This window comes from Leopardus geoffroyi, chromosome E1, assembly GCF_018350155.1.
Source record: "Leopardus geoffroyi isolate Oge1 chromosome E1, O.geoffroyi_Oge1_pat1.0, whole genome shotgun sequence".
Lineage (NCBI taxonomy): Eukaryota > Metazoa > Chordata > Mammalia > Carnivora > Felidae > Leopardus > Leopardus geoffroyi.
The window spans coordinates 43,043,315-43,111,055 of record NC_059330.1 but is presented as its reverse complement, the minus strand read 5'-3'; the positions used below and the strand labels follow the sequence as shown (position 1 = coordinate 43,111,055).

The window sequence follows — 67,741 nt, the reverse complement described above, 5'->3', positions numbered from 1 at the left end:
AGGACCTTGGCCACATGCAGGCCTCTCCCTCCTGAGGTGGGTGGGATGGTGGATGGGACCGTTGGTGTGAAATTGGTCGGGAGCTGTGAGGGGGTTGCTGAGGGTGGTCAGGTGGCAGAGGGGGACTTCTGCCTTTCTTCCTGCTCCCACCCGTGTCTCATTCCCAGCTCAGGTGGGCTCACTGGGGTTGGGGGGAGTCAGAGACCTGTGGAGCCTGACCTGGGCTTGGCCAGGCACTGAGACTGGCTGTGACCCTTCATCCTGCAGCCCACTCAGGGGGCCGAGGGAGGGGACGGGGAGGGGGGGAGGGGGTGGGAGGCTTGACTCACACTTAGCCCACAGCCTTGGCGAGACAGCAAGGAATATTTTTAGGAGCTCATTAAACAGGGAAGAAAGAAAGGGAAGGGAAGGAAGGAAGACGAGGATTATGCATTATTTTTCATCCAAGTGACAGCTCTGAGCATCTCCACTGGAACTGTCATGCAAAAGAAATGGCATGTCTAATATTATTAGGGAACGGGTGTGCATGCGCGTGTGTATGCGCGTGAGCGCGCGTGCCACTGGTATGCAACTCTGTGAGGTGGGGTGCCCACAGGTGACACCGGGCAAGAGTGCTTGTGCGTGCGAAGAGTGGCGGGGCGGCTGTGCGAGTGTGAAGGCGGTGTGTGCACTGCGTGAGGGGACGGGAGCCTTGTGACTGTCACTGTAGGAGAAACTCTGTGGAACTGTGTGTAATGGAGCGTGCAGACTGTGTACAACTCTGTGTAATTGGGTGTGTATAACGCTGGGTGCGTGAGGCAGCGCTGCGAAGCTTGTACCCCCGGAGCTGTGTGGGGTGGCATGGGGGTGAGGGAGGGCACATCACCCCAGGTGAGGGGGCAACGGGGACCTGTGGCAGGGTGGGGGTGCGCAAGCAGGAGGGGACAAATGGGTGATGGCGCAGAGGTGATTCAGAGTCATGCCCCCAGAAGGTGATGGGGAAACAGGAGAAAATGAGGGGGACACTGGGCCCACCTGCCCTGTCCTGCAGGGCTCACACCCCCTGTCCTCTGTTAACCTGGCTGACTATGCGGCCAGAAGGACACTGGCCCCACGGGTGTGAGCCTCGCCCTTTGGTAGGCACTTCAGGAAGTCTTGGGTTTCCACCGCCCTCTGGTGAGGCAGGGACTGTCATTCTTCCTGTTTCATGAGTAAAGTGCTCATAAGGTAGCTGAGGCTCAGAGGGGTTCAAAAGCGTCCCTGACCTCCCAGAAGCCGGCAGGAAGCGAGCTGGGATTTGAACCGGCCTCTGCTGAGTTTCCGTGGCTTGTAGCCTCCAGGGTGGCAGGGCAGAGCCCATGGTGGTCGTAAGTGGGGGGTCAGCCAGGGAAGCTATGACTGTGAGCTGGGAGTTTAGAGAGCCTTACAAGGCTTCTTTGGGGGCTCTCAGCGGTGCACATGGATGACAGGTGCCCAGCGTGGGGAGGGGACCCCCGAGAGCTGGTGGGATGCACAGGGCGGCCAGCCTGGTGGGGTGTGAGAGATTCGCTGCTGTCAGCGGCTGAGCTGTGGCGCGGGCCCTGCCTACTCGGTAACTAAAGCCAACCTCGTAAGTGGCTAATTGATTTCTGTTCCCTGATTAAATGTGCGGCACTTTACATGGCAGCAGAAGGAGGTCAGCGCTCCCCCCACTTCTCCAGCGCCGCGTGCGGAGAGACAAAGAAATTGATTTTCCAATCGATGCTCTGAGCAATGATTAAATGTTCTCTGCACAGCGGGCCTAATGAGTCCCCGAGGGGCGTGCCGGTCCTTTAATTAGAGACTCCCATGGGGGCCTGGGGTAGGGGCTACCCTAGAGTGAGGGGGTCCAGCCAGGGAGCAGACCTCACCCCCAGGGACTAGTGGGCAGAGCCCCTGGGGGGAGCACCCTGGCCTAAGAGATGCTGTCTAGGGGCCCTTGGGCATAGAGACCCTGTGGAGGGGTCCCTGGGGGCCCAGGCCCATGCCAGTGCGTCTCTTCCCCCTACCCCCCAGCATCCAGGTAGCCAGCGGTTCTCCTATGGGTGGGTCACTCCAGCTCCTCCATGGCGGTGGCAGCGGCGGTGGCAGTGGCGGTGGTGGTGGCAGCGGCGGCGATCAGACCGGACAGGAAATGAATCCCCTGTAAGCGGCTGCGTTTTCATTACCCGGCTGCCCCATTGGAGGACTAAAGACTTTAGAAATTCAAATGAGGCTCTCGGGGGAGAGCGGGGGCTTAAACATTCCCCAGCGCAGGCGGCTTTATTGAAGGAATAAACTATATTTGCAAAGTAAGATATTGAGGCTGTCAGTTTCTCTTAGGGATATAATGAGATCCTGGGAGGGAGGGAGGCAAGCAGGATGGAGCTCCCCACGGCGGCGGGAGCCCTAGGCAGGAGCTGGGGTAGCTGCCAGCCGTGGGCCAGGCAAAGTGCCCCCTCACCCCATTCTGTGACCACCAACTGGTGGAACCTAGATTTCTTGCACATATCCCTGATCCCCACCTCCCTTGTGAGAGCTTCCAAGGAAGGGGGAGGAAAGAAGATAGTCAGATGGTACTGCTTGGCCATAGAAACCTCAGGATCGTGGGAGCCCCTTAAAGTCCCATCTGCACACACACACCAGCTCTCCTGCGTGTGTAGAGTTCTGCCTCTGGAGTCAAGACTCTGGTGTGGGGCTGTGGAGGAGGGGAGGTTCTGTATGACCTTAGGCAAGTTACTTAGCCTCTCTGTGCCTCAGCTATCTTGTCTCTAAAATAGTAGAGCATGCCCTATAGGGCTGTTGGGAAGATTAAATGAATTATTACATACAATGTACTGAGCAAGCACTTGTCTTATGGGTGACACACAATAGACAGTAGCTGTTATTAAAGACCTGGGGAAAAGAGGTAGAGGAAGGTAGTGATCGGCCAACCTTCCCCTCACCTTCCTCCAGGAGGCCATACCTCATTCTAGTCATCGAAGAGCTCCTATCACCACCCCTACCATCACCACCACCTCCACTACCCTGCAATCACCACCTCCACCCCCACCTCCATCATCATCATCGCCTCCAACATCATCATCACCATGACTCAAGACTTAGAGTCAGATACATAGTTTTGAGATTGAAGGAATGGTCAAAGGGGTCAGGGGGAGTAAAACTGTGTGGGATGAATCCCAGAAGTCTCCCTGGGGGAGGGAATCTGGGCATACTATGCAGCCTAGGCACAATTCTTTCTCTCTTCTTCCTTTTTTCACTAATTCCTGCTGGGTCAAGGGGAACCTACCCATTGATTTCTTTTTAAGCAGGAGCCTAAGGTCCAGAACCAGCAAAGAATGAAGAGAGCAGCAAGACAACTGGACCCCTATGCTCACCACCTCAGAGTTCAGACAGGGATGAAGGTAGAGAGTGCCAACACTTGTCCCTCTTCTTCAATGCCAGTCATGGCTGCTACAGTCTGGTGCCCCAGCCAAAGGAGGCTCACAGTCAGATCTGGAGGAGGGGGTGTCAAGTATAATGGGTCAGGCAGCAGCTGGGTATCTGTCACTCTCACTCTGAGGCTGGAGATGACACTGGAGTTGACAGTGTACAGGGTCAAGAGGACAGCAGATATAGAGCCTGCCCCAGAGACCTGAGGAGGTCTGGACTCTGGGCCCCTGTCAGGGCTGTGGCGGGTAGTGTGCTGGTGGTTCCTCTGTCCTCCTCAATGAGACCCCAGCCCCTGGTGAAAAGAAGGATGCCAAGACCTAGAAGTGAAGAGGAAATGGCCAGGCTCTGCTTCTAACTGCTGCATGAACTTGGGCAAGTCAGTTGGCCTCCCCGGGTCTCCATTTCCCTTGCTATGAAATATAGGTTGCTTCATGATGGTCTAGAGAAGGAATATGGGGCTAGGAGTCAAAGGACCCAGGGTTTAAATTACCTCTCCTGTCTTACTAGCTGGAGGCGGGAGCCAGGTCACTTGTTATCTCTGGTCTCCATGTCCTTATCTGCGAAAGGAGACAGTAATCTCTGTGCATTGTTATGAAAATGAAGCAAGCACCACAGGATCTGGCCAGAGAAGGCCCTCCCTAGATCAGCTGGAACTAAGTAAACTCTCTTCTAGCTCTCAAAATCTCGGCATAAGATTCTGAAAAGAGCTCCAACACCCCCATCACAAATACCATCATCACATTCAACACCACCTAAGCTGTCATCATCGCCACCTCCATCACCATCATCGCCACCTCCACCATCACCATCACCTCCATCATTACCACCTTCACCACCACCAATACCATTACCATCTCTACGCCACTTTCACCATCATCACCACCTCCATCACCATCATCACCACTTGCCATCAATACCTTCACCACCACCAATACCATCATCACCTCCACCATCACCAATAACATCGGTACCTCCACTGTGACCTCCATCACCAGCACCTTCACCACCACCATGACCATCATAACCACCTTCCCCATTACCACCTCCACGGCCATCACCAATGCCACCGTCACCTCTACCACCACCATCTCACAACCACCATTCCCACACAATAATGCTTTTTTTCACCTGAGAGCCAGAGAGAGGGGAGACAGGATGAAGAAAGGGGCTATTTCTCTGGAATGTTCAGATAGTGCAGGAGGCAAAGCCAGACCTCTCCACCCTCTTCCCCTCAAATAAGAGGCTCCCCTCAGAGGAGGCTGGACTTCCTGGGAGGATGGCATGAAGCATAGATTCATAGTGCATGGATCTCTGGGTTCTGCGGCACCCCGGCCCAAGCTTCTTCCTCCTGCCAGTGAGGAGAGATGCAGTATAACACTGGAAAAGGGGCAGAGCGAGGGGCTAGCATAAGTTGAGGTCCTACTGTGTTCTGGGCACCATCTTTGGTGCTTTATATACTCAATCTTATTTGATGCTGATGGTACCACTGTGATGGGTACTAGTTACTGCCTTTTAACAGAAAAGGAAACTGGCTGAGAGAGATGAATGGTTTGCCTGAGGTCACCCGCCTGGCCAATGAGTGTCCAAACTGAGATTCTGCCTCACATTCACACTCTGTCCACCATCCTTAGATGGTCTGGCTGCCCAGGAGGGCAGACCTGCAGACACAGGAGAGGGGCAAGAAGGGAATGTTGAACCTGGGATGAGAGAAGGATTCCATGTCACTTTCAAGCATTCCGCCGGAAGAGCAGGACATCTGGGTCCCCAGGCTGGGTGCCTAGACACTGATCCCTGGCCTCGTGGGGACATCACGCTTTGTTGTGCATTTGTTTGTCTTCTTCGATCAACCCTAAATACCGCACAGGCAAAAGCCTTGTCTGGCTTTTGCACTGGCTCCCAGGATGCAGCACAGAGCCTGGCGCCTGGATGAATCATGGCTGTTGAGGAAATACATGAATGGGCCTGAGAAAGCATGAATCAATCAGGGCGTCGAAACTTGGGTGGAACGCAGCACTGATGATTGAAAAACAGGAAAACGGCAGTCAACACGACATTCCCTGCTCTTTTATTATTATTATTATTATTTGCTTGCCTGTCTGACTTTATAGAAATGGTCGTTCCCAGATTTCAGAGTACAAACGGACTGATTGATGCCCCAGAACTAATACCCTGAGACAGACCCGAGGCAAGAGGGATGATTATTTAACACAGCATCCAGGGGCACAGGGTGTGAAGACGTCATTCTTGTGCATGGTAAAGAAGATGAAGTAAAAAGCTTATGGCAAAAACATGTTTGGTCCCTCATAGTGGCTTTCTTCTTAAGCTCCTGCCTCATGCACTGGTTCCTGTCCATGTCTGCTAGGTCCTGGGTGTCTGGGAGCAGAGGGCCCATAGTTCCCAAGCTCAGATTCAGTGGCCGGGGGCCTGGGCAAAGTCTGCCCACCTTTAGGAGAGCAGGGTCTAGTTGTTCTCTCCCCCTGCTGTGGCCCTCCCTGTGAGGGAAGGGCAGCTGGGCTGGTCACTGGTCTCATCTGGACCCCTGTGGGTGATGAGATGGGCACTGATGGGTGAGCTGGCAACTGGGCCAGAGTGGCACCGTCAGCTGCCCTGGGCACTGTCTTCTCTCCTTGTCACCACTCCCGGCTGCCCAAGCAGCAAAGCAAAGCCACAGTGACAAGATCCAGAGGGGAGAGGCCCCAGCTGGGGGGTAGTGCTGGTCTCACAGGCCACTGGAGCAAGAATGTGACAGCTTCTCATCCAGGGGGGCCCTCTGTCCCCAGTTCCTGCCCCATCTGCCCTAACCATGCTCAGTCTCCATTTCCTTGACTTGCCTTTGTCTCGTCTTGCTTCTGTTCCAGGCTGATACTGGCTCTGAATGGCTCTTGGCCCACACCTCTATCCACTCGTCCTCCCTCTTCCTCACCCCCTGAGACCAGAGCCGATTGCCACCCCCCCCCCCACCACACACACACACATACACAGCCCACCTCAGTCAGGGAACAGGAGGTTCCCTCCCAGCACCTGTGATTAAAACTGGTGGGGAGTGGCTGGGACCTGGAAATCCAATGGGATTGTGAGTGTGAGTTGGCACATATGCAAAGGTGTGAGCGTGGGTTTGTGAGAAGGAGATGAGCGTTGATGTGGGAGTTAGAAAGTGTGTGTGCACACACATGAGCACGACGGTGAAGGTATATGAGTGTTGAAAGAGTGTGTGTGAGGGCGGGTCAGTGGGGCAATGGGTATGTGAGCACGCGGGAGCTGGGCCAGGGCTGGAAGGATGAGAGGGACTCTGAGTGTAGAAGCAGAGCCCAACGGCACATAGACAAGGGCATCCTTTGAGCTTGCGTCTCTGAAAGAGGACGCTGCCGGCCCCGTGCCCTGCTTGGTCACCCCCATCTCTGTCATCCCGGGCTCCCTCAATTAGGTCAGGCTGTGGGGAAGGGGGAATAAAGCTACTGAGCTCCAGGCAGGGCCCCTGCCGCTCCTTGGGCCTGTCAGCCACTGATCTGTTCCATGTTCCTATAAATATTTACAAATCCCAGCTGCTGAGGAGCAAGACATCCTCCACCAGCTGGGGCTCCCAGCCTGGAAGCTGAAAAGGAGGGAATGCGGGGGACGGAAAGACGGGGCTTACACTGGAGAAGCAGGCGGCTAGGACTCCTGGGTTTAGCTCCTAGTTTTGCCAGAGGTTAGCCTGCGTGCCCCTTCGGGAACTGTGGAGCCAGAAATTTCCTCCTCAGCGCCTCTGCTCCAGGAAGCCTGCACCAATCCTACCTGACAGACAGGGATGGGGGTAGGGGTGGGGCTCCTTTACAGTCAAGTTCCTGCCTCCTATTAATGTCTCTCAATTAGGGGTAAAGGGAGGGGGGGGTCTTACTTGTTAAAAGATACAGAATTCTCCCTGAGTCCCTAGAGGGTATTGTCTCTCTGAACTCAAAGTCTTCCTCAGGACACCTTGATAAATCCATCTGGATCTTTCTAAACTGGAGGCTGAGGACTTGCGGTTCTTGCCCCAGCCAGCCCTGTCGCTTCCGGAGCTGGGCTCTTGCAGAACCCGGAGAAGGTTGTGTTAGGTGAGACCCGTGGAGAGGGCTCACCTGCTCCAGTCTGTCAACACCATGGCCCAGGCTCGTGTTCAGATGCCCTGGGGAACCAGCCCAAGAGAGTATCCCTTCTCAGGCAGAAATTGATTATCAATTATAGGCCCTTGAGCATTTGTGTGGAATCACCAGCCATCTGCCAGGATCTCCAAGTCAAGCTTTCCCAGAGGCACGTGGTGGTGACTTCCAACTCCTAGACCCAGGAGGCACTGTGCCTGGGGGATGGCACCAAAGTCCAAGGTGTCCCAGGCCTCCTAGCTCAGGCAGGCCCGGCCTAGACGTGGGAACCCCAGACCAAGTGAGAGGAGACCTCTTCCCCTATCTTAACTAGAATTTCAGGTTTATTAATGATGGACCCTCTTGGGCCCCAGTGGGACTCCCCTTGGCCTTGCCCAAGTAATCCCTGTATCCTGGCCTAGATTTGTCCAAGAAGCCAGGCGCTGGAGTGGGAGAAAAAAATAGGGAGAGGGAACCCCACAATGTTGTGAGGTTCTGGCTGCTTGTGTGGGATACCCAAATGGAAACTTGGCCCTAATGGGGCATTAAAGTCATGCAGGCAGGAGGCCTGGACTGTGGTTTCCTGGCTTTTCCCAGGGGCCCAGGCCAGCTGTTTTCACTATGGTCGGGGAGCCTAACCATCCCAATTTCACAAGGTGAGAAGAAGGGGCTAGGGAAATGCTGAAATCTGCCAATCTCCTTAGGCCAGAGCTGTGATGAAGGGGAGAGGGAGAAGACACAGGGCGGGACAAGGGGAGCTGGGGGAGGGGGAAGAGATGGAAACTTCTCTTGGCGAAAGGCAGCTGGCCTCACCCAGGAGGAAACTGTGACCTTCTCAGCTGCCAGAGAGCAAAAGCAAGGACCTGGGAGGAGGGATGGGGAGGAGGACAGTCTGGAGCTGGCAGAGAGGTCCAGTAATGGCGGTGGCACAGGAAGAGTTAAGAATATTCCTAAAATAGCCCAGCCAGAGCCTAAGCCAGCCGGCTAGTGCCTCTCCTGGAGAGCAGATCTATAGCGGGAAAAGTCAGCCTGCTCTGCGCCCACCGCCTGCTGCCTGGTTTGGGCTGCTAATTAAGCCTCCCACCCCACCCCTAGCCAGCCCCTCCTGCCCTAGTGGGGGCCGGGTGCAAATAAGCAGAGAGCCCAAATCTCCCCAAGGGACAGAGAACTCCAGCTGGGACCAGGAGGTCTGTGTGTTGGCACCCACCTCCATACACCCCATGCCCTGCCCTCTGCCTGAGTCAGTGATGGGCACACAGGCCCGTGGATGAGATGGACGCTGACAGGTCAGAGCAGCCAGGTTCTCCCAACCGCACACATGCACAGTCAGCCCTTGTGGGGTGGAGACCCTCAAACGTCAGCTTCTCCTAGCTCTGTGCTCCCCTCCGCTTGGGGGATCCTGGGGTGAGCTTGGGGCAGGGAAAAGCCAGGAGAGCCCCTCCAAGGACAAACCACATCTGCGTTTCAGGAGCAGGACCAGCTGTGTAATTGACAGGACCCAGGATGAGATGAAAACGTGGAGCCAACTTCAAGACAGTGATAGCAAAGCAGAAAACCAAGTGCAGGTCCCTTCTGGGGGCAAGGCCTTTGTCAGCGCACAGGCGGCACGTCCTTGAAGCTGGCCCCATTCAAGGGTTCAGTTTAGTGAACATTTACTAAGCACCCGCCGCTCTGGTCCATTGCTCTACTGGCCCTGCCACCTCGGAGATCCTGTCTCAGTTACTTCCATTCTCAAATATATGGCTGTGAGGTGCTCCGATATGAGCACCTAAATACGGAAGTGGGGCTGGGACCCCCCAACCCTGGTTGATTCAGGCTCTCCAAGGACACTGCTGCAGACAGAGTTCCAACCCCCACAACCAGCTGTCAGACCTCTCCAAGCCACACCTTCCACTACTACCCTCAGAGAGCCTGTGGGGACCACCTGGTACTGGGGGGATCAATCAGTGCCTCCTCCCCTTGCCTCCTGACCCCCACCAGTAGGGTCCCGAAAAGGGCTCAAGGAGCTCCCATCTGGCTCTGCCTCTGATAGGTTTATGACCTCGGGCAAGCTAGTTCTCCTCTCTGGGCCTCAGTTTCCCTGTGTGTCAAGGGAGAGGTCTCTAAAACCTTTCCAGACCCTAAGTTCTAGGTCTCCTGGGATAAGAATGCAGGGGTAGGCTTTTTCCTACGAGAGACAGGGCTTCCAAAGAAAAAGCCTTCCCCAGTCATCCTGGGGAGGAGGAGGCTTTCTCCCCAGAACCCAGGAAAACCAGCTACTCCCCACCAGCCCAGTTGCTCCTCCATTGCCCTCTCCCCGACCCTTCTCCTCCTCTCTGCCTTCCACCACCTTGCCTGAAGCTGGGGGAGCAGGGAGTAGAGGGGAGAGGGGGTTCTGGAATAGTCAATGCCTGCGGGAGGGGGTGAGAAGCATGCAGACCCTGCTGGCCAGACAGGGGCCTTCTCTCTGCTGCCTTTGCAGGAGGCTCAGCATAATTGCACTGCCTGTCACTCCCGCGTCCTGCTATCTGTCTCTCAGGCTGACCCTGCGCACCCGCCATTATATTGGTTCCTGTTGGGGCTGCAGAGCCTCATTACTTATACATGCAGCTGGGAGACGCAGCTCTTATTAGGTCTCTCGTCCCAGTCCCACAGCCAGGGCCTGTTCGGAGCCGCCTCCCTCGTGCTGGGTTAGGAGGGGCAGCAGGTGGTTGCTGGGCTGAGGTGGGGGAAGGAGGTCCAGGGAACCCCCAGGCACAAATGGAACCCCCAGGCGCAAAGCCCAGAGCTCTCTGGCGAGGGAATATGAAAACCTGCCTATGATGTGGGTTCTTGGGTTCTGCCCCCTTAATGCCACCCACTCCTCCTCCGGATATGGGGGCTGGGGAAGGGGCTTCTGAAGAAGGTTCCTCACCAACCTGGGAAACCCAGTCAGACTGAGGAATTCTGAGTCCCAGCCCCGGGGCCAACCCGCTTCGGGGTGTCCTGGCCCTTCACCCCCAGATCACAACACAACTTCCATTCTCTCACCCTTGTTGACCAAACGTTCCCTCTCCAAAGGGGGCTGAAATTACGGAGGCCTTTCCCGTGGTGGATCTGGAAGTATCTGAGTTAAAATGTCATACAGGGATTTTAAATGTTTTAATGGATGACAATGGGGAGTTTTCTTTTTTTTTTTTTTTTTTTTTTCAACGTTTATTTAGTTTTGGGACAGAGAGAGACAGAGCATGAACGGGGGAGGGGCAGAGAGAGAGGGAGACACAGAATCGGAAACAGGCTCCAGGCTCTGAGCCATCAGCCCAGAGCCTGACGCGGGGCTCGAACTCACGGACCGCGAGATCGTGACCTGGCTGAAGTCGGACACTTAACCGACTGCGCCACCCAGGCGCCCCTGGGGAGTTTTCTTTAATAGGAGAATCACAACCTCTCAGAGCTGCCCTGGACAATTCTCCAGCCCGGAGAAAGAAATGAAAGCCCTAAAGTGTGATGAGACTTCCCCAAACACACACGGCAAGTTCACGGCCTAACAGCCTTGAGATCCGGCCTCTGTCTCTTGCTGCCCAGCCCTCCATCCTGCCCGAGCCAGGACTGTAGACCAGTGGCTTCAACTCCAAACCAAAAATATGCCTTTCACACAACTGGCTGATTCAAGCTGTTCTTTCTCACTCAAGTGCCTTTCCTTGCTTTTCCTACCAGGTACGTACCTGTTGGGCCAAGTGGTAAAGAGCCCCTACTTGGGGTCAAACAGGCCTGAGTTGTAATCCTGACTCTCTCCCTCTCTCTCTTACCAGCTGTGTGATCCCAGGCAAGTTACTTAACTTCTCTGAGCCTCAGCATCCTCATCTCCAACATGAAGACTCCGACGTGCTTACTCCTTACACTTCTAGTGAGGATTAAACGAAGTAGCGTATGTAAAGTGACTGGCACACATTGGTACCCAGGTAACCGCAAAAACATTCATCCATCTTCATTCATTTCATAAACATTTCAAGATCCTTCTACAAACCTGGAAATATGCTCCCCACCCCACTCCCATCCCATCCACATCAGGCCACGATCAGCTCTCACCTGGACCACTGCAACTTCCTCCTACCTAATCTGCCTAGGATACTCTCACTATGTTTTAACCCCTCCACTCCACACAAACCAGAGAGATCCTTCTAGTCCGATTATATCACTCATTCAACACCTTTCAGTAGTTTCTACCTGCCCTTAGGATGAATTATACACTCCTTGTCACAGCCCACAATGTCCTGCAAGCTTGGCCTAAGCACAGGCTGTTGTTCCCTGTGCCTGGAATAATCTTCCCTCCCTCCCTTTTACCTCCACCTCTGGTGGCCTTCCTCTTCACCTTGCCATCCTTTTTCATCAGGGCTTAAACTTAAATATCACTTCCTCCAGGGAGCTCCCCATGATTCCCTCCCTCAGATTAATGTAGTCAACACTGTTGTGTACTCCTACAGCACCCCACATATTCCCAGGTAGTTTGTCAAGCTAGATAGCAGGTGGTTGTTTAACCATCCAGGTACCTTCCAGACACTGTAAACTACATAAGGTCAGAAGCCTTTTCATGCCATCACTGTGTCCTGTGATAACAAGAGATGCGGTGGACAGTCAGTTAATATGAGCTTATAGAATGGACGGAGGATTGATGCATGAGACAGATGGAAAAAGTGACACTGTCCCTCTGAAGTCTTCCTGAGTCCTCTGGACAGGGACTTTTCCATCTGGGCTTCATATCGCCTAATGCAAACCCGTACCCAAGCCTTAGTTCTTCCTCAGCTATAAAATGGGGAAAATAACACTGCCTACCTCATGGGGTTATTGATATTCAATGATGGAAGCCATGTGATGGTTTTAAGTCCATGATAATAGGTTGTTAAATTTAAATAAGATAATCCATGTAAAGTGCTTAGAACAAGATCTTGCCCTTGGTAAGTGCTCAAAAAACTTTCGTAAGTGTCATAACATTTACCATTTCTTGCTGCCTGTGTCACCTGCCAAAGAGTGAGCTCCTCAGGGGTATGGCTTCGGTCTTACTCATTTTTGGACACACCAGCACTACCGCGTCATAGCGCCCAGCTAGATGTTCTCAGTAAATGTTTACTGAATGAACAAGTGAACAAATGAACGCAGGTCTGCCAGCTGATGATTCAGGGCACAGCATCCCCCTCGTCACTCACAAACCCAGACGCACACTAACACAAACTGTCTCTTACACGTTCACACCCACTCACATTCATTCAAAAAACCCCAAAATACCACGGAACAGCCACCCAGTTTCCTAAAGTCAGCTATGTGTAAATGAAGAGTCTTACTGTACCCTCCGCACACCGCCGCAATGGCCAGCACCCCCCTCCCCACCCCTGAAATGACGGGGGCTCTAGGAGTGAGGGGGTCCCCAGTCACAGGAGGGAAAACAAAGCCGGATCTTCAGCCCCCAGCTCTCTTCCACCGCTGCTCATGTCTTTCCCCTTCTGTAAACCTGGGTCCCTGGCCTTGACAGGTGGTTGAGGGAGAGGACAGAAAGCCAGAACCCCAGGGGCCCTTCATCACTCATCTAGTCTTGTCTCTGAACCTAGAAGCCTAGGCCATCCTCCTCCTATCCTAGCGCTAAGCCCAGCAACCTGTAGGAAGAAGGCAGGAGAAAGAGCCCCAAGGCCTAGGGGTGGTGGAAGGGCCTTCTTAGCCTGGAGGTGAAAGAATTATATTAGCCACCATTTACTGGATGCATAACAAAGGTCAGCCCGGTGCTCACCTACGTTATATCTCATTTCATTCCCACAACAGCCCTTTTTCCAGAGGAGGACACTTGAGGCGCTGCAGGTTAGGCTATCCTAAAATCACCAGCTAGGACTGGCACGCAGATCTCGAATTCTTCAACCGCCGAGCTGCAGAGAATTTGGTGGGGGGGGGCGGGGTGGGGGAGGTCCGCAGTCATTAAGCTGGGGGACGCCCCCCAAGGCAGCGCCCGCCCTCCCAACCATCCAAGCCCTCACGTCCGGGCGGAAAAGGGGCGCCCGACTCCGCGGTGGGGGTTCGTGTCCCTCGGGGACCTGGGCGGGGCCGAGGCGGGGCCCGGCGAGCCGGCGGGAGGCGGGAGGCGGGAGCCGGTGGCCCAGGCTCACAGGCCAAGATGGCTGTTAATTAAAGTGCTGGCACCAGCTCCTCTCTGCAAAGTTTGAAGCCGTTATTTTCCACTCCAGCGAAGCGGGGAGAATCCGGCTGGGCTGACAGAGACGCCACACCGCGCCAGAGAGCGGGCGGTCTTTCGGGGGGCGGGCGGCCAGGCCGCCTCGCCGCGCTGAGCGCGCCCCTCGGACGCGGGGAAAGCGCGGGAGGCGGGTGCTCCCGCCTGGTCCCCGATCTGGGTCGCCCGCCGCACTTTCTCCGCGGGTCCTGGGAGGGCTGAGGGGATGGGGATGGGGGTGGGGGCAGCGGCAGACGAGCCCCGGCTGGACAGCAGGGGAGAGACCCGTGTGCGTGCGAACCTGGGGGAGGGGGGTTGTGCAAATCACACGCTAAAGACGGCGCACTTGTCCCTCGGATCACCAACTCTGTCGCTCTGCGAGAAGTCATACTAGGGGAGATCAAGGTGGGGGTGGGGGGAGGAGGCTGACTGACAGCTGAGGACTGTCTTCCTGAGCCTGGGAGGTCTAGCTGTACAGCCCAGCGTCCCCCTCCTGCCACCTTACCACCTTCCTCTTTTTGGACAGTGAACAGTACCTAAAGACCCAATCCCTCCGGGGTTGGAAGAGCCTGGAGTCGGGCTGCGGGTTTGAATCCCGATTCCACCACTTATTAGTTGTGTGACTTTGGGCAAATCTCTTAACTTGTCAGAGCCTCAGTTCTCCATCTGTAAAATGAGAATAATGATGGGTTTTACCTCTAGGGATTGGTGTGAAGATTGAGTGTGATCATGTATGTAAAGCATTCAATACAGGGCCCTGCACGCAGTAAGCCCAGGACAAATGCTATTTATTGAGGGTTTTTGCTCCTTCTTTGGTGGTGGGGGCCACTCAACCTCATGCTGCCATCAGTGCTTGGAAGGTCCTCTTTCATAGTTCCTCATTTCATATTCTCGTGTCCCTTTCCTCCTCCCAGGGGTGGCGGTAATCAGTCTCAACCTAGGGTAGAGAAAGTCAGAGAATCATGTGGACCGTTTTGACAGGTCCGCAGGGGGAGAGTGTGAGGTGGCAGGGGGCCTCTCGGGAGAAAAGAAAGAGGCTGGAGGGTCATCCTTCAGCAGAAGCCAGAAGCCTCCCAATGGCAGAGCCCTCCCTGGTGGGCTGGATAAAGGAGGGTGAAGGAGGAGCAGTGGAGCAGCACGAGCGAGGCCTGAAATAATGTGACAAATATTTTGATGGAAGCAGACACATTTCCGTTTATGCAACCTAAACACTTTACTGCACTTGAGGAAGAGGATTGCCTCATGCAACCTGACGGGGAGAAGATTTAGGGGGCTGCTGAGGAAGCTAGGGTGGAGGAGGAGCTAAGGGGCTGGAGGAGACCTATCCCCCCTCTTGGAGGCTTGAAAAGGGAGCTACCACTCGGGGATTGTTTGCATTGGTCAGAATGTAGACATGAGGTGGGGTGCCCACTTTCTTATTTAGGGCTCCCACTTCTCCCTTGTCTGAAAGCAGGGATAAGAGGTGTCATCAGAGGAAAATGGAGGACCCTACACAACCCCCAGGAAAAAGCAGCCTTGTCTGGCCTGGAGCTCGGTGAGGAAGGGGCAGAGGCAAGGAGGTATGGGTAGAATATCCTGCCCATCCTGGAGGAAGATGGGTCCAGGGAACAGCCAGCTGGGCGCCAGAAAAGAGGAGGGGCAGCTGCTGTCAGTGCTCGCAGATCTCGCACCCTGACAGGCACACCATCCTCAGATCTCCTGGATGGGTGGTCTGCGAGGCCTGAGTGCAGAATGCCACCCCCCCCCCCGCCCGTCCCCATCTTCCTTTTGCCTTCCTCTCTTCTTCCCTCTCATCCTCTTCCTTGTCCTTTTTCTGCTCCCCGCTTCATACTCCCCTCAATTGTTCTCTATCCCCGTAGACTGGGGAACCCGCGACCCAGCCTCCACACCCTGCGCGTGCGGTGGCCCCTGGAGCCTCCCTTCCCGGTTTTCTTCGAAACAAACCCTCGAGGCCTCTCCTCTCTGTCTCCCTCGGCGCTCTCTAGCTCTCCCTGTAGCCCTCTCGTCCACTCGGCTTTCGGCCTCTACTCCCCCATCTCCTGTAGGAGACTCTGCTGTTTCTCAGACTCTAGCATCCTCCCGATTTCCGAATCTCAGCCTCTAGCTCGCGGAGTCTCCGGGTTCCTCTCTTGGGTTCTGGCCTTCATCTCCGCGGCCCCGCCCTCGGCCCCGCCCCCCTTGGTGGGCGGAGCCCTTCCGCCAGCGGCCCAATTAGGTGCCGACCCCGCCCGCAGCCCCACCCCTCGCGGGCGCGGAGCCGCGCGGAGCTGGTGGGGCGGGGCGGGGCGGAGGGGGCGGTGGCCCGAGCGCGAGGAGGCGGGAGGAGCCGGGCAGGACTCGGCTGCCGCCGCTCTCAGTCCGGCCGCGCAGCGGGAGGGAGGCGCGAGGCAGGAGCCGGCGGCTGGGCTCGGCAGCGCATCCAGCGCAGCGCGGCGCTCCGGGCCCGGCCCCATGCCCGCAGCCCCGCCGGACCGCCCTTGAGCGCGGGCGTCCTGCCCGCGCCCCCCGCCCGCCGGCACCATTGCCCCGACGGCGCGGCCGGGCGGCCCGGCGCTCCCCAGGCTCCGCGCCGGCCGGAAAACGCTGCTGGCGGCCGCTGCGGGCGTGGTGATGCTGCTGGTGCTGGTGGTGCTCATCCCCGTGCTGGTGAGCTCGGGCGGCCCGGACGGCCACTATGAGATGCTGGGCACCTGCCGCATGGTATGCGACCCCTACCCCGCGCGGGGCCCCGGCGCCGGCGCGCGGCCCGACGGCGGCGACGCCCTGAGCGAGCAGAGCGGCGCGCCCCCGCCTTCCACGCTGGTGCAGGGCCCCCAGGGGAAGCCGGGCCGCACAGGCAAGCCGGGCCCCCCCGGACCCCCTGGGGATCCAGGTCCTCCGGGTCCTGTGGGGCCACCCGGGGAGAAGGGTGAGCCGGGCAAGACCGGCCCTCCCGGGCTGCCGGGTGCAGGGGGCAGCGGCGCAATCAGCACGGCCACCTACACCACGGTGCCACGCGTGGCCTTCTACGCCGGCCTCAAGAACCCTCACGAGGGTTACGAGGTGCTCAAGTTCGACGACGTGGTCACTAACCTAGGCAACAACTACGACGCGACCAGCGGCAAGTTTACGTGCAACATTCCCGGCACCTACTTTTTCACCTACCACGTCCTCATGCGAGGCGGCGACGGCACCAGTATGTGGGCGGACCTCTGCAAGAATGGCCAGGTGGGCCCGGCGGGGGCATGGGGCTGGCCTGGGGGCAGGGCACCCAGGGAGCCCGGGGCATAGGGTACCAGCGAGCACAGGTAGAGACCCTACAGCGGCCCCGCTTAGGCATCACATGCGGGGATGGTGGGCCTGTTGGCACTAACTCTTCGGTTCCTGGGCACTGGCTGCAAGGCAGACGCCGCTGGGCACCTGCGCGCGGCTTGGAAATGCGGGAGATAAATGCAAATAATCACAGCGCAGGGCTCCCAGGCGCGCGGACTGGTCCTTGGGGGCTTGGCCCTTGGGAAGCGATATCTGAGAGCTGGAATTCTGGTTGATACCAGCGGGCAATTAGGGGAGGGCGATGATGGGCTCTAGGGAAGGCAGCCTCCGCGCCCGCGGGCGTCCAGGCGCACCGCTAGGCGCGCAAGCCAAGGAGAGCTGTAGGAGATGTTTTGGGCACAGAGGCAAAGGGAGCCAGGGGCGCGAAGCCTTAGCTGCAATACATCCTCCGCCCTTGAGAAGGGACCACTGCGCCGATCTGACGGCCTTTGCAAAACGCGGGGTTGCCCGGCCGCTTCCCACCGTGTCAGAGCTACAGGCGCAGGAAAGCAACCTCTGGGGGGAAAAGTTTTTCCTCCTGAGGGAGGCAAAGAGGTGGAAACTCCCCCTCCCTTGATCTTGCAGCTGCAGCTCCTGACTCCAGGAGTGTCAGGGGATCCTCTGCGTTCACTTTCCCCATCCCAAAGACCGAAGCTAGCAGGCAGCTAGGTGGGCTCCTTGGTACTGTGAGGGTAGTACATGGTGCTCTTCCTGTAACTGCTGCCCCACAACCAGGCTCGACCTAATCCTGCCCTAGGGGGACAGTTTTGCCCAGCTCACTCTCCTTTTATACTCCCTCCCTTTCCAGGGCTCCCAGACCACGATGGCCTAGGGCCACTGGGTGGGTGGGGGGGGGGGGGCGGTGAGGCGGAGCATTCCTGTGGAAGGAGACCAGCATGGGTCAGAACTACAGCTAGGATGGTGGGAGTTGGGAAGAAATTTCCTGCGACTGGGACCCCGGACCCTGTTGGAATCCTTCCCACTGCAGGTAGACCCTGGCTTGGGGGTGGGGGAAAGGACAGGCCTGGGAGTCAGCACAAAGACTACCAGGCACTTGTAAGTCTGCCCCCTCTTCTTTCTCTCCTGCCTGCCTCTTTCTCCTACTCTGTCTCTTGTCCCCGTCTGTCTCCTGTGTCTACCAGTCCTATCTGTCTCTCCTGAGTCTCTGGCCTCTTTCCCCCCAGGCTTAACACCCCTCTTTATTCCTTGAGTGTTTCTCTCTCACTTGGTCTCTATGAGGCTTCCCGTGTCTCTCCTCTTTGTCCTTGGTTCCTGACCAAATGGGAGGCCTCAGTATCCAGTGAGAGCTCACTCTGCAGACAGCCCCACGATTTCCCTTATTAATCACCAATAAAGGATGCAGCAATGTCACCTTCATCAATAGAATTTCTTCCTTTCCCAAAGAAAGTTTGGGCTGGCACCGAGCTGAGGTCTGAGGGGGCTGGGGGCCCATTTTGTCTGGATAGGAAGCTGGTCACCAGAGCACCAGTGGGCCCTAGGCCTTGTACCACCTCAGGAGGTTCCAGTGGGGCTCCAGAGATGAGGCATGAGGAGACCCCAAAGGTGATGTCTGCTTGGGCAGGATCACTTGCTTCAGTCACTGGGAGGTGAAACCATCTCAAAGCCTCTTCCCCCTTCAGTAGGGGCAAGGCACTGGCACAACCTGACAAGGAGGTACTCACTGGCGGTGGGACCACAGGCTAGTAGAAAATAGGAGGTGGCTTTAACTAGGGGGTTCACAGATCCAGCATTTTAACAGTTACTCAGACCATGCCCCCCCGACTAAAAACTGGGGCCTACACCCCTCTCCCGTACGTTCTTTGTGACTTGTCCTTCCAGATTGCTCAAAAGACTCGTTAAGTCTCACTAGTCATCCCACGTACTCACTTCGAGCCCCGACTAAGAGGCAGGTGTGGAGCTAGGTAGCAGGGGTTTGATCCACTTGCCCTACAGGACCTCATGGTCTGTGCAGGAAAGATAATAGTAACCACCCAATAACACACCCCAGCAATTGGTGTGTTAGAGGGGGATTGGGGACCCAGCTGGCAACTCCCATCCCTAAATGTGTTAGCTGGAGGGAATAATTCACTGGTGCCTGCCCCCACTCAGAACAACCTGGTTAGGGGAGAGGATGGCAAAACTGGGCTGGTCCCCAAGGTGAGGAGACATGGCTAGGGAGGAAATAAAAAGGTCAAGTGCAGGGAAAGGCTGGCTCAGAGGTAGAAGAGGACATCCAAGTGAGCAGAGACAAAATGATGGCTCTGGGCAATGGACAGGAACAGAACAGAGGGGCTTCTGCCTCCCATGGCTGCAAGACCTGGGGCACTGCTGGGCTCTGTGCTTTTCCTTTCTGGCTTCCTGCCTGAAGAAATGCTTCCAGAATTTCCTCAGGAAGGCAGGACTGAAATTGGTCCTTGGCCTTTCCCTCGGCAAGATAGGGAGGGGAGAGGTCACTGAAGCGCCGAGTCCCCCACTCTGTCCTTGCCTGAGGCCCACCAGCCCCTCTCCCCAAGGGGAGCCTTGAGTCACCACTGTGTAGCCTGAGGACACCAAGGCCTGGTCTTTAGGACATGGGGATCTGAGGAGCCCGAGGAAGGGGCTGTAAGTTAGGAGTGGTGCCCTGAGTGAGGTAAGCTCCCTGCAACTGCCTCAAAGATCCACAGTTCGGATGTCAGGGAAGACATGAAATTAATACACTGGGCCAGGAGAGAGGGGGCTGTGTGGGGATGGACCAGGGTCTATGGCCAGGGTGCCACTTGTCCAGGGCAGGGACTTTGGGGAGGTGAATATCACAAACGGGGAAGGGCTTGGACAACAGAACCTGAGTGAGGTGAGAGATGGGGTAGTAGATAAATTGAGGACTCCAGCATAAAGGCCTCACTGGAGCTCAGCCTGATGCCTGACAGTGGGAGAGGGGCTCCCCACTGTCTTTTTCTAGCTAGCCCTGAATGCTTTTCACAGCACAGAGCACAGTGCCTAACTCAGCAGGGACCCAGGAAATATGTGAAAGCACAAGTGTCCCCTGTGGGCCAGGCTGGTTGCCTGTGGGAGCCACTCTTGTACATCCAACACCCCAGCACTGATCCGGGGGCAGGAGCTTGTTTCTTGGGTTCTCCCCACTCCTCCCTCCAGGGCCCTGGTCAGACCACTGCCTCAGTTTCCCTTCCCCTGGCAGCCCTTGAGGAGGTGATTCTACAGCGCCCCCTCGTGACAAGTCCCAGACTTACTTTCCTCCTTCCATGGCAGCCTCAATTCCCCAAATTTCCCCATGGCCTCCAGGAGAAGCTGGATGCCTCAACTGTTTCCTGTCTCAGGCAGAGAATCAGGACCCCTGGGTTCCATTCCTGGATCCCCCCACTATCTAAGGATGGAAGGGCATCAATTTTTCTGCCTCCGTGGATAATTAGGATAATCACAGCAACAATCATGGTGATGAATAAATAATAAACATAAGCATAACAGTTCTGATGCCTGTCACATCACCAGGAGATTCCTGATGACAGATGACTGTGTTCTAATGGATTTGGCTATTAAGAAGCACACTGTTTTAATGAGTTAAGGCTCAATTAATCTGGGTAATAAAAATAATTGTTATTAGTAGTAATTTATTAGCAAAGATAATGAAATGCATACGTAATAATAAATACTACGAGGATTAGGGCCCAGGGAACAATATAGAAGTTGGCTGTTTTCGTTGAGCGCTTTCCTAGTAACACAAAGCCCCATCAAGATTAAAAATTTTTCCCCCACCATCTGAAGGCTTTTATAAAGGTGGCAGTGGTGAGGCGGGATCTTCTCATCCTTTTTCTGAACAGAGAAATTGAGCTTTTTGAAAGACAGCATCTTCCCCTCATTTGCTTTTCCCCACCTTTAGCTGAACTGTGAGTTTTCCCAGCTAAGTGTCCCCAAACGGTTCTTGCCCCTGGTCGGGGGAAGAAGAGATTGAGGGGAGAGAAGGGGCTGGAAGGATCTAGCATGCAAATACGTTGGGTGCCCCCGTTGTAGCATTGCTGCTGACTCAGCAGCTTCGGCACAGCTGACCTGCAGTTCTGTCTCCTGCCCAGGAAGGAGAATGGACCGTTCCCCTAATTTGGCTTGGTCCAGCCCAGACTGTTAGCCTTTGGGAGAGCTGCCTTCAGGGAAGGGGCCAGTTGGAGAGGGGCTGTTGAAAAGCCTGACTGAGAGAACCCCACTCAATGCAGCCTCCCCCCAACACAAGCCTGCACCTTGGAGATATCCCCTGTCTTCCCATTCTCCACCCAGGCTATCCTGGAAAGGCCCCAGATCCTATGGCTCAGGCCCTGTGTTGCCTCAGTTGGAGAGGAATGCCTGGAGGGAATTTGTTCACCATCACTCACCCTCAGTATCTAATGATTCTAGTCGGAGCCCCCAGAAGTGACCAGCAGACTTCACACACAAATGTTGGTGCCCTCTTGCTTCATTGAACTGCCTGTCCCTCCCCTCACCCATCAAAACAAGGACTGGCAGGGATAGATCAGACTGAGGATCACACAAAGATGGAAAGCCTGGATTCCCTCCCTCCACCCACTTCCTTTCTACCACTCTGTGGTGAGACAGGAGGAGCCCAAGGTCCTCTGTGGGTGGGATAATAGTCACAGGTATAGCTATAGCTCTTTGGAGGCCAGGATGCAGGCTCAATCTGAGCCTTGGGAGGGGAAATAATTACCAGACCTTCCATCTCACTGCTCCAGTATGAAAGACCCCAGAACGAACTACAGACAAGGAGTTGAAATATTGGGTTCTGGTACTAGGGTGGTTGCTTAGTAGCCACCTGGCATTAGTCTAGCCACCTGACCTATGGGGCCAAGGTGTCCATCCCTGTGTCCATCCACTGACATAAGAACAGGTGGGTGTGGCTGAAAGGTAAGGCATTATTGTTACAATTAAAGCAGAGAGGAAGGAATGATAAGGAGAGAAGGGATGGCCCTCCATCCCCTGGTGTTCCAGAGAATTCCTCTCTGCAAGGAGGGAGTTCCAGGCTGGGCCATCCCTGAAGGCATTGTTGACGTCCTCTGCAGGCCAGACGGTAAGACCTGGAGGAGTTAAGGAGGCCAACTCCACCTTGATTCCTAATTCAGACCCAGATTACACCTGCCCTAGAAATCCAGGGCTCCTCTATAATCCATTCCCAAAACATACACTTATGATTGGAAGGGGTGGGGGATGACGCGAGAGAAGCAGGCAGAGTTGAAGGCAGGTTTTTAGGGCCTCCAGATCCTACCCACGTGGCTGCCTTACCTCTGACAGTCCCCCTCCCTCCCCGACCCTACTTCTCTCCCTCCTCCCCCCTACCCTCTCACACACACCATCTCTACTCTCCCCACCCCCTTATTCCCACCCCCACCCCCAACCCCGCAGGTGCGCGCCAGCGCCATAGCCCAGGACGCAGACCAGAACTATGACTACGCCAGCAACAGCGTGATCCTGCATCTGGACGCGGGGGATGAGGTCTTCATCAAACTCGACGGAGGCAAAGCGCACGGCGGCAACAGCAACAAATACAGCACATTTTCCGGCTTCATCATCTACTCCGACTGAGCTCCCCGCGTCCCCTTCCGTCCCCTACCCAGCTCCCCCCTCCCCCGGCCCCCCCCCCCTCCCGGCGGGCTGAGGAAGACCCAACCCCTTGCTGCCCCTGCCCTGGCTGCCGGCCCTCCCTGGCTATGACGCCCCGGCCCGCCCTCATCACCACCCGGGCCGCCGGCTAGGCTCTCCTTGCCGGTTCGCCCTCGCCGCAGAGCCGGGTCCAGAGCGCGCCGTCGCGGTTCCGGGGAGGCGCTGTCGACCGCCCCCGCCCTGACCCGCGCTGTATATTTGTACAATAGGACTGTTTATTACCCACCCAGCTCGTCAGCCCGCCCCAGACTGGGGACAGGTCTTGGCGGGGTCCCTTCCTGTGCTGGGATGCGCTGCCCTCCCGCTCCGGGGTAGCGCCTCCTGGGAGAGGGGTGGGTTGGGGCTGGATAGCGTCCCAGCACCTGCTAAAGCCCCAGCCCGGCTGCGCCCCGTCTGACCAAAGCTCTAATAAAAACACTTCCATCCCACTGGCTTTGGGTCTGTGCCCTAGAGAGGAGCTGCAGGAGGAGACCATGAACCCTGCCTTCTTCCAGAAAGGGAAGAGGTCTGCTGGAAGTTTCCCATGGATCTGGGGGCAGCCAGGTCCCAGAATCACAGCTGCTCTGGGAGGAGGTGGGCCAAGGGGCCCAATGCTCACCACAGCCCAAGCGTGCCTGGGCAGCAGAAACAGGAAGCAGCCCAGTTACATCATCCTCTTCCATGGTGGAAAAGTTCCATTTGTTTGACCTGGAAAGTGGCATCAGCAAGGTTTAAACTGGGACACCTGGGCTCTCAGTCTGGTACCACTGTGTGTGATCTTGGGCAAGTGACTCCTCTTTCAGTTCTGGGTTAGTGACAGCAATGACAGGAACACACTTTGCACTAAAAACTTGTTGACCTCGGCCCAAGCACTTCACCTCGGGGCCTCAGTTTCCTCACCTATAAAATGTAGATGACAAGACTTACCTCATAAACATAGCGTTTATTATTTATACATCGCTGAAAGTTTGCACAACACTTCCAGGTACGGCACCTCACTCAAGCCTCCAAGGAGCCCGGAGAGGTTGGGTGACTAGATTTTGTTCTTCTTCTGGGGAGGTTAAATATCTTGATGAATGTGACGTGGTCGCTAAGTTCTGTGATTGCACTTGAATCCAAGAAGCCCTGCTCCTTGGAGACAACACGTTGAGTCTCCTGGCTCTGTCTGCCTCTCTTACCTCCTGTGACCATGTGATCATGACAGTCGTAGTTAGGGCATTCCTAAATAACCATAGCTAATAGAGAGCACCCACTCTGTGTCAGACCACCACGTAAGAACCTTATAAATACTATCTCCTAGATCTGTGTGGGGCGGGAGTAGACTGGCAGGAAACGCTCACATGCCCTTTGACCTGGTGCTGTTCTTTTATCCATCTCAGATGAGGAAACTGAGGTTCAAAGAGGTTCAGTAACTTGCCAGGGTCACAGAGCTAGGAAAAGGCAAATGCCAGGATTGGAACCAAGGACTAGGCTCTCAGCTGGTGCACCATATTTCATAAAGATCTGGTGTCTCCAAAGCAGAACTGAGGAAGAATGGCTCTGAGGCAGCTCCGTCCTCGCTGTGCCCAGCCTTTCCACTCCCACCCCTGCCCTGCAGAGGCTTCATGTACTTACAAGCATCTGCACTGGGCAGCAGCCATGGGGTGAGCCTCTTGGAGAACCCCGAGGCTCTACATTGAGGAAAAGTCCCATCTGGTCTCCCCAGCCCCAGCTGGCTCAGCTGGAGAGACAGGAAGGAGGGGTGGCCTCCGTCCCAGTCAAGCCCCATGTATGGACCCTTGTCATGGCTGGCAGCCTTGAATGACTTTCTTTATCCTCCCTTCTCTCCCCTACTTCCCCCTACTGCCAGCTGTGGCCATTTAATAAAATTAGCTTAATGCTTGTTCCTTCCCTGTGGGGTCTGGAGATTGAAATCCGCGGGTCCCCACAAACCCAATAAAACCCCTGGCAGGTCTGGCTGGAATGAGAGTTTCCTCGGGAAGAGTGATTAGATTAGAAGGCGCTTCCCCCTGCCCCCAGTGCCACCCACAGGCCCCTGTGATTCTTTAATGGCCACACTGGCCCAGGGGTACCCAGCCACATACCTGGGCGGCCCCCCACCCCTCCCCAGAGGCCACAGGGACTGGGCTGGGACCTCTGCTACAAACAGCATGTTAATCATTTCTGTAGGAGTGCCTGGCTGGCTTGTTTGCTTTTATTTCTGGTGACTGGACAAGCCTTGTGTCGCTTTGAGAGATGGGCCTAATATCTCCATTTTGCAGATGAGGAAATCATAGTCTGAAGAAAATTCGTGACTTGCCCATGGTCACGCAGCAAGCGTGTGGCATAACTGAGATGGACTGAAGCCAAGGACCTTTTCTTCCTTTGCAGGGCACCAAGGGTATCCTGCAGTCACTCAGGCAGCATCCCAGCAGCAGGGGAAACTGTCGGGAAAGTGTCTCCCCCATCAGACAGGGAATCCCCAAGGGCAAAGTCTGGGTTTTTTTTTCCTCCTCAGACTTGGGATACCTGAGGGCAAGGACTGTGTCTCCACCATTAGAATGGGAAGCTTCCTGAAGGCAAGTTCTCTGTCTCCTCCATCAGACTGGGGGTCCTCAAAGACAGTATATGAGCAAGTTGAGGGTAAGGTGTGTATCTCCAGGATTGGGGGACTTCCTAAACACAGAGATTGTGGCTTTCCTCGCAGTGGCTCTGAGGGTAGGCACCGCTTTTTCTATTGAACCAGGGCTTTCTAAGACCAACCCCTGGGACTGGGGGTTCCCTGAGGGACTGACTCTATCTCTTCAACTTGGGGATCCCCGAGAGCAGGAGCTATACCTCCCCTCAGACTGGGGGCTCCCTGAAAGCAGGGCATGTGTCTCTCCTCCTCAGTCAAGGGCTTTCTGGTACAAGAACATTCCAGGGGGACAGGGCTGGCTGGGTGATAGAAAGGAGACTGGACACGCAGAATGGCGGTCCCACTCTGGAGGAAGGAAGGAAGAAAGCTCTCCAGGCTGCCTCCCCTTTAGAAAGATGTGTGATTAATTAACGAATAATGTCCCTGCCAGGGGGTGTCAGGATGGAGGTGCCCCTGGAGCTCACCCACACAAGGAAAGGTAGGCCATCCTGTGCCCAGGCAGCTGCCAGCCCTAGGGGCTGGGGCTGCCCTGCTTTCTGGGGTCATGGGGACCAGAGGAGACAGCAGGAGCCCACCGCTGGGGACTGTCCTAATTGGATGACTTTGCAGGACAGCCAGGCAGGTGCGCTCAGCCCTCCGCTTCAGCTTGCTACAAACACATCTGCCATGGTGAGGTCTAGGGGTTAATTGCCTCCCGCCTCACTCCTGGTAACCGATATTTCATTTACTGCTCGGAGGGGGAGCTGCCCAGAGAATCAATCCCGGACAAGCATCCAGGAGACAGGGGAGCTGCGGAGGCACGGGAGCTGTTTCCCAGAGGATCTCTGAACACCAGAGGAGGAGGCAGGAGGCAAAGACCCAGAGAAGGCAGCCGATTGCTCTAGGCTATTTGGGGGGGGGGGCTCACCTGCGTGCTGCCCACCCTTACAGGACCCCCAAGGGCTAAGAGAAAATCTCAGGGGTACAAAGGTTGCACTACTCCAGCTAGCTGTACTGTTTCCCCTGCCCTGCTTTCTTCCGCATTTATTTATCTGAGTGCCCCCATAAGCTGTAGCAGGTTAGATGCTGTTAATAAGGTTATTTTCACAAGCAATGAAGGTATATTTGAAAAGCGGAACTGGAGGTGTGAGCTCCTCGCCCCCTTCCAGGTAACAAACCTCAAAATCCTACAAATGAGGTGATAATAAAGTGGAAGTGAGGAGTCTACACATGTTTGGAACTGGAAGGGGGTGGCAGGGTTACTGAGAGGGGGCAGCTGGGGGCCGGAGGGAAAACGGGGGGGGGGGGTTACCCCCATGCTTTCAACATGTTCCCCCTTAGTTCCACCCACCCAAACTGAGAATCAAAACCACAGAGTGGGTAATTCCTATTACACAGCTGGAAAAACTGAGACCCCGAGAGAAAGCCAAGATTGCTCAGGTTGGCTCAGGACAGAAATAGAACCAGAGACAGCGGCAAGTGGAGACACAAGGTTTGGGTTCAAGTCCTGGCCATGCTCAGTGTTTCAGGAAAAGACACTTGACCTCTCGGAGTCTCGGTTTCTTCATCTATAAAATGGGGCCGATAAAAATATCTACTTGAAGGGCTGCTGTGAGGTAGTGGGTGAGAACCCGTTTTGTAAGTTATAAAGCAAAATGCAAATGCACGATTATTATTACAACCCAAGTCTCCTGAGCCCTGTCATTTTTTTTTTCTGAGCCCCATGATTTAAACCACTTTCGGTTGTACTTCAGTGCCTGGGATGGTGATGGTGACCATCAAAGAAGATGAAGACTCTTGGGTTGTTCTCCCACCCTGATAATCCCAAAGTGAATATAGGGTAGGGGTTGGTTTGGGGTACACAAAGTGTGGAGCTAAGTGTCGAAAATGGGTGCCCTGAGTCCTCCCACGTCCAGTGTGGACTCCCCCACCCTTCTGTTCTATGGCCTCCAATATGGGGTGAGAGAAGGGATGCCCCAAGGCTGTGGTCCACCTGTCCCTACTTGCTCTGCTTGTTCAACATTACTGAACATCTTCAATGGGCCAGGCCCTAGCTTGGTGTGGGCTCCAGAGATGCATAAGAAACCATCCAGAGAGGCCACCTGGGTGGCTCGGTCGGTTAAGTGTCTGACATTGGCTCAGGTCATTATTTCACGGTTCATGAGTTTGAGCATCTCTGCTGTCAGCTCAGAGCTCACTTTGGATCCTCTGTCTCCCTCTCTCTCTGCTCCTCCCCCACTTGAGCACTCTCTCTGTGTTTCAAAAATAAATAAATATTTTTTAAAAGGTTAAAAGAAACATGTTAAAAAAAAAAAAAAAACATCCAGAGCTTCAAGATACCCACAGGGGTCATACAGAGACATCCAGGACATAGTGCTATTGGAGGGGGCGGGGGGAGGCTTCCCAAACTGTCAGGAGGAGTTACTCTCAGGGAGCTGGACTAAATGGAGGCTTACAGTTTTACTTACATAATGTTTGGAAAGGTTTTACAAGGTCTCCTCCCCCTTTGAAATTTGAGCTCCCCCGCCCGCCCCTAGGATTTGTTGCTGAAGCTGCCTTCTTGGGGATGGGTTGGTATGGGTAGAACCCAGGGAACTGAGGGTTTTCTCTTCTCTTGTCCAAGGGCTTGGGAAATAATGGAGCTGGGTGAACAACATATACCCTCATCTCTGTATCAACACCCAAGTCATAAGAACACCTATGTACTATTCTAAGAATTTCAAATGCATTCATTTATTTAAACCTTACAATGATCCCACAAGATAGTTACTATGAACACACCCATTTTCTGCATGAGAAAACTGAGGCACAGAAAGGTGAATTAATTCACCCAAGATCATATGGCTTACCCTTTCTGGGAGCAGCCCTCTTGCCCGGCCATTCTCGGGAGCAGGAGAGGGGCTGAATCTCACTCCCTCCCAGCCAGAACAGTCTCCCCAACCAGGTCACCTGGCACGCCTGCCCACAATGCTTGCTGCCCGGCCAGCTTGCACAGGGGCAGGGATCCTGCCTTTCCCCAGACGGTGAAGGGTAAATTTGAGGGTTCCTTCCCAGGTGCCCAGGGCACAGGCCCCTTTGCTCCCTGAGTGAGGACCCCAGCGTGGACCAAGGCCAAGTGTGAACTCCTTGCTGATAAACCAAGTGGACACTTTTTCAGTCTTCATTGTGCTTGACTTCTGTGCTAGGCCAGACTTCAAGGTCTGGATTTTTTTTTTTTATGTTTATTCATTTTTGAGAGACAGGGAGGGATAGAGAGAGGGGGAGACACAAAATCTGAAGCAGGCTCCAAGCTGTCAGCACAGAGCCCAACGTGGGGCTCAAACTCATGGATGCGAGCTTGTGACCGGGGCTGAAATTGGAAGCTTAACCGACTGAGCCACCGAGGTGCCCCTCTGGCTGGGGTTTAAGGATGGCAAGAGTGAGGTCCTGAACTTGGTTCACAGACCTTTGAAGACTGATCTATATCTGGAGCAGCTAATGCCACACGCAGGTGCAAGGAGGTGTAGTGATAAGTATTTGGGGAGGATGTGCCTCCCCTCAGCCTCCTTTGAGCACCTAGGCTTGGTGATCTTGTCAGTTGCAGATCGTGAGAGAGTCACACACACACCTCACCAGAGCTGAGATCCTGTTGCCTTTCACAACAAATTGGCCATATCAGCCCAGAAACATCTGCCGCCACACAAGGCAACATTCTTCACCTAACCCTCACATCTGAGTTTTAGACCTCGAAATACCAGTTAGGCCTATGCCAGGCTAATCTCCCTTTATCAGCATCTGCAGTGTTGGGTCCAGGGGATTTCCATTTGTGTCCACTAAGGTGGGCCTGGCCAGGCCCCACCAAAGCTTCTCAGCATCATGGGCTCTGATGACTCTCTTACCAGCAAAATTCTTTTCCCTTGGATTCTGAGATCCAAGGAACAGCTCCTTTGGCTTCAACTTGCATGCCACTTCCCCCCAACCCTCTTTTTCATTCTCTTTATAGCCCATATATCACATCATTTTTAGTACTAGCTTAATTGTCTATTTTCTCTCATGGGCTGCAACCTCCATGAAGATAGGAGATGGTGTTTATCACTCACCACCCCACCTTCTGGGCCCACCAATAAATACTTCATGGACGAATGAATGCAAGAATACCTATTATCATCTCATTGGATGTCGGCAATATGCTGCACTTACATTATTTCTAATCTTTGTAAATAACAAGCGAGGTGTCCCCTTTCCCATTGCCCACAGCCAGGACAGCCTCTGCTCCCTGTCTTACCTCACCTTCTCCAGTTAATTGTCCAAACCAGAATTGGACCAAGGCAAGACCAGGCTGACAAGGACACAAGAGGAATCTGTTTCCCTGGTGGTTCCTGGGGATCCCAAACCTCTGTTAAAATGCACATCTCTGTGAGAGGGGATGGGACCCCTAAGCTGGAAGCCATGCTTTAGGAGTTGTATTTCTCCTGGGTCGTGCAGATGGCAAGAATACCCTGGTTTTCTTGTAGCTTTACAGTGACAGCACTTTGTATCGTTTTCTCATGTTGCTCTCACCAAAACAGCAATGCTATCCCATTGTAGAACAGGCAATGGAGGTCCAGGTAGGTGATTGAAGAGTTTGGGTCACATAAACCAGGTGTTAAATAGTGACTCTACCATCTTGGTGTCAGGCCCACTGAGGGAATTTTGCCTCCTGCTTTTTTGGATGCCTCAGACCTTCTCATTGTCCCAGGGTGGGGACAGATCGGGTTAATGAAACTGGTCAGCAATTGGCTCCAGGCAGGCATCACCTGTTTCATCCTAATCAGATTCATACAAAGCTGTCCCCTTACAAATGCTAGGGGTTTGGAGGGCTTTCACATCCATGTTGTGTTAGGTGAGTAGGAAGGACAGGGTATTTACCCCATTTTATAGACGAGGAAACGGACACTCAGAGAGCAGCCATGACTTCCAAAGTCTCAGCACTAGTTGGTGATTCAGTCACTAGTGATTGGAATCGGGCTTCCTGATTTCAGTGCAGGGCTCTCTCTCTCTCTCTCTCTCTGACCTCCACAACCTCCAGTATTGAGGAGCAGCATGAGGCTGGCCCACCAGAAGCCAAGCAGCTGACGATTATGAAGGATGGAGACAGTGCTGCCCAGCGGTGCCCTAAGGGGCCGAGCCTCGTATTCAACCACCAGTCCATGCTATTCCTGACGCTGTCAAAGTCAAAAGGGTGGAATTGCCATTCTCTGTCTCCACCGGCTTTTCCGTATCAAGGCTGTTCTCGAAGTTCATTCTTGGGATGGTCGCGGAGTGAGAAGAGACCCTGGACAGTGGCTAAAAAGTCCCTCTTGGATCGGTAGATGCCATCGTGGCCCACAGAAAAAGGTTTGAAAACGTGCTTGATATCTGGTTGTTGCACGTGGTGATGAACCCAGTCCCAGGGACGGCAGCGTAGGCCGCGGTTCCCCGGTACCCCAGCTCCACACAGGTTTCTCCCCGTCTGGTGCGGCCATAGTCGGAGACGCTGCCTCAAAACCAGCAGGCAGTAAGGGGAAGTGCGCAAGCGCACAGTTGACACTTCAGCGCTGTACTTTGTTACTTAGGAAACAGCCAATCAACGATCCGGACGGTGACCAATGGGAAGCGCGGATGAGCCGACCCGGCTAATTTGAACGCGCGGCGCGGGGCGAAGGTTGGCGCGGGTGGCGAGCGTGTGGGGCGAGCTCTCCGGTGGTCCGGGGCTCACGGCTGCGGCGGACCCGGCTGTGAGCGGAGACACCAGCGACGGGGAACCGAGGAAGGGTAAGCTCTGGCCCACGGCGGAGTCGGCCCCGCGGGCTCCAGCGCACAGGCGGACCCAGCCGCTCAGGGCGGAAGCAGCTTTTGCGCCAGACCCAAAGGTGCAGCGTGGAGACCCAGCAGGTTCTGGGTGGCTCCCTCCGAACGGGACGGGGCGCGGTGGGGGGAACAGGGTGCTTCCTTCCACAACTGCGTGGAGATCGGGATCCCTCTGCTCATTTGTACAGGACCTGGACGGGGTCGACACAGCAGCATGGGGCCCGGCCCTCTGTGCATCCGCTCTGTGAAAGGTCCTTCTGCTCACTAAATCTGGAGACCTGGGACCCTTGCACGTCTGTGTGGAGTAGCTAAGACCCTCTCCGCACATCTATACGGAAGAACTGATTGCAGAGCTGTGCCAGCGGCCGTAAATTAGTTACTGGGGCAGTCAGTAAATATTTGATTGAGTAAAGGAAGGAATAAAATATCTGTATGACAGAAAACCATGCCTTCTGCCACTGCTCCTAGGATGCCTCTCCTCTTAGCTTTGGCACTTTTGACCCCTTAAGATAGAACAGGACAACAGAATACATGTGTAGAAAAATTTTTAAAAGGAGTTAGCAGAAATTAATGAAATAGAATTTTACTATGTAATAGAGAAGATTAACTTAACCAAAGCTGTATCTTGCAAAGACTAGTAAAAAGGCCAAACCTCTGTCAATATTGATTAAGATATAAGGAAAAGAAATAGAAAAATGATGTTGGGGGGGCGACTGGCTGGCTCAGTCAGAAGAGCATGCGACTCTTGATCTCTGGGTGGTGAGTTGGAGCCCCACGTTGGTTGTAGAGATTACTTACATAAATAAAACTTAAAAAATAAAAATGATCTTAGGAATGAAAACAGGAGCATAACTTCAGTTACTGAGACATTAAAGAGAGAGACTTCAGTGGAACACCCTTTTAACAATGCTTTTGGACAATTTTCTAGGAAAAAAAAACAACTTAGCAAAACTGACTCAAGAAGTTATGGGAAAATTTTTTTTAATGTTTTATTTTTAATTTTTGAGAGAAAGTGAGAGAGAGACAATGCAAGTGGGGGAAGGGCAGACACACACACACACACACACACACACACACACACACACAGAATCTGAAGCAGGCTCCAGGCTCCAAGCTGTCAGCACAGAGCCCTATTTGGGGCTCAAACTCATGGACTGCAAGGTGATGACCTGAGCCGAAGTCAGACGCTTAACTGACTGAGCCACACAGGCACTCCTTTAAAAAATTTTTTTAATGTTTTATTTTTATTTTTCAAGAAATTATGGAAATTTTTTAACACACTTAGGTCCATTGAGGAATTGAATTAGTTTCAAATCTACCCAGTAAGAAGAAGAAAAAAAAAAAAAAAACCACCAAATTCCACCAGAAATTTATGAGCAATTAGAAGAAAAATTCTAATCTACAAACTCCCCTTAAAAAAAGAGAAAACATTTCCAGTCTATTTTGTGATACCAGAAATGAGACAAAGAAAATTACCAATCTTTTTTGTAAATGTAGTTGTTAAAATCTCAAAGAAAATATTAGCCATCAGAAGTCAGAAATATATATTAAAAAAATACATCATGGGGCGCCTGGGTGGCTCAGTCGGTTAAACATCCGACTTGCACTCAGGTCACGATCTCGCGGTATGTGAGTTCGAGCCCCGCGTCGGGCTCTGTGCTGACTGCTCAGAGCCTGGAGCCTGTTTCAGATTCTGTGTCTCCCTCTCTCTCTGACCCTCCCCTGTTCATGCTCTGTCTCTCTCTGTCTCAAAAATAAATAAACGTTAAAAAAAAAATTTTTTTTTTAAACCAAAATAAACAGCTCCTTCCTCTGATCGACTACCGATAGAAAGAACCAGTGGTCTTTGGATGTTGCCCTGTGGGTACCAAAGTAAGGGGAGATGGGAATTGCAAAAGCCCAGCTACGGAACAGACTAGTCTAGGATGAAACAGAATGCCTCTGGTGACAGTCAGAACAAGGTCAAATTCTGGCCTTGCCACTTACCATTGATGTGACTAGTTCCTTCCGGAGTCTCAGTTTCCCTTGTAGAGTAGGATTATAACAATTGTATCAACAGCCACAGAATGAGATTGTTGTGACAGTTAATGACACCATTTGAAAAGCGGTTAGCATAGTGCCTGATACATAGTTATGTGCTCAATAAATGTTAGCTATAATAGTAGTTATTCTTAAACTTTTGGATTCAGACCCTACTCTTCTCTGGCTCTTATCCATCCACTGCATGCTGGACCTGGTGCCTACGTATCTGGACCTGATGCACAGACTGTATCAGAAGAGGGTCCTGCTCTCTTGAAGCTTGAGGACAAGAAACACACGTGTGATGAGCACCCTGGGTGGCTCATTTGGTTAAGCATCTGACTCTTGATCTCAGCTCAGGTCATGATCTCCGGTTTGTGAAATCGAGCCCCACGTCAGGCTCCTGCTTGGGATTCTCTCTTTCCACCCCTCTCCCACTTATGCATGTGCGCTCTCTCACTCTCTCAAAATAAATAAGTTTTAAAAAAACAAGAAGAAAGAAGAAAGAAAGAAAGAAAGAAAGAAAGAAAGAAAGAAAGAAAGAAAGAAAGAAAGAAAGAAACAGACATGTGAGAGATGTAAGGGAGTGATGAGGGGGATTACAGCAACCCCTATGAAAATAGAATGTCCAAGGGCTAGGCACCTTCTCTGCCTTCCCAGCTCCCGATGTCTGCAGGCAGATCCCCTCAAGTCCTCAGAAATTCTCCAGGGGCTTCTAAGGAGTTTGTTCTTTTTTGGCCTGTCCCTATGAGGGTGGGCGAGGAGCCTACCCTGAAAACAACTGAATCTTGGCTTCCCAGCCCCAGCTCGGCAGTGAACTAGCCTCTGGGTTTTAATGAGCTGCCCTGGGTTAGAAACAGGACGTGACTGTGGCTGGCTCAGAACCCTGAAGATCTTATTAAAGAATCATCTCCCTTGTACTTTGGGCTGAAATGCTCTTTCCAACCGAGGATCAAAGCAAACTTGACAAACGTTCTCTCATTAATCTCCCCATCCCCCTGGGGTGGGAGCAGATCAGTAGCTGTTCTCTCTGGCTCTCGAAGGGGGAAGCTGATGCGACGTTGACGACATTGACGTGGTATGGCCGGAAAGACCTCCCCACCAGTCAGATGCAGAGTGGAGACCAGGACCCAGACGTCCTAGCTGCAGCCATGCCAAGTGTCACCATACCCCCTAGCCTGTGCCCCCAGCACAGTCTCAGGAAGGAGGAAAACATCTCATTAGGCAAACAGTCTGCCTCACTGGCCCTCAGGAGGCAGAGAGGAGAGAACTGTAAAGGTTATGTGCACTCCGTTGCCAGTGCCCTTTTTAATTTCCTGCTTAGAATGTTAGGCTGCTTTGTGGCTCCTCCTCAGCTAAAACCCTCCTGGTGGGGGGCTGGGACTGCCATTAAGGCAGCCAGTGTAGACCTAGATGGTAGGGCCAGGTACCCTCTGCTTTACTTCCCTGGGTATAAGAGTAGGGCTCCCTGGGGGCAGGAATGCAAGGATGGGAGACAGGAACCCTCTCCGAGTGTTGAAAATTAGGTACAGTCCATATATCTGAAAGTGCTTGCAGAATACATAATGCTGGTTACATAAAAGGGATTATAATTATTATATAAACATATGGGACAATTACAACAATGTGATCATGAGAGCATAATATATAATATCATTATAAGGCAGTGTAGTCAGACTGCCTGGGCTGGAACCAAGCTCCATCACTTACTAGCCTTGGGATCTTGGGCAAGTTGCTTAACCCTCTCTGTCTCAATTTTCTCACTGAAAAATGAGTATAATAATAGTATCTATCTTGTGGGATTGCAATGGAGATGAAAGGAGATGGCATCCATAAGGTGCTTCAAACAGCCCCTGCATAGTGAGCATTTAGCTCTTATGTTTATTATGGCAGTCTGATTGCTGGGACAGGAAAAGAACTATACAGTGTAACAAGATTATTATTGGTTGATATCTTTCCCTTGTTTTGTGTGGGGAAGAAATTACAAAGTGTGGGGATAGGGACTGAGAGTTTCAAATCAGCTCAATTCTGCTTCATTCCCAAAGGAAAAACTGAGTAATTTACTGGAGTATTAGGGAGAAATCTCACTTTTCTTTCCTGTCAGTAGGATCTAGTCTTTCCTGGGAAAGCGTTCATCTATTCATATCCCCCAGAAACAGCCCCTGTTCCTAAACTCTGTTAATATATCCCTAGAGGTAGGCTGAACTTTTCCGGGATATCCGTGACTCCTGCATTCCAGAAATTCCATCTTTACCCTTGGTAGGCTGGCTTGAAGGAGAATGAAAAAAGCAGAGAGAGATGTGAGGTGAAATCAAGAGGGAATAGACAAATAAATGTTTGGAATTATTACCGGGTCAACATTAGGAAATCTGTCTATGCCATCCCCTGTATTAACAGATTAAAGAATGGGGCACCTGGCTGGCTCAGTCGGTGGAGCATGAGACTCTTGATCTGGGGGTTGTGAGTTCAAGCCCCATGTTGGGTGTAGAGCTACCAAAAAAAAAAAAAAAGGAGAAACACTGTTATCATCCAGGCTGCGCAAAAAAAAGCATTTGATAAAATGTAATGTCCATTCCTAATGGACAGTGGAGGGTAGGGAACTAAATATAGTAGAGCTAAAAATAGAAAGTAACTTTCATTTTTTGCAAACTATATCATCATTTAATTGAAAAACCTAAGAGAATCAATGACAGTCTATTAGAGAAATCAGTAATGTGGCCAGATACAAGATCTGCATCCAGAAAGGAGTTGCTTTCCCATATTCTGGGAGAAAAAAATAGAGAATGCAATTTTATTTATTTTTTATTTTGATATATTTATTTTTAAAGAATTTATTTATTTATTTATTTATTTATTTATTTATTTATTTATTTATTTATTTATTTTTATTTTAAGTAGGCTCCACACCCAGCATGAAGCTCAAACTAACAACCCTGAGATCAAGAGTTTCATGCTCTACCGACTGAGTCAGCCAGGTGCCCCAAAGATTTTATTTTTAAATAATCTCTACAACCCTGAGATCAAGAGTTGGATACTCCATCAACTGAGCCAGCCGATCGCCCCTGAACATGCAATTTTAATTTTTTTTTTTTAACATTTATTTATTTTTGAGACAGAGAGAGACACAGCATGAACGGGACAGGGTCAGAGACAGAAAGGGAGACACAGAATCTGAAACAGGCTCCAGGCTCCGAGCTGTCAGCACAGAGCCTGACGCGGGGCTCGAATCCACGAACCGTGAGATCATGACCTGAGCCAAAGTCGGATGCTCAACTGACTGAGCCACACAGGCACCCCTAATTTATAAATTCAAAGTAGTCCCAATTAAAATCTTAGCAGGTGTTTTCATAAAACTCTGTAAGCTGATTCCAAAATCATCTGCAAGACAAGATGCCCAAGAATAGCCAAGAAAAGAACAAAGGTGATGTGTGTAACGGAACCACTGCAATTACAAGTTACTGCAGGAGGAACCTATCAGTAGAGGAGAATAGAGAGCCCAGAAATAAATTCATGTTCATATGAGAATACAGTTATGTTAAATGTGGCATTTCAAATTGGTAGAGAAAGAATGCACCATTGAATAAATGGTCTTGGTATAATTGCTTACCATTTGGAAAGAAAAGATAGAGGGGCTCCTGGGTGGTTCAGTCAGTTAAGTGTCTGATTCTTGATGTTGGCTCTGGTTATGATCTCACGATTTGTAAGATCAAGCCCCATGTTGGGCTCTTCACTGACAGTGTGGGGCCTCCTTGGGATTCTCTCTCTCCCTCTCTCTCTCTGCCCCTCTCCTGCTCATGCACACGCACGTGCATGCTCTTTTTCTCTCAAAATAGACGAACATTGAAAGAAAGAAAGAAAAGATATTTAGAAACCTCATTCACAAAAAAATTAATTCTGTCTGGATAAAGAGCTAAATGTAAGAAAGAAAAAGTATGAGACGGAAATATAAGAAAATTACCTCGGGGAAGGAATATCTTCTTAAATATGACATAAAACCATAAAAAAAAGAAGGTTGACACATTCAGCCATTTAAAAATGGAAAACCTCAGGGGCGCCTAAGTGACTCAATTGGTTCAGTGTCCAACCCTTGATTTCAGCTTAGGTCATGATCTCGTGGTGGTGAGATCAAGCCCTGCATTGGGCTCCATGCTGGGCATGGAGCCTGCTTAAGATTCTCTTTTTCCCTCTCTCTCTGCCCTTTCTCCACTCATTCTGTCTCTCTCAAAAATAAATAAATAACTTAGTTAATTAATTAATTTTAAAAAATGGAAAACTTCTGGGGCGCCTGGGTGGCTCAGTCCATTAAGCATCTGACTTCGGCGCAGGTCATGATCTCACGGTTCCTGAGTTCAAGCCCCTCCTCTAGTGAGCATGAGACCTGTTTCTGGTGAGCATGAACCCTGCTTCAGTGAGCCCCACTTCTCTCTCTCTCTCTCTCTCTCTCTCTCTCTCTCTCTCTCTCTCTTCCTCCCTCCCTCCCTCCCTCTCTGCCCCTCTTGGGATTCTCTCTCTCTCTCTCTCTCTCCCTTTCTCTCTACCCCTCCTCGCTCACTTGCGCCCTCTCTCTCAAAAAAAAAAAAAAAAAAGGAAAACTTTAGTGTGGCCAGGGTAGGATTTTTTTTTTTTTTTACCAATGATGCATGGTTGGTTTGATACCAAGAATAATATCAAAAAATTTACCACATCAACAAAATAAAGGAGAAAAAAACCCACATAAACATATCAGGAGATGCTGAAAGATCATTAGGTAAAATTCTAAACATTCCTGATAACAACTTGAAGTTAAAAAGAGTGAAGGAAATTCTTATTATGATAATTAGCTATTTGTCCAAAACTAATTTCTAAATAGTGAATCACTAAAATGTTAGTTCCTTTAAGATCAAGAGCAAGACAAGGATGCCCATTATCATCATTATTATTCAACATTGTTTTGTAAGTTCTAGGGAATGCAATAGATAAGAAATAAAATATTTGGCGTAACCATGGAGAAGAAAAGGTAAAAAAAAATTTTTTTCTGATCTATAACTATGTACTCAGAAAACTCAGTAAGTTCTAATAAAAACAATTGGAATTAGTAAGAGTTTAAGGGGAGTGGGTAGAAGGCAAATGTATAATTAACAATTGTGTTTCTTCCACTAGCAATTACCACCTGGAAATGGAGATGCAGGAAAGTTCTCCTTTCATAAGAGCAATTAAAGTACTTGGGAATTGTATTACAAAGACAATTACAGAACCTATCTGAAGAGATGAAAACCTATAAAATCTTAACTGAGGGACATAAGAAATATCTGAATAAATAGAAAGGCAATAGCCATGTGCTTGCATGGAAAGTTTTAATATAAAATAAATGTGTAAACAATACTATTCCAATTTGTAATCCCAGTAGGGTTTGGGGGGTTGTGTTCTGGGTTGGGGGTGGAATTGATGACATTTTCCCAAAGTCAAGTAGAACAATAATGCATGGACAATAGTTAAGAGATTTCTGAAGGGGCACCTCGATGGTGCAGTCGGTTAAGCAGCTGACTTTGGCTCAGGTCATGATCTCAGGGTCTGTGAGTTCGAGCCCCACATCGGGCTCTGTACTGGCAGCTCAGAGCCTGGAGCCTGCTTTGGATTCTGTGTCTCCCTCTCTCTCTGCCCCTCCCCTGCATTCTCTCTCTCTCTCAAAAATAAATGTTAAAAAAATTAAAGACATTTATGAAAAAGAAAGACTAATGGGGGCAGGAGGGGCGGTTGGAAGGGGAGGTGGTTCTTGCCTTACTAGATAAAAAGCATACCGTAAAGGAATGAGATGGAAACTGTGGCGCTGGCACGGGTGTAGACAGATTTGTGGAACATAGTAGCCCAGTCGTGGGCCTCTGAAAGCACTAAAGTCATTTGGATAGGTGGCATTTCAAGTGAGAAAGAGATATTTACTGATGGGTGCTGGCAATTCTTATTCTCTTGAGGTATCAGATGAAGATCAGTTGTTGGGGAGGGAGCGAGAGAAAGCCTTTGACCGGCAACAAGGCTGAGGGGGCGCCTCATCAGGCCTAAGGTCAGATTGGTCCTCGTCTCCATTGTGTGCCTGCCCAGGTGTTGCCATGGTGATGGCGGTGGAGGACAGCAAGGTGCGCGTCGTGGTGCGGGTCCGGCCTCCCACCCCACGGGAGTTGGAGAGTCAGCGGCGGCCTGTCGTTCAGGTGGTGGATGAGCGGGTGCTGGTGTTTGACCCTGAGGAGCCCGATGGGGGTTTCCTTGGCCTGAAATGGGGCAGTACCCATGATGGCCCCAAGAAGAAGGGCAAAGACCTGACATTTGTCTTTGACCGGGTCTTTGGTGAGACGGCCACCCAACAGGACGTGTTCCAGCACACCACCCACAGCATTCTGGACAGCTTCCTCCAGGGCTACAACTGCTCAGGTGAGAATCTGGGCAGCGAGGAGGAAAAGCCCTGGTTGGTAGTGGCCTTGCCTCCCTGCTTCCTTCTAAGGGTTTCATCTGCCCTCTGAAATGTGCCCACCTTCCCCTCCGCTGGGCACTTGCTGAGGAGGGTTCTGGCCCTTTCATTTCCTGTGGGTTCTCCATTCATTCTCCTTTGTGAAACACTCTACTGGGCTCTAGAAGCAGATCAGACAGACATGTTCCTTGTCCCCTTCATGCTTGCGTTCTAGAGGGGGGAAGACATTCATCACAAATCACCCCCACAAATGCATGATCACGAATGGAGGTTAGTAATGTGAGGGAAGGAACAGCAGGCCTGCAGCAGAGGAAGCTGCCTGAACTGGGGAAGGGAGAAGCTCTCACTCAGAGCAGAGACCCCTTTGCCCTGGAAGCCCCAAGCCCACAGGGGAGCTGGGCCATAGGCATGGAGAACTCAAAAGCCGCAGTGTGAACTCGGTGGGATGCGCGTGGGCAGTGGCAGTGGAGCTGTGCACAGGGAGGCGGAGGGAGGGGCTAGGGGAGAAGGGGAGGGCTGGCCTGGGTGGAAATGCGCAAGGGGACCCCTAGGGAAGGCGGATCTGGCCCTGCCACCACCCTATCCCCACTCTGTCCCCCACAGTGTTTGCCTATGGGGCCACCGGGGCTGGGAAGACGCACACCATGCTGGGAAGAGAGGGGGACCCCGGCATCATGTACCTGACCACCATGGAACTGTACAGGCGGCTTGAGGCCCACCAGGAGGAGAAGCGATTTGAGGTGCTCATCAGCTACCAGGAGGTAGGGCTGTTCCTTCACAGGCCCTGGGCAGCCTCACCCCTCGTTCTCACAACCCCTAAAAGTGGGGGGAAGGGGGAGAGATTGGGGAGAGAGGGTGGTAGGAAGTGGGCCGATGGGGGCTCGCTGAGAGCCCAGAGAGCATAGACGCAGCTCTGAGAGAGACTGCACTGGAATTAAACCTGTCCGTCCTGCTCTCGCCATTTAACACTATCCTGCAAAGTGCCACTCCTGGCATGGTGTTCTGTCATGCTGCCCCTGCCCTGCACCTCAGGCCTCTCTCTTGCTTCCTTTCTCCGCAGGTGTACAATGAGCAGATCCACGACCTCCTGGAGCCCAAGGGGCCCCTGGCCATCCGTGAGGACCCCGACAAGGGCGTGGTGGTGCAAGGACTTTCCTTCCACCAGGTGTGGGGTTGGGCTCGGGCGGCAGGAGCAGCCCCAGGGTTCTGTCACCAGGCAGTTTGGGGATCCCCTGGATCGTGGGGTGGTGGTGGGAGCCAGGGGGTGACATTGGTTCTGAAGAGCGGCTCTCCCTGTTGGGGGAGAAGCCCCGCTTGGGGAGACCGCAGCCCCCTTCCTGGGCATCTCCTCCGTAGCCAACCTCAGCTGAGCAGCTGCTGGACATGCTGACCAGGGGGAACCGCAACCGCACGCAGCACCCGACTGACGCCAATGCTACCTCCTCCCGCTCCCATGCCATCTTCCAGGTGAGAGGGGTCAGGGGTTGGAGCCTGAAGCTGGGCCTCCTGATGCCCAGCACCCCCTCACCCCTGCCATCTGCCCCCAGATCTTTGTGAAGCAGCAGGACCGGGTTCCAGGTCTGACTCAGGCCCTTCAAGTGGCCAAAATGAGCCTGATTGACCTGGCTGGTTCGGAGCGGGCGTCTAGCACCCACGCGAAGGGGGAGCGGCTGCGGGAGGGTGCCAACATCAACCGTTCTCTGCTGGCCCTCATCAACGTCCTCAATGCCCTGGCCGACGCAAAGGTAAAACCGCACAGACCCGGGGTCCTTCTCAGGGTGGGGACTGGGGGCCTAAAGCCAAAGTTCCTTCCCTCCAGCCCTGGGTCTCAGCCTGGATCCGTCCAGTCCGGCTACCTCACCCCATGCCCCCTTCTGTCTCCCCAGGGCCGTAAGTCTCATGTGCCCTACCGGGACAGCAAACTGACCCGTCTGCTCAAGGACTCCATCGGGGGCAACTGTCGCACAGTGATGATCGCTACCATCAGCCCCTCCAGTCTGGCCTACGAGGACACATACAACACCCTCAAGTATGCTGACCGGGCCAAAGAGATCAAGCTCTCGGTGTGTGGCAGCCAGAAATGGCCAACCTGTTGTGGGGGGTGCAGGAGGAGGAAGGGGTGGGACCCACACAGCTCTCTCCGCTACCTGAGTATTCCCCCAGGGCAGAGGGAAGAAGTCCCCGAGGCTCAGTCTTCAGGGCGAGTCTGCTATAGAAGCCATGTAGTACCCATCCTTGGGAAGACTCCAGTTGCGGGAGAGGCAGGACAGTCTCCAGACTTGAAAAAAAGTAATAAGGGATGCCTGGGTGGCTCAGTTGGTTAAACGTCTGACTCTGGGTTTCAGCTCAGGTCATGATCTCACAGTTCGTGAGTTCGAGTCCCACATCTGGCTCTGTGCTGACAGCTCAGAACCTGGAGCCTGCTTCAGATTCTGTGTCTTCCTCTCTCTCTGCCCCTCCTCCACTTGTGCTCTCTCTCCGTCTCAAAAATAAAAAACATTTCAAAAATTAAAAAAAAAAAAAGGGGGGGAGACAACGGAAGGGGGTGGCCAAGTGCTGGCCAATGATCTTTTTCAGACTTGTTTTTAGCAGCAGGACAATATTTTCAGCCAAACAACATAAACAGTAACATGTAACACAGATAAAAGCAGAGTTGTCCCTGCCTCCTCTGAGGAGCCCTGATGCTCCTGGAGCTGTTGCTGGGAAGCCCCTGGCCTGGTGAGAGTGTATTGGTCAGGGAGTCAGGAGTCTTGGGTTCAAAAGCATCTTTCTGCCTCTTGCTGTGGTCCCAGGCAAATCGCTGCCCTTCCCTGATCTGTTTCCCCAGTCGGGAGGGTGATTCTTGAGAATGTGAGTAAAGCGCCTAGCATAGTGCCTGGTCATCGGAGGTGATGGCTAAAAGCTGCTTTGAACGAACACGTGAAATCTCTCTTGTACCTTGCCCCCCTCTCTGCCCCGCATCTTAGCTGAAGAGTAATGTGATCAGCCTGGACTGTCACATCAGCCAGTATGCCACCATCTGCCAGCAGCTGCAGGCTGAGGTGAGGAGCTCTCCTGAGGAGTTTGGCCGGGAAGCAGGGCGCCAGAGATGAGCAGTGGGGCGCCGCCAGGGCTCCGTGCCCACCCCTCAGCTCCTGTGCTCACCTGGGGCTCTGAGAGGCTGGGTTGCTCTGATTGCAGGTGGCTGCCCTGAGGGAGAAGCTCCAAATGTACGAGGCGGGAGCCCAGGAGCCACCGCAGGACCTCCCGAAATCCCCCAGATCCGGCCCTCCCCGGCAAGCGTGAGTCCTGCCGCCATGCTTACCCTCTTTAGCTCAGCAGGGAAAACCCCCCTTCCCCAGCTTCTGTGCTGCCACCTGGGGTTGAGGGTTCCCAGCCAGTGCCCAGGACACTGATTGCCACCTCCAGTGCTCTCTCATTTGACACAGCATATTCTCGACAGCCCTAATAGCACCTCTCAGTAAAATAAGAATAGAAGAAATGATCTGTGTCAGATGAGTTAGTGACACCCCCCAGCCTGTATAAGGAGCATATACTATTTAAAAGAAGGTAAAATTAACAGACAAGCATCCTTGTTTCCTAAGCCAGGAAATCACCAACTCCCTCTCTCACCCTCTGCTACTGCCCACTTGTTACCCAGGCATCCATCCCTTATGGTTCTCTACCACCTGGTGCCACAGAGACCCCACCCCTCCCTGCTTTCCCCACCTGACCCTGTTTCCCGCCTCTCAAGTCCCCTCCTTTCCCCCTTATCCTTCCCAGCTGCCCCTCACCGTCCCGTCTTCCCAGCCAGCCCTGCACCCCAGAGCTCCACCCAGGGTCTGCAGTCCTTCCAGAGGAGAGCCTGGGGCCAGAGGCCCCGGTGGGGAGGGTCATGGAAGGGAACTCTCCAGACCAGGAACCGCCCCCAGAGGACAAGGAAGACAACCCAGCCGAGGAGGTAGGACCTGGAGCTAGTGGAGGGTTGGAAGCAATGTCCCTCCTCAGCTCACAGAGTCTCTTCAGTTCTGGGCTCCCCACCTGGATGTCTTACGTGTTAGTCATTAAGGGGCTTTCAGATCCTGTGCAGGAAGGGGCGTCCCTGTCAGAGCCTATGTCTGGAAGTGACAAGCATGCATGTTACCAGAAGGGGAGCAGGGAGAGAGGAGGAGTCTGGGACGGAGAAAGGATCAACTGGGACCCAGTTCGCCCAAGATCCCCTCTTTCATCCCCCCCTTGGAGGAGGGAAGGATTTTAAGATCTACTTATGTGGGGGAGGGTGGCCATCCTGGCCCCTCTACCTGTGACTCCTCTCCTCCTCAGGTTCCAATCCAGGTACCAGAGCAGACCCTCAGACACCCACTGCCAAGGTCCCCGGGCCTGACCCTGCAGCCCAAGCCAGACACGGGCTGCCTCTCACCACAGAACTTGGGCAGGGACTGTTCTAAGCAGTAGGTGTCTTCTCGTTCTTCTCCGGGGTCCAGGGTGGCAGGCGATGGGTTCCGACCTTCGGGGGTGGGGGGGGAGCCGGTGTTCGGCACGTCGCCAATGCTCTGGTTCTGCTCTAGTTGAGAGTCGAGTCTTTTTCCCTCAATGTTGTCCCTGATCTGCTTTCAACGACTTAAGATTATCACCTACTCTGTGTATTTACCCGTCATCTCTATTCTTCCACATAACTGGCGAGCAAAACACCAAATTCCATCTAGAATTTGTCTGGCAAGCACCAAGTTAGGGCAGGGCTGCCTGGCTAGTGCTGTGCTCCCCAGTCTGGGGGCTGAGCTGCCCGTCTGTCCTCTGCAAGGAGGAACCAAGCAGCCAAGGGAAGTTGGGTGGCGGGCTGAGAAATGGACAGCCGTCCCGAGTCAGGCATTTATCAAGTGTCTTCATCAACGGATTGTGGCTATTTCTTCTCAGAAGTAAATACAGACCACCACCCAGAGCCAAAGAGAAATGGATTCTGGACCCTTGTTTCTGTGCTTAATAGAGAGGTGCTGCTAGTATGTTTTTCCTTGGCCCCTAGACCATAAATCCCCTGCCACTTAGCTTTGCTGCTGCCAACCCCACTCCTGCCTCCCCAGCACGCTTCACGCTAGGCAGTATATTTAAAGCTTCCGGACAGAAGGGCCTGTTTAATTTTATTTCTTGTTGGGGAGTGTCTGTTCCCTACTCAGCAAAAATGCTGCAGCCTGAATAATCAGCGGCTCATTATCTATCTCCTGCTGCTGACTCCCCGGGGCCCTGGAGTGGCCAGGATGCGCTGGCAGGATGTCCCCTTGGCCCCCAGGGCTCCCACTGATGAGTCAGGGTCCCTTCCCTGTTCTGGCGTCCCCCGCTGTGAAGAGGGAGAACGCCAGGGCTCTCCTTTCTGCTTTGCCTCTGGTTTTGTGGTCCCCGACAAGGTGCTTCACTCTTACCTATGATTTGGGGAACATAGGCTTTATTCTCCCTTCTTCTTAGGACTAATAACAGACACTAATAAAATGTGACAGAAGACCCCATGTATCAGGGGCTGCAGAACATGCTAGATCCTCTCCATACTTGGAAACACCCTAACAACCAGATAATAGAAAATCATTTCTCTTTGGCTTTAGACTTTAGAATCTTAGACCACCAGGGCACTGAGTGGATCTTAGGTTTTCCAGTTCAGTGGTTTTTCAGGATTTTTTTTAGCTACAAAGTCCTTTCTTCAAATGAAATCTTATGCTGAAGTTTAATATGTAGAACAGATAAAGCAGAGCTCCATTTTAAATGTCCTCCGATGGGTTTCGTGAAACCCAATTTGGAAACCCATGGTGTAGACCAGCTCCCCACTTGCCAGATGGGGTACCAGGGCCACACAGCCAGAGGGACAGGGTGAGACCAGGGTCACCTGACATCCAAGCCCATGCATTTCTCCCTAGACACTCACTTTTCTCAGTGGTCTAATCTTATAATGTGTGGCTCAGGCAGATGTAGAACGAGTTTCTGCTGTGTCCCTTTTAATTTATATCCGGCCTTCTTTCAAAAAGGCCTGGTGGCTGCTTTATAAAATGAGTTTGGATTCCCCAAGCAGACACTGAAGGCAGAGGAGGGGGCTCAGGAATGGCCAGGCAGGGAGAGCTACCTGAGGATAAATTATTGGCCAGGAGTAATCCCTACCGAGATAACTGTGTCCATTCTTTCATCAGAGGCGTGCCTCACAGGAAGGAAATTTGCTTTATTAGAATCTAAATGTACAATATCAATAATCGCATTACCCTCATAATTCCCTTTAAATAGCCCCTCAGTGCGTGTGAAGTGTGCATTGATCCACACCAGCTCTTTCAGGATCCCCACCATTAAGTGGACTGAATGCGTTTTCGAGAGTCTTCTCAGAACCGAGACGAACACAGCATATCTAATCTCATCTCCTCTTGTCCTGACAAGCTAGAGGTTTTTACTTTACCGGTCACAGTTAACTTTACAGTGCTTAGTCCTCTTTAAATACTTTATATACCAAATAATTCATTTCATCTTCCCAACCACCCTAAGAGGTGGGTGTATTTGTTATCCCCGTTTTAAGGATGTGGACACTGAGGTTAAGTAGTGCCCCCAAGATCACACAGCAGCAAGTGTGGGAGCCTGGATCTGAGCTGGCAGGCTGACCTGAGCCTAGCTCTCACTGCTGCTACCTTACATTGCCCTTGGGTGGATGAACTTACTCATGGTCAAGTGCTAGTAAGCGGCAGAGCTGAGAGGAAACTCAGACCTTCTGGTCCAAGGCCATTTAGTGCCCTTTCCCTACCTCCCAGGTCATTGTCTTTGTCAGGGCGCATATTTAGGGGTGAAGCCTCCCTCCTGCCTTGCTTGTGACCATCTCCACCAGCCTTGGTCTCCAGCAAGGGGGTAGCGGGGCAAGAGCCACAGCTGGGAGGGCGGGGAGGCCGGCGCGCCAGTGTGGGGGGCAAGGCAGGAGGGAGCCAGGGGACCCGCCCTCATGTGCCCCTCACCGCTGGAGCAGTGGGGCCAGGTCTGAGGAGGGGCGGGATCCCCTCCCCTCCCTTCCAGGTTGGCCCTGAAGGTGCTGTGCCTGGCACAGCGACAGTACTCCCTGCTCCAAGCAGCCAACCTGCTGACCCCCGACATGATCACAGAGTTCGAGACCCTACAGCAGCTGGTACAAGAGGAAAAAGCTGAGCCCAGAGCCGAGGCCTCAGGCACACCCGGCCCGGCCAGGGGGGCACCTCTGGAGCTGCATTTAGAGTCAGGTGAGTCTTGCCCCTGCTCTGCCTCTATCAATGCCCTCTCCAAGACCCAGCTCGTGCTGAGGGGCGGCTGGGCCCTCAGCTGCTGGGTCATGCAGTGGTAGACAGGAGTCCCAGCAGACCTGTGGAGTTAGGGGCTCCTGTGTCTCCCCCAATTCTACAAATTCTCCTTCCTTCTGGATGGTCCCTGATCTCCCCGTAACACCTGCCTTCTCTGTGTTCAGAGTCTCCAGGATACTCTGGCCCCGTGACCCGGACCATGGCAAGGCGACTGAGTGGCCTCATGCACACTCTGGGGGTCCTACCAGGGCCTGACCGCACCCCAGCCCAGGTAGCCCGGCGGCCCACAGAGAAGAAGAGGAGGAGGAGACCGAGCCCCTCAGAGCCAGACAGCTCCCCAGCCCCGAAGCTGGGGACCAAACGCCAGCGCCAGTCCTTCCTGCCCTGCCTGAGGAGGGGGTCCCTGCCTGAGGCTCAGCCTTCACTCGGGCCCACCACCCCCAGAGGGGGAAAGGCCTCCTCCTCCTGCCACTCCCCTCGCATCTGCCCAGCCACAGTCATCAAAAGCCGGGTGCCCCTGGGCCCTTCTGCCGTGCAGAACTGCTCTACTCCTCTGGCCCTGCCCCCTCGGGACCTCAACGCCACCTTTGACCTCTCAGAGGAGCCCCCCTCAAAACTGGGTTTCCTTGAATGCACTGGCTGGGAGAATGTTCCCCAGAAGCTGAGCACGCTGGATCAGCCCTTCATCCCCAGGTGGGTCTCCCTTCCAGCCTCCCTCCCATCCTTCCAGGCCAGGGATGGGGAGTCGGCGAGGGAACAGAGGTGCTGCAAAGAGTAGAAGCCAGCCTGACTCTCAGAGCCGGACATTTGCTGTCTTTCCCCCTTTGGTCTGAGCAGTGTCGCTCCCCAGGCCCGGGACTGCTGCTCCTTCCTGGCTTGTCTGTCCATACTTCAAAGCCGCCAGCTCTGTGCTGGTTTGTGGCATGCCCACAAGGAGCTAATGGGACCCCCTCTCAGGGACGGCCAGCAGGGAGCAGGAATAAGGAGGGGGCCTAGCCCTCTCTGTCCCTCTGCATCACTGGTACTCTCTGGCTCAGTCTCAGTCCCAAGTCCCGCTGATAAATATGTGCTCCTGCCATTTCCACCCCGGATTCCACCCTCCAGCCCAGCATTTGGAACTGGGAAGGGGATCCTCAGAAAAATTTTACTCAGCCATTTTTCAGTGAGACGATGAAGCTCTCACCTTCACCTTCCACCCACAGGAAAGGGGAAGGATGACCAGCTTGGGACAGTCCAAAGCCAAGAACAAATGGCAGACTGACCTTGTACTTGTGAGGCCAAGGGCTGTGGGCTGCCCACACCCCCTGCCCGTCCTACAGCCTGCACCACCTCTCGGTAACAGACTCACAGCCAGGCAGGTGGAAGGGTCAAATTGTTTGAACTCCCGTTCCCTGCACGTGCCAGAAACTGACATCTGGATGTTCTCCCAGAACAGGCCTGTCACTCAGCTGTCAGCCCAGGCCGAGTGAGGCAGGGAGAGGAATCCACCTCTAAGTAGGAAGAAACCTCAGAGGTCATCTTATCCAACCTCCCCACCCGCCGAGCTGGGGGCTGGAGGGAGGAGGCGCTGGCACCTTTTCCTGGTTCCCTCCTGACCTGCCTTCCTTTACCTCCCTCCCTCCCGCAGTGGACCTGTACCCCTGTTCACCATGAAAGGCCCCAAACCAACATCTTCCTTCCTTGGGAGCTCAGCCCGCAAGAAGAGGCGCATCGCGAGGTGAGGCTGGGGGTATATGGGGAGAGACAGAGCTTTCTCCGGGGCAGCGGATGCTGAGCCAGCTACGGGGCTCCACTGTCTCTGGACCCCTTGGAGCCAGTAGCAGGGGTCCTGTGAGCAGGGCCAGCATCGGATTCTCTTACTGAATGAGGTTCCCTTGACCCTTGCTAGTACAGGATTGTACCAGAAGGGAAGGGTATCTCCCTTCTTTAGTGAAAGGCTACAGGCTCCTCTCCATAAGGGAGATGGTCAGTGTTCACTGGTTAATCTGGGGACCAGATCACCCACCCCTCACCTCTACTTCCCTCCCACACCCCACGAAGCTCTCCTTCCCACTGCCTCTTCCTGCCTTCAGATCTGGCCTTAGAAGCTCGAGCTGGTGCTTGGCCTCCCCCTGCTCTCAAGGTTTAGTGTCTAGCTCTACGCCTCCACCCCTACCCTGTAGTCCCAAGGTGTGGCTGTGACCTTCCTAACTTCCTTCCTTCCTTCCCTCCCTCCCTCAGTTCCTCAGTCTCCCGCTCCCTGGGAATGGCCCGTGGCCGCAGCCGCATCGCCCGCCTCCCCAGCAGCACCTTGAAGAGGCCAGCTGGGCCCCTCACAATCCCAGGTGACTGGCACTGGGGACAGGGATGGTCTGGGCCACAATGGGAGATGCAGACAGGAAGTAGGAGGGGACAGGAGGGCCAAGACCCAGGTGAAAGGAAGGCCTGGGGTATTTCCCAGCGTTTTAGGGACCCTGATGAGAGAAGTGGGAGAAGAGTGGGGGTGGGGAGCAGTGGGACAGAACCTGACTTTCTTCCTCCCTGCCTGTCCCCATCCAACTGGCCTGCAGAACCCCCCTCCAGTCCCCGCTGCCCTGGCAACCAGAGGAGCCAGCAGGAACTGATGGGGATTGGGGGAGCCCTGTCATCTGGGAGCTCTATCACCAAAGTGTCCTGACCCACCAGCTCCTCGTGGTCCCTGGAACTGCCTGTGCCAGGAGCCCTGACCTGCCTTCCTCACCTCGGAGCAATTAAGGGCAATACCCTCTTCCTTTATTAACACTCCTCACCAGCCATTCATTTTGCTACCTGCCCTCTTTATCAATCTCTTGTTATACTCAGTTTCTCAGCCTGTATATATTCATCTTGAGTGTCAACATGTTGCTATTTTAAAGGTGCAACCACCTTACCTCCCCTAGTTCATAACACTCTCCATGCAAGCAGGTGGCCTTGGGGGACTTTGCTCCTCCCCTCCCATCTAACAGAGGGCTCTGTGCAGTCATGGCCGCTGTGCAATGAAGAAGGGGCGAGGATGGGATGGGATGGGATTGGGTGCGGTAGGGGCTCCCAGCCTGACTCTCCCTGGTGTGTGAGAGAGGGAGGCACCATCAGCCTCATCCCTGCAGCCCAGAGCAGGAGCCCCAGCCCCGGGCTGCCATCCTAGTGATGATGTGGATGATAGTGGTGTTTGGATTTCCAAATGAAGATAGCTTTATCATTTCTTATTCTACTGCAAACAGGATGCACACTCAGTGTAAAAAGAAGCGTACAGAAGAAAGGGAAATTCAGCCTTAATGCTACCACCTAGATGTAAGAGCTGTTAATACTCGAGTTTATATCCTCTGATCCTTTATTTCTGCATATATACATATATATGTACATGTAGATATAGATATATTTTTTTATTATAATGATTAATAAACCATCTCCATCCTTGGTGTGTGTTTCTTTCCATATACCTGCACAGGATAGCAACCTTCCCAGAGGATTCTGAGTATAGAAAGCATTCCCCACTGCCTCCTTCAGCAGCCTGAGGTCTGGGCCTAAGGGTGAGCTCTGCTGCTTACTCCGTGGCCCCATCTCCCACCAAGGGCCTCTGCTCCTGAGTGGGTGAAGAAAGCATCCCACGTACAGGCCTGCACCATCCTTCTGCGGCCTTGGGCAGAGGTTGCTAAGAGTCCTGCTGTCAGGGAGCATGTTTAGCGGCCCCAGGTCTCAGGTGAGGCTCAAGGCTCAAGGCTAAGCCCCGACCGCTTGAACCCAGTACAGTCTTCCTCCAGCTCCAAAAGCCCCACTCTCAACCCTATTCGTGGCTTTCCTTTCCACTCATTTGGGTTGTGATGGTTCAACACAGGTTCACCTCTGTCTCTCCAGGAAGATGTGGCTGGCTGAATGAATTAATAGTGTAAATAAAATTATAGCAGTCTGTGTTTAACTTGCTTCTCAAAACAAACATGTTAAAGGTATTTAGCACATTTTGAGTAGCGTGTAAATAATGCTGCTAATTTCCAATGAGTCCTCGCCGTTCTGGGGGAGCAGCCTCCCCCTCTATCTGGTGAGCCCTGCCCCACTCAGTTTGGACTCCTATTTGGAGGAATGGAGACAAGAACACAGAAGAGGCGCCCTGGGTCCTGCCCGGCTGCAGGCATCTCACAAAACTTTGCGACCTTATGAGGTATAATGAGGAAAGAGACTCAAGAAGGTTAACAAAACGTGCCCAGGGTTAGACAGCAAGTGGCAGGGCCAGGATTCGGACCAGGGTCTGGTTCTTCGCATAACACCAAGCTGTTTGCCTTTAGAAGTAAGTGAACAGGCATTTCTTTCTGCGTGCCTGGGGTTCCCGCCTCTCCAATTAGTCTTAATGAGTTTTTTCCCCCCATGCTCCATGATTCCCACAGAAGCAGTCACAGCTCCACATCTGTAGCCCCCAGCGGCCTGGCGTGGTGCCTTGACCTTAGGAGACCTGGCTGAGTGCTGTTGGATTCAAATGGAATAACTTGCGCATTTCCTGGGGCCCTCACATATATTATCTCATTTGATGGTCACCATCACCCTTGCAAGCACCGGGGCAGCAGGCACAGGACAAGGCGGCTGGTAACGAGGGCCAGAAGGGCAAGCCTCACACAACAGGGTCCATCGCACGAGGCAGAATTTGCCTAGGCTGGGGGCAGCCCGCAAGTGGAAGAGGTCACTCTTGACAAGGATGTTCTGCAACCAGCCATTCGCTCAGCAAACATTTGTGGCTCCATGGTGCAAGATATGCTCTCGGGTGACCCATTAAATGTACAAAGACTCTGCCAATGGAGTTAAGCACGTGTGGCTCCTGCCCTCAATCACAGGAGGTCGGGCTGGGAGTGCTCGCTGCACGGTGTCCCGCTGGCCAGGAGGCAGCCTGGCTGGTCTCAGCTTTGCAGGGAGCTGGCCGGGGCTGAGGGGGCAGCGAGCTGACAGCCAGCTCCCAGCTGACCTCCGTGGGCGGCGATGAGGCTCTGAGATTGGATTGTTCTTACATAAAGAGAGTCATCCTGGAGACACGGCAGTCAATGGCCCCCCCATCCACTGCAAGCCCAGCCTGATCTAAGGCCCCTCTTCCTGCTTCACCTGGCGTCTCTCACCTTGGGGTTCTGGGCAGAGCCCCTCACTCCACTTCTGGGAGTTTAGAATACTCTCTTCCCAGGCCCTTTGCACGCATCTCCTTGCCCACCTGAGGCCCCGAAGCTGGTGTCTGGACCCCACACTGGGGTACCAAGTCCTGTCCGATTCAGAGAACCAGGCTCAGTGCCAGGAGCTGCAGACACAGAACAAGACATTGTCCCTTCACGCAGGGAGTCGGGATGGTGCCTGTCCCTTTCACCCAAGTGTAAGCCCAAACCTCCTTCAGTGTTGGGACCTGTCAACAGGAGGGACCCCGCTTTTTCCCCTGGGTCCTCCCACCCCCAGCCATCAGCTCGGCCCCCACAGGGGACTTTGTCACCAGAGGGGGTGGGGCATGCTGCTAACTTAGCAGTCCTCCATCTCAGGCCCCTGCTCATCTGTCTCCCAGTTTTCCCAGGAATGTCCCTCTCTGGCTCTTAGCTAAGCTTGGGGGATCCTGGTTCCCAGACCGAATCTAGTTCATGGTTGTCTTCCCCTCCTCCGTGGTTCTTTTGTGAAGAGGGACCTCGGAGGGCTTGGGATGGAGGTTGTAGGGGGAGGAAGCGACCAGAGTCCCCCCCCCCCCCAGGGCCTGGAGACCATGGCTGTATTTTCTAGCTCTCCTTAAGTGTTCCCTTCAACTCGCCTACAGCCTTTCCACCCCTGTTCCCTGGCGCATCCTGTCCATTTGGAGGACCACTGGATTGGAAATAACAGGCTGCCTGCCAGCCCTCTCCTCCCACCAGGGACACATCTGGCCCCTGCCTCTCACCCTCCCAGAGGGACTCAGTCAGGCAGGGAGACAGAGGGGAGCAGGGAGCAGAACAGATCGGGGAAAGCAATTAAAAAGCAGGTCTCAGGGTTAGACGCTGGAAAGTGGGGGGCAGGCTGAAGTGCCCGGGAGGGTGGGGAGAGGCGGAGAGAGAAAGGGTCCAAGTTTATTAACCCCAGGGCCGCAGCCTGGCCCCTGGGTCTGTGAAGGTGAGTGAGCTGATGCCTCCAACCACGAGCTGACAGCGGCCAGGAAAGAGGAAGGGGAAGGAGTCTGGGGGTTCATCCAGGAGCTGGGCCACTTCCCAGCCACAGGAGTTGGGCACTTCTCACCAGCCGAGCTGGCTTGGCACAGGCTGACAGATGACAGGAGAAGGAACCAGCCGGGGCCTGAGGTAGCCATTCTCCGGCTAAAAGGGGAGACAGTCCCTGCCCTCAAGGAGCTCCTGTCTGACGGTGAACCATGAGCACTTGCATCAGGGAGCTCCCATCCAAGAAGAGAGGGTGTCCTGAGGGACCATATTGTTAGGGAGACTCCATTCTGATGGAAAGATAAAGGTCCTAACATCAGGAAGCCCCTATCCATGGGGCCCCTCTCCTTGGGGAGCCTCAGGCTGAGGTGCAGGAGAGACCCACTCCGATGGGACATGTTGACACACTAAGATCTTCTCACAGTGGAGCGGGCGACTCTTGATCTGCGGGTCGTGAGTTCGAGCCCCACGTTGGGTGTGGAGCCTACTTGAGAAAGATAAAATAAAATATAAAAACACCGGAGCCTCTCAAGCCAATGGAGTTGTGGGCCTCAAGTCTACGGCTGGGGAAGGGCAAGGATGGAGGGACAGAGCCCCTGGGGGGAGTCAGGGAGGCGGGAAAGCAAGCTGGGAACTGCTACTCCGGGGTAGTTAGAGGTAACTCACACCTGTCACCTGGCAGACCCAAAGCCACACACAACTCGTGGTCTGGGGGCAAATGGTGTTGCCTCCTATGCTCTCTTCACTGGCTGGTGCCCCCTGTGTCCTCTCCATACTCCCAGGTAACTGTCCTGGGGAGGTACCTATACACTGTCCCTTCCCCACCCCTCTAGGGGTGCCATGCCAGCGCCCCCTGGAGGACCCAGCTCTGGCCCCTCTAGGCCCGCCCCATTGCTAACGTGTAAATAGGTAAATAACACAGGGACGTGTTATTAAATGGAGTCTATGGTTTGTAGAGCAACTGCTGTGTCCGGCTTTCACTGACTTTATCCTCACAGCCACCTTGGAAGTAAGTGCGGCGAGTCCCCATTTTACAGGTGTGGAAATGGAGACTCCGAGAAAGTTCATGAAGTCATCCAAGATCACATAGCCATTGAATGCCCATGGCCTTGCTCTCCTCTAGAGGGCACTGTCATAGCAGTTAGAAGCAACTCAAGAGAATAAATGGAGTGATCCCTCTGGGTGACACAAATGTGGGTTTTAGAAACTCTACCTACAGCTGTGAGACCCATGTTCTCCCCTCTGCGGCGCCCTGCTGTTTCTTGAACCTGGGCAGCTGCGCAGTGCCATCTAGTGGCCACCAGGGCCTGGTTCCCTTCCTCGGGGTCGGGGCCCACATGGGATGGATGGACTCAGTAGTGGCCAAGGAGTCCACCAGAGAGACCCAAGTTCTCTTCATCCCACCCACGCTTGCTGACTGCCATGCTGTGCCAGGCACTGAGAACTGGGCAGGGGCACAAGGAGAGCCAGTGGGCAGCAGTCTAGTGGCTTGAATTAGAAGCTGGCAAATTTAGAAAATGCTAGGCATCTGGTGTGTGGGTTGAGGCCAGGTGTGCTATTGATCTGTCCCAGGAGGCACTTGGGCCCTGTAAGCAGGAGGGCATCCTGGCAGATTCTGACACAGGGGAGGGGCATAGGGGGTGGGAGACCATCTTGTCCCCACCTTGGCTTGAAGTGGGGGCACATCTTGGCTGAAGGCCCTGCAGAGGGACATCCAGGCATCCTCTCTCCAAGGCCTGCAGCTTTCTGCTGTCTATCCAGAAATCAGTCTAGGGATTGGCTTGAGGTTTCGGATGGTGAGGCCCTTAGATTAGGGAGGCAGGAGAGGAGGGGCCGCAGAGATGGGGCCTCAGCCAGGCCAGGAGGATGGGAGTAGTGGGGGATGCTGGGAGCTGCATGTGTTTGAAGCAACTGGGCTGCATAGTGGGATCTAGAACAGAGAGAGGGAGAGAGAGAGGCGGGGCGGGGGACGAGTGTGTGTCTAACAATAAAGCTTGGGCAAATGAATGCATACAGTGGAGAGCCATGCAGCTGTTAAGATGATGATGTAGATAAATATTTATTGATATGGAAAGATGTTCACAACATATTGCTGAGTGAAAAAAAAACAAATTACAAAATAATTTGTACGGCATGAGCCCACTTGTAAAAAAAAAAAAAATTTATAGATGTGGGGGGAAATCTGGTAGTGTTTATTATCTCCAGGTGGCAAAATCATGGTTAATTGAACTTTTTCGTTTTGCTTATCTGTGTTTTCTGATTTTTCCACGATGAATGTGTGATATAAAATAATGAAAGTTTGGCAAATGACCACAACCAGCCTGATTCTTGTGTGGACATCTTCGGATGGTTAAGGGCTGGGCGTGGGGGATGGGTCTAGGGTCAGATGGAGGTTGAAGATGGAGTGAGAAGCCTGGGTGACACAGGTCCAGGGCAGGTGGCCGAAGCGGGTGAAGGGGGGCCTCCCTCTGCTGCTGCCCAAGTGCTGTGTCACACACACACAGGTGCGATTCAGTGAGCCTCACTGCCAAGCCCTTCCTGCTCTTGTGACATCTTTTCCCTCCAAGATGGCTTTGCACTCCCTTCAACTAGATTTTACTGGAACGGAGAGAGAAGTCCGCACACTGTGACTTGCCCGGCAAGCTGGAAGGACAGCCGCTCCCAGACACAGAGAGTAGTGGGGACGAGGGTTTGCCCTCAGTCTTGTTCTTCTTGTAATGTCCCCTGACCTTTCCCAGCTCCCCAATCCTCAGCAGGATCAAAAGTCATGGGGCGTCCCCTCCTCAAGATTTCCCTCCCCATGTTACTGCTCAGGTCCAGGATCAGGTGTGGCTGAAGACTTAGGGACCCTCGCCTCCCCTCTCTGTGCTGGAACTCACAGGGGAAACCTCGGCAAGCAGCCCATAACATGCCCGAATGGAGAGCATCTACCCAGTGTGGGGTAAGAGGCATTGCCCGGACTGGAGCTCAGGGGTGTGAGCGGGCTCTGGGAGCTGGCGAGGGGGCAGGCAGCCAGGCCTTGTCTACAGAGCTGGAGACCTGGCAGAGCTGGACTGGCCGCCCCCTGCCACCCCAGGGCTTTCTCCTTGTGCCCACTGAATGACTCACCTTGGCACAGACACAATAGTCAGGGGTGGGCACAGAGCCTGCTCCCCACTGCACCCCAGCCCCCTCAGATGCTTCCGAGAAGCTCTTTGAGCTGGGGGCTTGGGCTGTACTCTGCCTAACAGCCTGGCATCTTGGGATAAAGACAACACAGCCCCCCAGGGGCTGCCCTCTCTGAGTGGCGCCCTGACCAGTGGTGGAAAACAAGGCTCTATTCAGCAAGTGCCCAGGAGAAGGGATCAGAGGCCCAGGCATGGGCATGGGCATGGGCAGCAGGGGGGTGGGGAGAGGAAGGCTGCCCGCTTCCCAGAAGTCCAAGGACACAGATGAGTGAGGGGCCTGGGTGAGGCTCTGGCCCTGAGGGATCAGAACAGAAGCGGGGGGGGGGGGGGTGGATCTGAAGCGTCAGGCTATAGGGCGCAGGCCCTGGGCTACCTAGTATGGGCCCAGCGGCTCCTGGGTTCCCAAACTGACCCATCCCCAGAGACCTTTCCCATCCTTTCAGCCAGATGCGTGGGAACTCGAAGGAGATAAATCTCCAATGTGAAAATGAGGTGAGGGGTGGCCAGAGAAACAGGGTGATGTAGGAACAAAGACAGGAGCCGGGACAGCCAGCTCATCCATAACTGCTTTGTGCAGCTGTCAAGGCCGGCTCCGGGCAGGGGTGCAGAGAGGCTGAGCAAGGGGGACAGGAGTCCGGTGGGACTGAGGCAGGAGCTTAAGTGTGGCCCAAGGAGAAGGCCAGGGAATGCAGCCTCTGCCTCTCTTGCCCCCTTGGGGCTTCCACGTTCCCTCCATCACCCCCCCCCCCCCCCCCCACTGCTAGACAGGGACTTTCACTGACCTTCTAGACAAAGGGCTGGTGTCCAACTCCAGCCCACAGCCCCAGACTTTCAGGGAAAGGGGAGAAAGCAGGAACGTGGGACGCCTGTGTTCCGAGGGGAGGAGTCCAACAGTCTGCTAGGAATGGGGCTAGGCAGGAAACTGTAACTGTAGGCTGCTTCTGGAGGCTGTGGAGGAACTGGGTTTGTTCTTTGCCAAAGTCCCAGCACTTAGCGGCCACTTGAAGCAGGAGTGCCGAGTAGGGAAGGCCTGGGTTATGGGATCTCGGAAGTGGAAAGCAGGTCAGAGGTCATCTGGTCCAGCTCTTTCTTGGACCACTTTCCCAGAGAAAGGGCCTCCTCACCCAGTGGTCAGGGCCCCAGACCCAGCATCCGGCCCCAGGCACTGCCCACTAGTACCTCTGTCTGTGGCCGGGCTGGGGCTGGCGTGCCCAGGAGGCCCTGCCTCTGGGCACAGTGACCTCGGTGGGGTGAGAAGAGCTCTCCCCATGGCCGAGCTGTCGCCCAGCCCCTCCCCCTCAGGCTATGCCAGGGGGCGTTGCCAGGGGCAGCTTGGGCGGTGCCGGGCCGGCCCACGCCTCCATAAAGCCCTCGCTTCCCAGGAGCGGGCAGAGCTGGGCCAGCATGGAGAGGAGACGGGTCACCTCAGCCGCTCGCCGCTCCTACGTCTCCTCCTCGGAGATGGTGGGGGGAGGCCTGGCCTCCGGCCGCCGCCTGGGGCCGGGCACCCGCCTCTCCCTGGCTCGGATGCCGCTTCCGCTCCCGGCCCGGGTGGACTTCTCCCTGGCCGGGGCCCTCAACACCGGCTTCAAGGAGACCCGGGCCAGTGAGCGGGCAGAGATGATGGAGCTCAATGACCGCTTCGCCAGCTACATTGAGAAGGTGCGCTTCCTGGAGCAGCAGAACAAGGCGCTGGCTGCGGAGCTGAACCAGCTGCGGGCCAAGGAGCCCACCAAGCTGGCCGACGTCTACCAGGCTGAGCTGCGGGAGCTAAGGTTTCGGCTCGACCAACTCACCGCCAACAGCGCCCGGCTCGAGGTCGAGAGAGACAATCTGGCGCAGGACCTGGGCACCCTGAGGCAGAAGTGAGGAGGGGGTCCAGGGAAAGGAACCACATGAACAGGGAAGATGCCCCCCGCCAGCTCCAGCAGGAGTGACTGCGGGCCAGCCGGGTCTCGGGCAGGGGGCTCTGCCTCCATGCTCCGCGGCCCCTCTGCTGCCCCACCTCTAGGAGGCGAGGGCTGTCCTCGCTCCCCAAGATGACCGGAGGGCCCTGGGAGGGGGCCTAGAGTCTCAGGGACCTGATTCCCAAAGACCTCTTTGCACCTCCTCACTGGGTGGGGAAAGACCCACCCAAAGACCCCTTTGCACCTACCTCCCCACTGGGTGCACTCTCAGCACCTCCCCACTGGGGCAAGCTCTGTGGGAAGAGTCAGGGACCCCACAGGCAGGGTCTCTGCACTTCATTCACGGCAGGGCCTGGTGGCCTTGTGGAGCCCAGGTCCGTACAGAGGAGGAACAGGAAGAGAAGACTGGTGCGCACTAGGGGGACTGGGCTCTGGGGGAAAGGAGGTGAGGGAGAGAGCAGGCAGGCCTGGCTTCAGAACACAGGTGATGCTGCCTGTCACCTGCTTATGACCCTGGTCAGGCCACTTCAGCTTGCAGAGATTCTAATAAAACTCATTTCCAAAAGTCAGAGGAAACCCCAGGGACACGGTGTTTTGCTGAGCTGGCAGGGCATGCGTGTGTGCCCTCAAGTGCAGGAGGATGAGCGTGTTTGTGCATGCGACAGTGAGTGTGCGCCGGCAGAGGGGCCTGTGTGAGCAGGAGCAGGTGCACCAACCTCGATAAGGCACCTCAGTAATGAGTTAAAGCAAAGGCCCTTGTCTGCTCACCCTCCTGGTCAAGGCTCTGTCTAGGACCCTCTGTCCCTCACTTCTCTTGCCATTCCACTGGTCCTGGGGGTGGGGGGAGGGGGTAGAGGGTCTCTCTAGCAGCCACCTCCAGGGAGACTGGGGCAGGGGTCCAAGATCCTCAGAAGAGCCTGGACCCAGGAATGTGTCCCCTTACCCCAGGCTCCAGGATGAAACCAACCTGAGGCTGGAGGCCGAAAACAACCTGGCCACCTATCGACAGGTCAGGGGGGTGGGAGGGGCAAGGGAGGGGGGTAAGAGGTTGAGGGCAGCTCACCCAAGCACAGCCCCCAAGCCCAGCCCTCCAGAGCAATGTGCTGCTCTCCCCAGCCACAGAAGGTGGGATCAGACAAGGCTAGGGAGTGGGGAAGAGGAGTCTGGGGTCCCAGCAGCCTTTTGCACCCTCCCTACTCCAGGAGGCAGATGAAGCCACCCTAGCCCGTCTGGATCTGGAGAGGAAGATTGAATCTCTGGAGGAGGAAATCCGGTTTTTGAGGAAGATCCATGAGGAGGTAAGGCCAACACCGAGGTTGAAGCCGATGGAGACAGAGAGGGTGAGATTGAGAAATACACAAAGACAGAACAAAAGTGAGAGAGAAAGAGAGAGAGAGAGAGAGACAGAGAGACAGAGAGGCTGAGGAGACAGAGACAAGAGAGCATCCTCAGCCCCTGGTAAGATTCTCACACACTCACCCCACTTGCTGAGAATTATAACAGGCCTTGTCTCTCTCATTTTTTATTTCACTACAGCCCCGTGAGGTAGAAACCCTTCCAGTACTATCTCCTTCTCACAGAGGAGGAGACCGAAGCCCAGAGAGGTTAAAGAACTTGCTGAGGTCACACAGTCAGTCTCTCTGACATCACCCCCACTGCCACCTGTCTCCATTTAAGTGAGAGCTATTCATTTTTAAAAGACACCACTGAGCTCTGACTTCAGATTACGGATTAGGAATCCACGACTCCATGGAACCTGGAAACCCACAGGCACACTTGCAGTGCTCCTGCCTGGCCAAACCTGGGAGGGGGACACCATGAGGCCCCCAAATGACCCTCTGCCTCACCTAGCCCGTGCCATGCCACTGCCTCTAACTAGGACTGTCCCATTTCCCTTAGCCAATGTCAGGGTCCACGGGGCAGGCAGACAAGGGCATAGCATTGTGGGGAAACCCCAGCTGCGGCCTGGGCCCAAGCCCTGGCATCCCTTCTCTCATCCTGGCCAGGAGGTGCAGGAACTCCAGGAGCAGCTGGCCCGGCAGCAGATCCATGTGGAGATGGACGTGGCCAAGCCGGACCTCACGGCAGCCCTGAGAGAGATCCGCACGCAGTACGAGGCAATGGCGGCCAGCAACATGCATGAGGCAGAGGAGTGGTATCGGTCCAAGGTAGCCCTGACTGTGGGCCAGCCTGCCTCCTCCAGGCAGCCCTCCTGGCTCCATACAAAAGAATGGGGGAATGGGGTGGAGAAGGCTGGGAGAGGATCCTCTTCGGGTGATTGACCTTCACCAGAGAAGTGAGGTGACTTGCCCAGGGCCACACAGACGTCATAACTTCCAATAAGTACTTATCATGACTGTTATTATCATTATTACTGTTCCTGCTACTATTATTGCTAGCCAACATTGTTGTGTGCCAGGCCCTGTGCTTTGCAGGCATTATCTTACTCACTATGAAGAAGGTACTATTCTTTGACAGATGAGAGAATTGGAGTCCAGAGAGATTAACTAATTTGCCCAAAGTCACACGGTTCCTAAATGGTAGAACCGGGTGTCTAACCCTACCCATTGCCCTTGGGAGCCTTCATTCTTGATGCCTCTGCTGTGTCCTGGGTTACTGAGTATCCACTGCCTGTCAGCACTGCCCAGGACACAGAGACATGTTCGACCAGGGAGATGTGATGTGCACCCAAATATGGTGTCTAGAGAGAACACTGCTGGGCAGAGTTTATATGCGGGTGGGTGGATATTGTCAAAGGGAGGGCATTTGGGCTCGGCAAGACTGGCAGCCTAAGGACCTGAAGAGAAGAGGGAAGGGGCATTCTGAGTGCAAGAAAGCACGGAGGGGCAGTGGCCCGGGGATGCTAGTCCAGGGTCCAAGCTGAGGAGTATCAGTGGCAGAAGCCAGTGGTGGTTCTGGGCAGGTCAAGGCCTGATGGAGCCATGAGAGCTTCACTCCAAGTTGGGGGGAGAGAGGGCTATTAGAACCGGGGTTCTGCTCACCAGAACCCCCTGTCCACAGCAGAGAAGGACAGGGTTCAGGCTCCTGGATAGAGCTGCCAACCCAGGAGATTCTGGATTCTGTGGCAAATACCATCTGTTCAGTCGTCCCCTGCCCAAGCACTGTGCTCAGTGAGGGAGACCTACAGGGCGTTGTGTGCCCTCCCTCCCTGGGTCTCCATCTATGGGAATAATCCCACCCAGAGCCAAAGTCCTGGGGGAGACCTGGACACCAAGCCTGGGGTCCTGCCCATCTCCCTGATTTCCCAGAGACCATGCCTTCCCACCCGCCCAGACGTGCGCCCCAGACGTGCAGCCCAGCTGCGCCTCCGCTTAGGATCCTCTCCCCACTAGTTTGCAGACCTGACCGACGCCGCAGCCCGCAACGCTGAGCTGCTCCGCCAGGCCAAGCACGAGGCCAACGACTACCGGCGCCAGCTACAGGCCTTGACCTGCGACCTGGAGTCCTTGCGCGGCACAGTGAGCGTGGGGCCTCAGCGGGTGTGGGCAAGCCGGAGGGGGGGTCCTGCAACCCTTGCAGCCTTGCAGCCTGGAGAGAAGGGCCAGGGGCGGGCACCAGGACTGAGGGCTGGAGCTCTGAAAAGTTACTTGGCGGGGGGGGGGGGGGGGGGGGGGGGGGGGGGGGGGGGCGGGCAGAGGCAGGGCAGGGGTCCTGGTTGGGATGGGTGGGGGTGGTGTGACTCTACCCCGAGGCACCAGCCCGCTCCACCCACAGAACGAGTCCTTGGAGAGGCAGATGCGGGAGCAGGATGAGCGCCACGCGCGGGAGGCGGCAAGTTACCAGGAGGCACTAACCCGGCTGGAGGAGGAAGGGCAGAGCCTCAAAGACGAGATGGCACGGCATCTGCAGGAGTACCAGGACCTGCTGAACGTCAAGCTGGCCCTGGACATCGAGATCGCCACCTACAGGAAGCTGCTGGAGGGCGAGGAGAACCGGTGAGCCCTATAGGGAGTCAATCCTCCCTGCTGCCCCTCCCTGGTCTCTCCTTGCTCCTTTCAGGGACTGCCTTATACAGCCTGCGTCCAGGCCCCTCCTATCCCCGTACCCAGCACAGTGCTGGCCTAACACACAGTTATATTCCATAAATGTTTGGTGAATGAATGAATGGATTCAATTCAATCCATGAGATCCCAGGGCAAGGACTTGGGTCACCCCCCAAACTAAAAGGCTCGCTCCCCACCCTCCCAATGAAGACTGAACTTCTCTTCCCTCGACTGACCTCTTTTGCCTCCTCGGAACTTTCTTCACCACTTCCTCCTCCCTTCTGCCATCTTCTGGGCCTCCACTGTCCTTCCAAAAGACATGTTCCCCTCCCAGACAATACCCCAGCCCCCTGCAGACTCTTGCAGCCCCAGAGAGCATGTTGGCTGCTGGGGAAAGCCAGGGGATGGGCGGAGCCTTTCCTGGCAAGGAGAAGGGCCTCAGGCTGTCACGATAACCCTGGACTGGGACCTGACCTGGGGATGACCTTGGGTAGCCCAGTCACTCTTCTCCCTTTGCTGTCTTTCAGCATCACTATTCCCGTGCAGACCTTCTCCAACCTGCAGATCCGAGGTCAGTAGAGCAGGGCCCTGTGGGCAGGGTGTTGGATTCCCGCTTCCTGCCCTGTGTGGGCTGCTGCTCTGGCGTGGGGCCAAGGACCAGGGCAAAGGGGCCCAGGGGGCCTTCATAATTCACCACAGAGCTTCCAGCCAGAACACAGTATCCCAGGGCATTCCAGGTGGGGCCCGCAGCTGCTCCTGTCCTGCTCTGCCCTGTGTCCTGCTCCCTAACCCTGCGCCCCATCCTATAGCAGAACTGGGTGAAGGTCTCAACTTCCGTCCTATCCATAGATCCCTGAGCAAGCTCTGCCCATCTCAGTGTTTTATGTTTATGTTTTTGTTTTTTTAACTGCTTGTCACTACAGGGGGCAAAAGCACCAAAGAAGGGGAAAGTCACAAGGTCACAAGACATCTCAAAAGGCTCACAATACAAGTTATACCAATACAGGCTCACCAGATTGTAAATGGAGCCCCGCCGGCTCTCGGTTAGCAGCCTGCCTCTCAGACACAGTGCTTTTCTCAGCTTGTCGGGGAACAAGCCTCACCAAGCCCATTTTCCCTGCCCTCTCGGGCTTCCTCCTCCCAGGTTTTTCCCTAAAGGGCCAAGCTTGTGTCATTTTCCCAGCAACCTCAGTGCCCAGCCCAGGACCTGGCACAGAGTAAATGTAGGTTAAACTAGCAGAGCTGGCTGGTGTTCAAAGTGATATGTCCTCTGGTGCTCAGATGAGATGCTCTGGGGCCTCTGAACAAACGCCAGCTTCTGCCTTTCCTCTTCCCCATCACCGGGAGGCCCCTAGGGTCTTGCTGTGCCCAATGGCCAGGTTCTCTGCTTGATTCGTCTGTCCCCAAGGCTCCATGGCTCAGCTCAGTGCTGATTCAGCCCAAAAGGATCATTTCCCCCTGGACTGCTGCTCTCGTAGTGGATAAAGTTTTATGCTCCCTGCTCTTAATTTTAAATATTAGTGTGACATGTTACATTTTCCTCTCTGGGGGGGGGGGGGACCTAAATGACTTCTTACTTGTAAGTGGCCCTCAAATGATTCTTGTCTAAGGAAAAAAAAAATCTGCTCCAGAAATTTAGGAACAGTAGATATGTGTATCCCCCAGGGCTTAGTTCAGTATCAGAGGTTTAACCAGGCAGAGTGGGTCGTCGAGGTAATATTGCCAGGTGCCAAACAGTAAAGGGTCAGTAGGGCCCAGAGAATTGGCAGAGGGAGGTAGAAGAGAGGAACAGGAACGGGAAAGGGACCCACGAGTATTGAGCACTAATAACATGCTAGTCACTTAACATACATTATTTCAGTTAAAGGACTCCTCATTCCCACCTAGAGAAGTAGACCCCATCATCCCCATTTTGCAGATTAGGAAACTGAGGCTGGAAGAGTTAAATTAACTTGCCCACAGTCTTGTGGCTGAGCTGGGACTTGAGCTCTGGCCTGCCTGATTTCAAAGCTCATGTGCTCCTTCCTTGGCACAGTGCTGGGTGGTCAGAAAGCCAGGTGCCAGGTGACGGCTTGCAGAGGGACTGAAATGCAGCCAGGCCAGGAAAGTGAGCAGAGCACTGGATGGAGCAGCCAGGCCTTGCTTAGCACCATGGGGACTCTGGGGGTCTTCATCTCCTTTGAAAAAGCCTAGGCCCGGGGCACCTGGGTGGCTCAGTCAGTTGAGCGTCCGACTCTTGATTTCAGCTCAGGTAATGATCCCAGGGTCATGGGATCAACCTCCACATTGGGCTCCACACTGAGTGTGGAGCCTGCTTGCATTTCTCTCTCTCTCTCTCTCTCTCTCTCTCTCTCTCTCTCTCCCTCTCTCTCCCCCTCTGCCCCTCTCCCTGGCTTGTGCTCTCTCCTCCTCTCTCTAAAATAAAAATAATATTTGAGGAGCGCACCTGTTGGGATGAGCACTGGGTGTTGTATGGAAACCAATTTGACAATAAATTTCATATTAGGAAATAATAACATAAAATTAAAAAAATAACAATAATGAAGGATCCTAGGCCCTCTCTGCCTGGTTGGGATAGACTTTCATACTCAATCCTCATGATTGTGGGTTTCATAGAGAAGTTGGGGGTAGGGGAAAATGTCTAGTGACACAAGAGCCCACAGGCCTCTTGTCCCCATGTCTGCAGAAACCAGCCTGGACACCAAGTCCGTGTCAGAAGGCCACCTTAAGAGGAACATTGTGGTAAAGACCGTGGAGATGCGGGATGGAGAGGTAAGGAGGGCAGACCTGAGATTCTGGCCCCATCAGGCTCTGGCTGCCTCCAGGAATTTTCGAAGCCAGGCTTTGGAAAAAAGCCTGAACTGGCACAGAGAAGGTTCTCAATCACTCGGAAAAGCTTCCCAGGGAGGCTCTGGAAGAGGGGAAGGAACCTGGATGTAATTCAGTTCCCTATCCCTTCCACTGGCAGTTCTAGGGAGCCTGGGTGCCTAGGCACTGACGGGTCTTCCCCCGTCTCACCCTGACTCAGATGCCCCCAGCACCAGGCCTGGGGGAGAGAAGAAGAAAATTAAAGTTAGCAGTTTTCACTCCCATCTTTCAGTTTCCAGCTTGATAAAAGGAACCCGCCAAAGGAAAGGGAAGAGGGGATTTGGCATAACCGCCTTGCCATCGTGCCAGCAACGTACTGGCTAATCTTACCATACCAGGCCACCATGTGCCAGGCATGGTGCTAAGTGCTTACAGGTGTTACCTCATTTCCTGACAACTGCATGGGAGAATTCTGGTTCCCAGCATAGAAAAGAAAGACCCAGGAAAGCTGGGGACTTGTCTAAGGTCACATAGCCTAGCGGTAGTGGGCCTGATGTCTGTGTGGGCCCCTAACTAATGTGCTGTGCGCTTCTCTGTCCCCTGCAGGTCATTAAGGAGTCCAAGCAGGAGCACAAGGATGTGATGTGAGGCAGGACCCCCAAGGTGGCCCCTACCCCATAGTGTGAGAGGCCTGAGCAGGAGATGGGATTGCTGTCCCCGTCTCTGATAGCTGATTTCCCCAGACCCGAGTTCCCACCCACCCCAGCTGTTCCCCTCATCCCTCGGTCTCTATGCCAGCTCGCTGCCCTAAGCTCTGTCAGTACTAGGCCTGCACCCCCTGCCCCCTGCACCCAGTAACTCCCACTAACAAGGCACTCACCCCAAAGGGTGAGCAGCTTGGGTTGGAACTAGGAGGAAGGAGAGAAGTGGGGGAAGGTAGGGGCCCCAATAAATCACCTGGATTTCCCTACTCCCCATTGTCATGGCAACTGTTGGCGGAGCCAGAGGTCCCTGAGGGTACCTGGGAAGTGGACCTTTGAGTGTCCTCAGGCTGCTGGAGAAAAAGGAGACCCTGGGACAGGAAAGGGAAATCCCCACAGAGGTTTCTTCTTCTAGACTGACCCCGAGCAGTCTGAGAGTGGGTGGGGCCATCCTGCCACCTGGAGTAATCACCGAACAGAATACCTGGCCTGCCCAGATCCCAGAAGGGCCTCCTGGGTGATGATTCAAGTGTCTCAGTCCCACTGAGCTGCCACGTGGGCACCCTGTCGGCATGCCATGGGCATGTGGGAGCTTGATTCTCAGGACTTGGGGGATCTATAGTGTAAGTGGAGAGGGAAGGGGTGCTGAGAAGGAGTAGAGGGGAGCTGCTTGACCTCTAGGTTGGGTACAGAGAGGTCAAGCCCAGGAGTCCTCCCTCCATAATGCTGGAGGGGAGGCAGGTGGAGATGTTGGAGGCCATTGGGATGATGCTAGACATCAGAGATGGGGGTTGTGGATGGCCAGTTACACTTGGCCTCTGGGTTGTGGGAATCAAGGAAGTGACTCATCCTCTTGAAAATGCTGAAATAAGAGAGAGGGGGGCTGCTGGCCCCGGGGGCAGGGCACACCTTGTCCCAGTTCTAAAGGCTCCTTTCTTGCTGCATAATCCCTCCACCCAACCTCTAAGCCAACGCTGCTGCTGCCTCCAGACCCCAGCAAAGGCTGCTGAGTGAAGCCACTGCCACATATCTGACATTCTCCACCCTCCAGTGACCCACTGCTTTTCCCTAACCCAAGCGCCTTTTATCAAATACAAAATGTATCCCCATATTGTAGGTAGCACCCTATTTTATAATTTAGAAAATGGGAGGCATGAGCAGAGTAAAGAACATGGTTTGTGTTCCTGCAGTCTGGAGGTGGGGCTGTGCAGGGCAGACACTTCCACCCAGAGCACCTGCACCGCTCCATGGGAAGATTGGGGTTGGGGTGGGCAGGCACAGGACTCTCTGTGTCCGGAAATAGGGCCGAGAGGGCCTGCTCCAGTGTCCCCCTCACCCTGTTAAGGCCAGAGAAGTGAGAGTCCCTCCCTTTTTCTAAGACCTGGTGCCCTTTCCCCCTCCCTCCCAGCCACCCACTGTTGCTAACCTTCAACCTTGAGGGCACCATGCAGCCTTTAGTCACTGAAGTAAATAAAGACATTTGCTATGTCCTTCCCGGGAGTGGACTTGGATCTGTTCAGGAGAGGCTGGGGCTGGGGGAGGGGGCAGGAAGTAGCCTTGGACAAGATTCAACTTGCTTCTTATTACTGATCATCTTGAGACCCCAAACCCCATTTGTGGCAGCAGCCACAGGACAAATCCCACCTCCAATCCTGCTCCACATGGCAGCCCTGGTGCCCTTCCCCCCTCCCCCCTCCATCCCTCTACCCCTCTTCTCACCCAGTCCCCAGTCCTGGGAAAGCCCTAACTTTGACCTCCACTTTCCTCCTGCATTTTTCCCCATTCTAGTTTTTACCTTTATTCCTAAACCTGACATTTCTACCTGCCAGTCTGGGGTCAAGGTTGAGGAGGAAGGGAAAGAGGACAGGTACTAGGCTCCCTTTTCCTCTCCCTGCTGCCCCCAATTCAACCAGTACCCACTGGGCAATCCTCGAAGGCAAGAAAATAAAGCACCTCAAACACGATGCCAACATCAAAAAGGCTGTTTGATAAATATTACGTTCACTTCTTCCTTCTCTGAGCATGATGTCAGAAGACGTGCACTCTGGCCACTTCTGTACCGGCCTCAGTCCCCTGTCTCCTACCTGCCTCAGGCTTCCCCACTTGCCAAGGAGCAGGTTGTAACTAACAGATTTATCCACACCCCCCACCCCTTGCCACACGTCCCAGCCCAGGATGCCCACCCGGAGGCATCCGGTATCATTTAACAGACACATCTGAGCACAACTGGTCTTCAGAGCTGGGGAAGAGGGGGGCCTAGGGGGAGAAGTTGGGACAACAGCGAAATAAGTAACAGCAGCAACGACAGAGGTGAA

General features: G+C 54.0%; 5 protein-coding genes and 1 long non-coding RNA gene across 14 annotated transcripts in view; 3 read left to right on the top strand and 3 right to left on the bottom strand.

Moving 5' to 3' along the window:
- Positions 1–14,445: 14,445 nt before the first annotated feature.
- Positions 14,446–30,677, bottom strand: LOC123603847. Its single transcript, XR_006715071.1, has 2 exons — positions 29,442–30,677; positions 14,446–14,611 (listed from the first exon to the last, which is right to left on the bottom strand). It is a non-coding gene; the product is annotated as an uncharacterized LOC123603847 (long non-coding RNA).
- Positions 15,974–23,030, top strand: C1QL1 (complement C1q like 1). Of its 2 annotated transcripts, XR_006715070.1 has the most exons (3): positions 15,974–16,881; positions 18,108–22,012; positions 22,345–22,383. XR_006715070.1 is itself a non-coding variant. In XM_045489214.1 (2 exons), the coding sequence occupies exons 1-2, from the start codon at positions 16,285–16,287 to the stop codon at positions 22,522–22,524; spliced, it is 777 nt and encodes a 258-aa protein (XP_045345170.1). In that variant the 5' UTR covers positions 15,984–16,284; the 3' UTR covers positions 22,525–23,030. The 2 variants fall into 2 exon arrangements, 1 of the variants encoding a protein (XP_045345170.1); XM_045489214.1 differs by lacking the exon at positions 18,108–22,012 and having other exon boundaries at positions 15,984–16,881; positions 22,345–23,030.
- A 139-nt stretch (positions 30,678–30,816) lies between the features above and the next one.
- On the top strand, positions 30,817–50,119 carry KIF18B (kinesin family member 18B). Of its 7 annotated transcripts, none has more exons than XR_006715069.1 (17): positions 30,817–30,949; positions 37,330–37,391; positions 39,080–39,406; positions 40,047–40,204; positions 40,504–40,608; positions 40,800–40,910; positions 40,991–41,188; positions 41,330–41,506; positions 42,410–42,484; positions 42,624–42,724; positions 43,206–43,383; positions 43,746–43,873; positions 46,449–46,648; positions 46,870–47,398; positions 47,908–48,040; positions 48,141–48,422; positions 48,926–48,959. XR_006715069.1 is itself a non-coding variant. In XM_045489211.1 (17 exons), the coding sequence occupies exons 2-17, from the start codon at positions 37,376–37,378 to the stop codon at positions 49,359–49,361; spliced, it is 2,583 nt and encodes an 860-aa protein (XP_045345167.1). In that variant the 5' UTR covers positions 30,818–30,949; positions 37,330–37,375; the 3' UTR covers positions 49,362–50,119. The 7 variants fall into 7 exon arrangements, 4 of the variants coding, with proteins under 4 accessions (XP_045345167.1, XP_045345166.1, XP_045345169.1 ...); XR_006715067.1 differs by having other exon boundaries at positions 48,136–48,422; XM_045489211.1 differs by lacking the exon at positions 47,908–48,040 and adding an exon at positions 49,255–50,119 and having other exon boundaries at positions 30,818–30,949; positions 40,047–40,183; positions 48,333–48,422; positions 48,926–49,029.
- Positions 50,120–57,393: 7,274 nt separating this feature from the next.
- LOC123603839 (glial fibrillary acidic protein) lies at positions 57,394–66,916 on the top strand. 2 transcript variants are annotated; one of them, XM_045489200.1, is made up of 10 exons: positions 57,394–57,871; positions 58,862–58,922; positions 59,116–59,211; positions 59,920–60,081; positions 61,267–61,392; positions 61,649–61,869; positions 62,445–62,488; positions 62,841–62,960; positions 64,604–64,689; positions 65,332–66,916. In XM_045489200.1, exons 1-10 carry the CDS (start codon positions 57,411–57,413, stop codon positions 65,371–65,373), a joined length of 1,419 nt encoding a protein of 472 aa, XP_045345156.1. In that variant the 5' UTR covers positions 57,394–57,410; the 3' UTR covers positions 65,374–66,916. The 2 variants fall into 2 exon arrangements, with proteins under 2 accessions (XP_045345156.1, XP_045345157.1); XM_045489201.1 differs by lacking the exon at positions 62,841–62,960 and having other exon boundaries at positions 57,395–57,871.
- Positions 66,917–67,643: 727 nt separating this feature from the next.
- The window catches only part of CCDC103 (coiled-coil domain containing 103), a 5,662-nt gene continuing 5,564 nt past the window's right edge, over positions 67,644–67,741 (bottom strand). The window contains exon 4 of the mRNA XM_045489204.1: positions 67,644–67,741. This exon is cut by the window's right edge and continues 2,634 nt beyond it. The gene's annotated coding sequence lies outside the window, so the exon portion shown is untranslated.
- Positions 67,644–67,741, bottom strand: part of FAM187A (family with sequence similarity 187 member A) — a 1,281-nt gene continuing 1,183 nt past the window's right edge. The window contains exon 1 of the mRNA XM_045489202.1: positions 67,644–67,741. This exon is cut by the window's right edge and continues 1,183 nt beyond it. Within this exon, the coding sequence (XP_045345158.1) occupies positions 67,683–67,741 (59 nt within the window). The 3' untranslated portion in view covers positions 67,644–67,682.

What these genes read in the sequence shown, in the direction of transcription:
- C1QL1 (XM_045489214.1), top strand. Translation starts at nt 16,285, where the DNA reads ATGCTGCTGGTGCTGGTGGTGCTCATCCCCGTGCTGGTGAGCTCGGGC. An exon ending in ACCTCTGCAAGAATGGCCAG is followed by an intron (nt 16,882 to 22,344) that starts GTGGGCCCGGCG and finishes CCAACCCCGCAG; the next exon opens with GTGCGCGCCAGCGCCATAGC.
- KIF18B (XM_045489210.1), top strand. An exon ending in GGAGCTGCATTTAGAGTCAG is followed by an intron (nt 46,649 to 46,869) that starts GTGAGTCTTGCC and finishes CTCTGTGTTCAG; the next exon opens with AGTCTCCAGGATACTCTGGC. An exon ending in GATCAGCCCTTCATCCCCAG is followed by an intron (nt 47,399 to 48,332) that starts GTGGGTCTCCCT and finishes TCCCTCCCGCAG; the next exon opens with TGGACCTGTACCCCTGTTCA.
- LOC123603839 (XM_045489200.1), top strand. Translation starts at nt 57,411, where the DNA reads ATGGAGAGGAGACGGGTCACCTCAGCCGCTCGCCGCTCCTACGTCTCC. An exon ending in ACCTGGCCACCTATCGACAG is followed by an intron (nt 58,923 to 59,115) that starts GTCAGGGGGGTG and finishes TCCCTACTCCAG; the next exon opens with GAGGCAGATGAAGCCACCCT. An exon ending in TGGAGTCCTTGCGCGGCACA is followed by an intron (nt 61,393 to 61,648) that starts GTGAGCGTGGGG and finishes CTCCACCCACAG; the next exon opens with AACGAGTCCTTGGAGAGGCA.